The sequence below is a fragment of the Toxorhynchites rutilus genome, chromosome 2, assembly GCF_029784135.1.
Source record: "Toxorhynchites rutilus septentrionalis strain SRP chromosome 2, ASM2978413v1, whole genome shotgun sequence".
NCBI lineage: Eukaryota > Metazoa > Arthropoda > Insecta > Diptera > Culicidae > Toxorhynchites > Toxorhynchites rutilus.
The window spans coordinates 180,301,302-180,354,307 of NC_073745.1; the positions used below are offsets into that span (position 1 = coordinate 180,301,302).

Genomic DNA, 53,006 nt, shown 5'->3' on the forward strand with positions numbered 1-53,006 from the left:
CTCAAGGTCTACGCTGATTCACGTCAGCATCTAGGTGTAGCTATCCGGGTTGTCGAAGACATAAGCAGGGACATCTGCATGGAGTTCGGCCTTGACAAGTGCCGCTGTGTCCATATGCTGAAAGGGCAGCTTACCGAATCCGGAGGTTACGAGGTCTATGACGGCGAGTTCATAAGAGACATGGTTCGTGGCGAATCCTATAAAAATCCTATAAAGATTGCAGCTTGGAAGCAGAAGGCAGTGCATGGTGCCCACCCCCATCAACTGGATCGGCCACACGTCGACAAGGCCGCATCTAATCTGTGGCTAACGCGTGGTGAACTCTCTTCAGTAGTAGAAGCCGACATGATAGCCATCCAGGACAGGATAATGCCGACGAGAAACTGCAGGCGGTACGTCTGGCATCAAGACGTTGATGACATTTGCCGGATGTGCCATCAACCAGGTGAAAACATAGAGCACATTATGGGAGGCTGTCCCGTTTTGGCCAACGCAGCCTACACCGAGCGCCACAACAACGTGGCCCGTATTGTTCATCGACAACTGGCGCTCCAATGTGCTCTACTGGAAGACAACGTACCAAACTACCGGTACCTGCCTGCACCTGTCCTGGAAAATGACCGTTTCAAGCTGTACTGGGATCGCACTGTTCTGACCGACCTCTCGATCCACCACAACCGCCCAGATATAATGGTTTACGACAAGAGCGACCGCAAAGTCACCATCATCGATGTCGCTATTCCACTGAACCAGAATCTGGAGGAGACCCACGGTCGAAAAATCTGCAAGTACCGACCATTGGCCGTGGAGCTCAAGGAACTGTGGGGGCTAAGGGAGGTCCCAAGAATTGTTCCAGTCGTTCTCTCTGGAACTGGAATTGTCCCGAAGACACTTCTGGAAGCGCTAAAGGTGTTGAATATGGAGAAGGAATTGGCCGGCATCCAAAAGTCGGTCATCCTTAGCACCTGCGCGATTGTCCGACAATTTCTCGGTCAGGACTGAAACAGCACAAGCATGCAGATACGTGCATTCCGCAGAGCCTAGTCCCCCTTTGGCATTCAGAAGCCCGGGGGCAGGTGAAAATTCTGGCTAGGTTCGCCTAGTTAAGAAGTGAGATAAGTCTGCCAAAAAAAAAAAAAAAAAAAAAAGTTCCTCAGAAACGCCGATGTCAACGTTTAATGATGTTTCCTTCGTTGTGTCCCTGTTTCATATCCCTCCTATCCGATCTATAAACTTTTACTTAGTCGCGGCAATACATACACACACTCTTTACAGATACACGGGCCAAAGGTTGTGCAGTCCACTGATCATTCAACAAGAGCCAAAGGTTGTATCGCTCATGACAACTCTACACGAGCTGATGTTTGCGCCGGCTAGTGACCATTCTATCCTGGATTCCTCGAGTCGAGAAGACGCACCACGCTAGATATGGGGTACAGACTAGGGGGCGTTGCTGATTAATGGTCAGCTGCATCCCAAAAGGAAGTATCCCGTGTCGGGCACAGGTACATAGCATTGGAGACAGCAACATCACAATTACGAAAACACTTGTAATACTAACCTCGAGCCAACCGCGAGTAATCGGTTACATATTACTAACATAGTTATAAGGCAAACATTGTCGAAATATTGAACTCCCGGCTCCGTCAGGTTGACGCCATATGAGCCTTAATAAAAATATATATTTTGGATAAAAAAAAAAAGTACTCGAAATATTATAATTTAAGATCGGGTAAACTGTTTACATTTGAAGAAGGACAAAAAGTTTTGCGAAAAAACCATATTCTTTCGGATAAAGCGAAGGGTATAAATGCGAAACTCGCACCAAAATTTGTTGAAGCAATAGTTAAAAAGAAAGTGGGAGATTTTTGCTATTTATTGGCAGATTTGAATGGAAAAACGATTGGATTATACCACGTTTCACAACTTAAAAAAATTTAAGAATGATTATTTCAAGCTATGTATACAAACTAAATTAAGGGTGGTAACTTAATAAGAAAACACGCAAAGACGTTAATGATGAAAAACAAGAAGCTATGTATAAAAACACCAACATTAAGCATAGCAGCTTAATTAAAAAAAAAAATCACGAAGATGGAAAATGAGGACAATTAGAGAGCTATGTACATAAACTAAATCAGGAGAAAAAAATTATGGAAAAACACGCTCAGACGGTTATATTGGAACTCGCCATGCTAATCACTTGTTCTTCTTTCTTTGTTTTTAAGAGGCTTTAAACTTTGCAGTTCATTCGCCTCTAATCACTTGTTTATAATAATCCAGGTTAAAAGGCATCTTCCTCGTCGAAAAAAATGGATTATAGTTGAAAAACCTAAAAAAAACAATAGTTAGTAAAATCAGATTGAAAAACATACTTACCAAAAGTGATACTGATTAGATTCCGTAGGTTGTTTTGTTTTACGCCATCGGTGGAACCCAGCTAAATGATATGCTAAGGGAGAGAGTACAATTATTAGAAATATATAGGAAGATAAATAATACATTTGGGATGAAAACAATCATCATAATAGAAAACATAAAGTCATTGACCGGAGGTCAGAGACCTGAAACTATGGAATATATAGAACAAACGAAAGAATATAATTGAACAATAAAATTCAGGATAGGAGACGAATATTAGAATGAAAATTAATTTATAGATTAAAACTAAAATTAGTACTTACGTTTTCGCATTACAGCATCACTTTGTACTGGAAAAACACTACAATTCGATTTTTTTTAAGCTACTATAACTAAGTAGCTGCACTCCATCGATTTCAAAACACAACTACAATAGCCCAACAATAGTATCCGAGAGTATTGTGTGAGAGAGTATAATTTCCGAGGTTGGTATAAATTTGGTTCATTTTCCATAGGTTCCTAGGGAGTGTGATTTGGGATGCGCGTAGGCATTTTGGCTGCGTACACTTGAGAAAAATTGGGTGTTAAAAAGAAAGTGGGAGATTTTTGCTATTGGCAGATTTGAATGGAAAAACGATTGGATTATACCACGTTTCACAACTTAAAAAAATTTAAGAATGATTATTTCAAGCTATGTATACAAACTAAATTAAGGGTGGTAACTTAATAAGAAAACACTTGAAGACGTTAATGATGAAAAACAAGAAGCTATGTATAAAAATACCAACATTAAGCATAGCAGCTTAATTAAAAAAAAAAAAATCACGAAGATGGAAAATGAGGACAATTAGAGAGCTATGTACATAAACTAAATCAGGAGAAAAAAATTATGGAAAAACACGCTCAGACGGTTATATTGGAACTCACCATGCTAATCACTTGTTTATAATAATCCAGGTTAAAAGGCATCTTCCTCGTCGAAAAAAATGGATTATAGTTGAAAAACCTAAAAAAACAATAGTTAGTAAAATCAGATTGAAAAACATAATTACCAAAGTGATACTGATTAGATTCCGTAGGTTGTTTTGTTTTACGCCATCGGTGGAACCCAGCTAAATGATATGCTAAGGGAGAGAGTACAATTATTAGAAATATATAGGAAGATAAATAATACATTTGGGATGAAAACAATCATCATAATAGAAAACATAAAGTCATTGACCGGAGGTCAGAGACCTGAAACTATGGAATATATAGAACAAACGAAAGAATATAATTGAACAATAAAATTCAGGATAGGAGACGAATATTAGAATGATAATTAATTTATAGATTAAAACTAAAATTAGTACTTACGTTTTCGCATTACAGCATCATTTTGTACTGGAAAAACACTACAATTCGATTTTTTTAAAGCTACTACAACTAAGTAGCTGCACTCCATCGATTTCAAAACACAACTACAATAGCCCAACAATAGTATCCGAGAGTATAATTTCCGAGGTTGGTATAAATTTGGGTCATTTTCCATAGGTTCCTAGGGAGTGTGATTTGGGATGCGCGTAGGCATTTTGGCTGCGTACACTTGAGAAAAATTGGGTCTCAGTGCACTGGCAGTATATGCTCTGACGGCACCAATTGGTCTATGTTTTCCAATACATATATTGGAGTTAGTGCATAGGGTAAATTTGTCTTTTTCCGCGAAAGAAAGACATAGTATTTTTCCGAGATTATTTTCGGAAATGTGAATTGGGGTAAAGTTGTTCCAATTGATTAATTGGAGGTTTTATTCGGTAATTATATTCCAATTCGTAAATTGGAGGTGATTTGGTCGATTTTATATTTTTGAAAACACTCGAGGATACTATGAAATTTCACATTTACAATTCCCATAAACAACAGATATTTTAAATAAGGTGCTGTTTTGCAAGTTGTAAATAAATTGATAATGTATCTGACATTTTGTACATATTACTTTTGGTTGATTATTTTTAATTATTTATTCATAATTTGGTAAATTTGGAAGTTTTGTTACCTTGTTAGTAAAAAGTAAATAAAAAAAATATATTTCATATATTTTTTTGGGGAAAGTAGGGAGTAATGAAACGAGTAGGTCGTTTCATGAAAATTTTAAATTGAGTTACGCCTAATGTTAGATATCATACCACGAATAGAATCAGACGCCCAGAATAATCGATCAAGAATTTAGTAGTCCTCGACGAAAATTCTAGATTAGAGAATGCCTAAAGATCCGGAAGTAGAGACAGAAATATAAAAAAAAATTACTAGAAGATTCGAAAGGTTTCGCAATCGGAAAGAACAGAGGAATCGACCTTTCCATTCTGAGCCGCCGAGCGAAGAAGTTCAATTTTGGTGAAAACGAGTGACATTATTTCGAGTAGTTTTTTTTTGAAGTAACAGTAAAAATAGTTTCAAAACGTTTCGAATATTAAGTTTTGATTATTTCCAAATATTTTCGGAGTGATTTGGATAAAAATATCAATAAATCGTGAGTTGCGCGATTATTCAAATCAAGTAGAAGTGAGTTTATTGTTTACTATAAAGACGCTTTTGTTCATTGTGAAATTTTATTTAGGACAATTGTACAATTGAGTACAATCAATTAGTATAATCAAAAGTTAGTGCAGCAGTGTGCTTTGCACCCAGTAAAACGGAGGTAAATTTTTATTAAAACAACATTGGTTTGATGATTTTATAATAATGGAAGGCAATTTATACAGCCTTGGTGGCTCCGTGTACAGGTTACATTTACGTGCCCGAGTCCTAGTCGGGACTGCGCTTGCGTTCCGGCGATCAGCCATCGCTGTGAGATCTTGGTGCTACGGTAAATCCCCTGGAGTGGTCTATCGCCTCGTGGTTGCGTACCACTATAGACCATTCTGGAGCGCGTTGGTCAACGGAAGGGAAGCTCGGCCCCGTGTGAGTCGCATGCTACACGCGACCCTACTCCAACACGGTAAGCTCAGGACGGGAAAGTCCACCAACGCCAGCGAGATTTACCGGAACTCACGTCGGTGAGAGTTTTGGTGTCGGAGCGGAATAAATCATCACGCTGCTCCACCATTTGAAAACCCCACCGTTGCTGCACGGGTGAGCTCATCCCGGTATTAAAACATCAAATAGAGTGAGTACCCTGAAACAGAACGCTATATAACGGACCACCACCACAGTTACGCGTAAAACGACACCAATTAGTAGGGACAAAATATTGTGTTAGTAGGAGAATCATAGAGTTAGGAAAACACGTAAAGAGTGACGTCACAAGCAATTTGGAATTTTTGGGAAAAGGAGTTAGGTGTTTTGACGAAAATAAGAAACAAAGATTCGGAAAATTTCTGGAAAAAGATTTGGTGATTTTTTTATTAAAACATTAGCGGTTTATTTTAAAATTAGTAACATTTTCTTATTTAGTTTCGGTTAGAAAGAAAGATTGGGTTCCTCAAAACGACAGAGAAACTTTTCGAAATTCTCGTCAGCAAATTGGGAAGTGTGGCAAGCCGCAATTTGAAGGAGGATACTGTAGCGAGGCCTACGGTACGCGCTGGTCCGGGCAACAATCAATCCGAATCCCGACAGAGGACATTGGTCCTCTGGCGCAAAAGTCGGCGATTTTAAAAAGGCTCGCACAGGACCCCCCTTACATGGTCTCGATCCGCCAGCTTGGGCTCCAGCATTTCTTCCATCGCCAACAACCTGAATAGACATCTTGCTTCTGAAAACTTGTTCAAAATCTTCACAGTGAAAAAAATTTCTCTTCAAACAGTGCCGTTTTTATAGCAGCTTGTCTGGGCACATAACCTGATAAAATACGTCTTGTTCAGATGAGGTTTGGGTAACGAATGACAAAAGTAGTTTTATTATAATCAAGGCTTACTACTATACAATAATTCAACGATTACTATTCTAACAGTTCATGCTACCCACCACTAACCGTCTATGGCGCTGCGCACAGTACAATTGTAGCCATGTACGGTGAAACAGGTCGGTACAGATACAGCGATTATACCGAGTTGCTTGCATGGTTCTAGCGCTGTACATGGTGACAGACCTACAATTTTCGAAGTACAACGCAAGTACAGTTGTATGTCTGTCATAAGTATAAAATTTACGAATCTCTGGTAGGGACGTTCAATGAATCTGACATCGCTTTTACTAATTTTTGGTAATACAGGTCGGACTCGATTATATATAATCACAATTTCACTTTCAACGTTAATTTTCGAATCCAAAAAAGATCGTTAATTTTCGAATCGCGAAAAAGCTATTTTTCTATTAATATTTAACATTTATACATTAATTAAAAAATTGTTTTCTTGACATTCGATTATGTATAGGATTTGAAAATAATTGTTGAAAAAAAATGGTCGACTATATACAATCGAGTCCGACCTATATTTACAAAGAAATTGTATATTTTACCAATGTTTTGGCTACTAAAGTCCTGAGAGAGAGGAGCCAGCTCGCGTTTGTTGTGATCACCCTTATGTCAGCGCGAACCAGTCACGGTGAACCAAGGGGAAGTATTGAAATATGTAGAAAATTTCAACATGACATTTTTTTGCAAGACGTTTTATGTGAAAATAATGTTGACGTCGGACTACATCTTTCATTTCTATACTAGGGTGTAAGTTCAAAACTTCGAAAACGAGAGTGTTACATTGGAGAAACAGGATTTTGAGCAATAAACCCTCTTCGCCGGTTGAAAGAAATGGTATGATAACCGCTTCATTCGAAAGATAAAATGTCTACGCGTTATATGTGTGTTACTTATTGATCCAAAAACTTGTTTCAATAGCTCAAAAATTGTTTTGAAAGCAAGCTATTGAAATCACAAAAATCTGTATATAAGTAGGTGCCAGCTCCACTCAATTATAATTGTACAGCGGTTAGATCATTTTGGAACAGTTACCGCTGCAAAAAAAAAAAACAAACTTGCTGCTGTGAAGAAGGCGACCAGCAAGAAGAAAGCTGCTGCTACTGCTGGTGTGGCTGCCCGAAAGCAAAAGTCAAACAAATCCTCAAAAATCGTTGCATGCAAGCCGAAAACGCCGAACTCATAGAAATCAGTAGCAGCTTCGAAAAAACCTACCATCGCCACACATAACGCACAACTAGAGAGAAAACAAGATAGTGTTTTCAGCAAATCAAATTCAGTTCTTTTCAGAAAGAGTTTATCAAATACTGCGGTCAAATACATTCTTTTTTAATTTCTTCGATCAAGTGCGATCAACGTAAGATTACATCTTTCGAGCACTTATTAGGAGTACAGTGAATCTGAAGAAAGACAATTCATTCCTGCTCGACACTCGCACAAAAAATGTTCACTCATCAATGTCACAAACGGGAAGTGGGTGTTGTGAGGGAGGGCAGAGTGAGCGCAACATTTATGCAGACTGATTGGAAGCAACAGATATGTTGTATATGGGAAATGGTATACAAATTATATCACACATAAAGGGGAGAAAGAATATTGACCCTTTTAGTTTTTTGGACAAGACTATTGGTTCACCTTCACTATCGGTCAATTCGATTGGATCTTCAGTGATACTAGTGCCTTGATTAAACCTACATGTCAAATTTGAATATTGCATATGAATGTGAATATCATGGCAAAGATGACGAGAGACTGGTAGTATAATTCTCATCTTCACCCGAATGCCTGTTAAAAATGCAGACACAGCATCCTTTTTAGTCAACCTAGTATTATTTCCATCGGACACAAACAAAATTCCCTCAAAATACACCTGAGAGAAATCAATGTTGGCTATTTTCATTGGAAGATTAGCTCTTATTTTATGTATTCCACATACACACAGGATTTTTTTTACGCGGGGGATACGTATTGTTGGATTTATTCCAACGGGATTCCAAAATTATAATTCTCCGCAGCGGAAATGAATTAAATACACTTGATCCGTTTAGTCAAATGGAGAATATAATTTTCCTGTTGAATTACAGAGTTATGTTGGTATTAATGATATATATAATAATAGTAATATAATATAATAATAATAGTAATAGTAAATGCACTACAATTCACATGAACCTAATGAAGCACAAAAATAGTGATTGTTGCAACATTGGTGATAATAACAGTATATAATTCATATTTACAATAATAATGATATTTCATTCATGGTAATAATAATTTCATGATGATAATTCATTCATTGTCCTCTGGGTAATTGTTTTTCTCTCTATGGACTTAATCCATTCATTCGATCAAATCATTCATTAAACTGGCCGTTTCTCATTCGATTTACTTCCTATGCGTTGTTTGTTTCTCAATGATAATTATGTTACTCACGTTTAATTCCCCTTCGATATTTCTCGTGTTCAGTTCTAGGGCACTATGATTTTAGTGATTTTAGTCCTAAACAAAAAAATGTAATTTAGTTTAGATATGTATGTTTATAATTACTCCACGTTATTTTCTCACCGGTTCTCCTTAAATTTGGGCTTAAAAGTAATTCCTGTTTAACCTTAGAACACAGATTCGCGACCATTTACTGCGTAAACTGATAGGTCGAATTTCACTGTGTCTACGTATACAAATTGATTCGCAGCTGAACAAGGAATAAGGTTAAAAAACATGCGCCTAAAAGCAATTCGATATTGCTGTGAAATTTCTCGCTATTTACCTCTTATATCGCGAAAGATAACTGGCCACAAAATTTGGTGGAATGCAACCACTCACACGCGAATGCTCACAACTTGATTAAATCGAGTATTAAACAGTTTGGATCGTTCTTATTATCTTATAATGGAAACCGTACAAAATGTGGGAGCTTATCTAGTCTTATGTTTATGTTCTGTCTTTTTTTTTTTACTCACCAGCAGTGACAGAACGACTAACCTGTTACTTCGATGCTGTCGGCTGTCAAGATCGGTTCAGGTGAAAGGTGGGCGCGCTGGCCTAATGGGTAGGCCAACACTCCCCCCAAGGTACGCCAACTTCCGGTTGGCTTACGACTCGACGCGCTGAACATCTAGCACCGCCAGCTTGGCGGCCGGGCGCTCGTAGATTCCAGCGGCTGTCTGTACGGTTGCAGACCGTACCTGTCCGTCTCGTCCGAGGATTGTATTGATGACTCTTCCTTTGGGCCAGCAATTTCGGGGCATCTTGGGATCAACGATGACTACGATATCTCCACTGGTGATAGGTTTCACTGCATGGAACCATTTGGTTCGACGGGTGACTTCGGGCAAATAATCCGTAAGCCATCGCTTCCAAAACAGATTTGCCAGGACCTGGGAAGTGCACCAGTTCTGCTTCAAGGTGAGCCCAGAGTTGTTAATCGTGACGAGCGGTTTGTTTCCGTTGGACGATCCCAATAGGAAGTGGTTCGGTGTGAGAGCGGGAGCAGAGTCTTCGTCTGACGGCACGTGCGTAAGCGGACGGGAATTAACCACGTTTTCAATTTCGATTAGTTTGTTACGCAGTACTTCATCAGATGGCTTTTGACGTAGGACTACGTCTTTCATTTCTATACCGGGGTGTAAAATCAAAGTTTCGAAAACGAAAGCGTTACGCCGGAGACCGAGATTTTGAGCGTTAATAGCTCCTAAACAACTGAACGAAATGTTATGATAAACACTTCATTCGAAAGATAAAATGTCTACGCGTTATATACTTGTTACTTTTTGATCCAAAAACTTGTTTCAATAGTCTTAAAATTGCTTTAAAACAGGCTATTGAAATCACCAATCGGTATATAAGCGAGCGGCGCTCCGAAATCCACTCAGTTCTAAATGAACACCGATTGGAGCATGTTGTCGCTGTTGCGGTGAAGCTCTTTATTTATCATGAAAGCGCGGATGAACGGTGTCACCAAGAGCCTGTTTGTGCACCCTAGGCCAGAAGGGAATCTATCAGGAGGAGAGTGATGCCACAAACGGTTCCCTGGGAAGACATCGCTACACACACATACACGCGCGGCTATTAACAGGTGGTTATCGAGTTGGCATTAACCACTGGTGGGCTTCCAGTATCGAGGAAAATGTGGAAATATCTAATCGTTACTGAAAATAATCTGCCAGTTCCTCTGGGAATTTTCAAAATATATTCATGTGAAAGAGTTTAATTGAATGTTTTCTATCCATGTTACACTGTGACCAAATATGTTTCAATCAAGTGCTATTAACAGGTGGTTATCGAGTTGGCATTAAACACTGGTGGGCTTCCAGTATCGAGGAAAATGTGGAAATATCTAATCGTTACTGAAAATAATCTGCCAGTTCCTTTGGGAATTTTCAAAATATATTCATGTGAAAGAGTTTAATTGAATGTTTTCTATCCATGTAACACTGTGACCAAATATGTTTCATCAAGTGCTATTAACAGGTCGTTATCGAGTTGGCATTAACCACTGGTGGGCTTCCAGTATCGAGGAAAATGTGGAAATATCTAATCGTTACTGAAAATAATCTGCCAGTTCCTTTGGGAATTTTCAAAATATATTCATGTGAAAGAGTTTAATTGAATGTTTTCTATCCATGTAACACTGTGACCAAATACATTTGGTTTGGTGGTTTTTCAATCAATCGCAATTAACAGGATAGCTTCAGAAGATTATTCTTCCCCATCAGTAGGATATTTCCGTATCCAATATTGTATGCGCCCGCAATCGATTATTGCTCAGTCGCCGAAAGTTCCGAGCTCAGAGAGTTCATTCCCCTCTAGTTTGCCTTCCAAATTGCCATCGTAAACCACACCTTCTCTCGATTCAATCACACACAAAAAGCATACTTAAGCGATATTCTGGTGGTGAGACACATTCATTTTTCGTGAGGACATCGACAAGACAACATCGTTGCCTAACGTGCTGGAGGAGGTGGACGGCGAAGGATCGACACATACACGCGCAGAACTCTTTCCGTTAGGATGCCATTCAGCATCGAGAAAGTTCCGGAAAGATCTAATCATTGCTGGAAAATAATCTGCCAGTTCCTTTGGGAATTTTCAAAATATATTCATGTGAAAGAGTTTAATTGAATGTTTTCTATCCATGTAACACTGTGACCAAATATGTTTCAATCAAGTGCTATTAACAGGTGGTTATCGAGTTGGCATTAACCACTGGTGGGTTTCCAGTATCGAGGAAAATGTGGAAATATCTAATCGTTACTGAAAATAATCTGCCAGTTCCTTTAGGAATTTTCAAAATATATTCATGTGAAAGAGTTTAATTGAATGTTTTCTATTCATGTAACACTGTGAACAAATACATTTGGTTTTGTGGTTTTTCAATCAATCGCAATTAACAGGATAGCTTCAGAAGATTATTCTTCCCCATCAGTAGGATATTTCCGTATCCAATATTGTATGCGCCCGCAATCGATTATTGCTCAGTCGCCGAAAGTTCCGAGCTCAGAGAGTTCATTCCCCTCTAGTTTGCCTTCCAAATTGCCATCGTAAACCACACCTTCTCTCGATTCAATCATACACAAAAAGCATACTTAAGCGATATTCTGGTGGTGAGACACATTCATTTTTCGTGAGGACATCGACAAGACAACATCGTTGCCTAACGTGCTGGAGGAGGTGGACGGCGAAGGATCGACACATACACGCGCAGAACTCTTTCCGTTAGGATGCCATTCAGCATCGAGAAAGTTCCGGAAAGATCTAATCATTGCTGGAAAATAATCTGCCAGTTCCTTTGGGAATTTTCAAAATATATTCATGTGAAAGAGTTTAATTGAATGTTTTCTATCCATGTTACACTGTGACCAAATATGTTTCAACCAAGTGCTATTAACAGGTGGTTATCGAGTTGGCATTAACCACTGGTGGGTTTCCAGTATCGAGGAAAATGTGGAAATATCTAATCGTTACTGAAAATAATCTGCCAGTTCCTCTGGGAATTTTCAAAATATATTCATGTGAAAGAGTTTAATTGAATGTTTTCTATCCATGTAACACTGTGACCAAATATGTTTCAATTAAGTGCTATTAACAGGTGGTTATCGAGTTGGCATTAACCACTGGTGGGCTTCCAGTATCGAGGAAAATGTGGAAATAACTAATCGTTACTGAAAATAATCTGCCAGTTCCTCTGGGAATTTTCAAAATATATTCATGTGAAAGAGTTTAATTGAATGTTTTCTATCCATGTAACACTGTGACCAAATACATTTGGTTTTGTGGTTTTTCAATCAATCGCAATTAACAGGATAGCTTCAGAAGATTATTCTTCCCCATCAGTAGGATATTTCCGTATCCAATATTGTATGCGCCCGCAATCGATTATTGCTCAGTCGCCGAAAGTTCCGAGCTCAGAGAGTTCATTCCCCTCTAGTTTGCCTTCCAAATTGCCATTGTAAACCACACCTTCTCTCGATTCAATCACACACAAAAAGCATACTTAAGCGATATTCTGGTGGTGAGACACATTCATTTTTCGTGAGGACATCGACAAGACAACATCGTTGCCTAACGTGCTGGAGGAGGTGGACGGCGAAGGATCGACACATACACGCGCAGAACTCTTTCCGTTAGGATGCCATTCAGCATCGAGAAAGTTCCGGAAAGATCTAATCATTGCTGGAAAATAATCTGCCAGTTCCTTTGGGAATTTTCAAAATATATTCATGTGAAAGAGTTTAATTGAATGTTTTCTATCCATGTAACACTGTGACCAAATACATTTGGTTTTGTGGTTTTTCAATCAATCGCAATTAACAGGATAGCTTCAGAAGATTATTCTTCCCCATCAGTAAATAGATAGGCATGGAATGGAAGCAATGAAAACAAATCGTGGTTTGAAATATATGTGTCATGGGTGCCGCAAGCAGCAAGTTAGCTACAATGATGTGATGAAAAAATGCAATGAAATTCTTGGAAAATTCAGTGAAAGTGTGCAAAAATGGGAAGAAAAATTGGACAGAAGAATGAAAGATATGGAAACGTGTGTGAGTTTAAAAATTGAAATGGAAGTTGGAAAATTAGCGAAGGAAATTAGTAGAATGGCAGAAGAAAATAAGGAGAAATTTAATCAATTGGAGTCGAGTGAAACTGAATGGGAGAGAGCAAGAAATCAAACAAATGAGCCAGTGGGTGATATTGTTACTCCGTCTGGTCCAAGTAGCAATCTTCGATCGCGGAAGAGACCTAGAATTGAGGACCTTCATGTTCCTATTCCTGGGGAAAATAAAGTAAATGAAGCAAGGCGCACAACTTATGCTGATATGGTGAGGAGCGAGAGATCAACTCCAAAGCAATGGAAAAGCAGAGAGCCTGTAGTGATAGTTCGATCGAAGGATGTGAAACAATCGGCGAAAACCACGAAGCAGAGTTTGAAAGAAAAAATCGATCGCTCCGCAAATCAAATTAATGCTGTACGTGAGGGGCGGGATGGCTCTGTCATTCTGGAAGTGAAAACAGGGGAAAATGTTAGTTCTTTGGTGAATTCGGTTAAAGAGAAATGTGGGGGAGAATATGACGTCATCGTCCCAAAACCAATGCGACCAAGACTAAAAATTATAGGAGTGTCTGATGAGTTGAATGAAGAACAGTTGATCAAAGCTTTGGAGGAGCCGAATGATTTACCGAAGCGGTTTGAGTTCAAGTTGATAACACGCTATAAAAATCACTTCTCATTCACGTTTGTTGTGGAATTCGATGCCAAGAGTCACGAAGAACTTCTCAATTTAGGGAGAGTGAATGTCGGTTGGGAACGATGCCAGGTTGCAGAGTGTTTTGGAATCATACGGTGCTTCAAATGCTGTGATTTCAATCACAAAAGCACGATTTGTCCAAATTCTGAGACCTGCGCAAAATGTGCTGGTGCCCATAAAACAGGCGAGTGCCAATCGGAAACAGTTTGCTGCGCCAACTGTGATAGAATGAATAAAAGTCGGAAGTTAAATTTGTGCACGAAGCATTTTGCATACAGCAACGAATGTGCTGTTTATAAAAAACTGGTTGCTAGAAAACGACAGCTGCTTGAACGAAACCAATAGCAACTAATGGTTACGGAAGATTATCATCCGGTAATCTATCTAAATTGTGGTGGATTATCTACAAATTTCGTTGAAGTTCGTCTTCTTGTAGAAACCCTGAAACCAAAACTGGTTATGATCAATGAAACACACGTCACTGAAACCATAGGAGATGATCATTTCCAGATCAATGGATACAAAATAATAAGTTGCTACTCGGACTCAAGACATACCGGTGGTGTCATGATGTACGTCCATTCTAGCTTGAGACATCGACTAATCTTCAGAGAGCAAGCCGACAAAAACTGGATCGTGGCGATTGAGATCCTGAATGGTATGAAGCCCGGTCATTATGGAGTCTTATATCATTCACCGGGAGCAAGCGATTCGATATTTCTGCGAATTTTGGAGGATTCGTGGTTGGAAGAAATCGTTGATCTGTCCAAATTCACACTACTTGCTGGCGATTTCAACATCAACTGGTTCAATTCACGAGATGCTTCCCAGTTAAAGCTTGTGGCTGAAGCGCAAGGACTCATGCAACTAGTCCAACAATGCACACGTATAACCCGTACTAGTCAAACATTAATTGACCTAATATTCTCGAACTGTGATATCAATGTTTGTGTTGTACCGGATTTTAAGATATCTGACCACGAAACTTTGTGTGTGTCTCTTGACGGTAGCTTGGACAAAGTTGATGAAACTAACGTGAAAATTAAGTGTTGGAAAAACTATAGCCGTACTGCCCTTTTGAATTTATTAAGGGAAAAATTGTCAGAAGTAGTGAGTTTAAACAACTTCCATGAGAAAGCTAGCGGCTTCATTGAAGTAATGAAAATATGTGTTAATCAACTAGTGGTTGTCAAGTTTGTTAAATTGAAAAACACAAACAAGTGGTACACCGTAGAGTTACAGCGAATGAAGCGAAAACGAGATGCTACATATAGAAAATTCCTCCAACAACGCTCTGACCAAGCTTGGCAAACATACAAAGTCCACCGGAACGAATATGCATGTACACTGAAGAGAACAAGGCATGAATACGTGCAGCAATCGATAGAAGTAAACAAACATAACACCAAAGAGCTATGGAAGATCTTGAAAAAAATGATCAAACCTAAGCTAGTCCACCCTCAAGCTATTAACTTTAATGGAGAAGAAGTGAGTGACGAGCAGGTCATTGCTGAAAAGTTCAACGAATATTTTGTGAGTAGCATCGAGGATATCAGTGACTCAATAGATGAGGTAGACGAACCATTAGAACTGACAGAAAATTTCACTGGTAGTAAGCTGTCGAAGTTTCAATCAATCACTCTTGAAAAACTCAAAACGGTGGTTTGGTCGCTGGAGGAAAAATCAGGATCTGATGAGATCAATTCCAGAATCTTGAAAGATGCATTTGAAGCTATTGAAGTACCCCTGTTAAATATTATAAACGACTCTTTGGCCACTGGAAATGTACCTGACTCATGGAAAGAATCGGTGGTAGTGCCCATCGAGAAGGTGAATGGAACAGTGAGAGCAGAAGAACATCGCCCGATAAACATGCTTCCAGTGTACGAGAAAGTGTTGGAGCTAATCGTCAAGGAACAGTTGCTGGAATACATTGTAGTAAACGACCTTCTAGTTCCTGAACAATCTGGATACCGTGAGAAACATTCTTGTGAAAGTGCTTTAAACCTAGTCCTTGTAAAATGGAAGGAGACCTTCGAGAAGAAGCAAAATGTGATTGCGGTGTTTTTAGACTTGAAAAGGGCTTTTGAGACGATATCGAGAAGAAAACTACTGAACACTCTTACAAAGTATGGTATTACTGACACTGTTCTACAATGGTTTGTATCCTACCTTGACAGTCGAACTCAAAGGACCAAGTACAATTCTGTGATATCCAATACCAAAGAGACAAATATTGGTGTGCCTCAAGGCAGTGTGTTAGGTCCTATTTTGTTTATTTTATATATTAACGACTTAAAGAGAATACTAAAGCACTGTGATATAAACCTATTTGCCGACGATACTGTGATATACATTTCTTCCGACAATGCTATTGCTGCTACTGAAAAATTGAACTGTGATCTTTCAAACTTGACCAAATGGCTGAAATTTAAGAAATTGAAGCTGAACATTGACAAAACAAAATACATGTTAATTAGCAATAAGTCAGTGTATAGTGAAAGTGTGAATGTGACGATTGATAATCGTTTGGTTTGTTAGAACGTGTTTGTGAAATTAAATACTTAGGTGTTATAATAGATGATAAACTAAGCTTCAAAAGCCATATTGACCACACAGTGAAAAAGATTGCGAAGAAGTTTGGAGTTCTCTGTCGACTAAAGAAAGATTTATCGCAGTGGAGTTTGATTCACTTGTACAAAGCCCTGATATCACCGCACATAGATTTCTGCCCATCAATCTTGTATCTCGCCAATGATCAGCAAATGCGTCGCCTCCAGAAAATCCAAAACAAGATCATGCGTATAATCCTGCAATGCAATCGAAGGACTCCCGTTCTGTTGATGCTTCGAACACTCCAATGGCTCTCAGTAAAGCAACGCGTGACGTATCTCACGCTACTACTGATACACAAAATTGCAAAAGGTTCAGCGCCAGCATACTTGACGTCCAGGATAATAAGAGGAAGGGACATCTACCGATATAGTACAAGATCTGCTAATAACATCCGTACGGCATCGTTTCTGCTAGCAAGCACTCAGAATTCACTGTTCTACAAAGGGATAAGGCTTTATAATATGCTACCGGTACAAATGAAAGAAGCTAGTGTGAATGAGTTCAAACGGAATTGTGTGACATTTGTCAGAACTAATGTGGCTTTGTAAATAAGTGGTTGTGTTTGCGTTTGAACTGTTTTGTTGAAATGTAAAAATATGATGATGCAGCAAAATGCAAAAAAAAAAAAAAATTTTAAAAAAGGTTTTGATGGACGTACATAGGAATCAAAGACAATGCAAGGACATTAGCTTTCAAAGAAATTAATTTAAAATTATCGTTTTAGATAAATTTGCCCAAACATATAAATTTCCATGTACGGGGTAAGTGGAGGGCCATCATATATATTTATTTATCAGTAGGATATTTCCGTATCCAATATTGTATGCGCCCGCAATCGATTATTGCTCAGTCGCCGAAAGTTCCGAGCTCAGAGAGTTCATTCCCCTCTAGTTTGCCTTCCAAATTGCCATTGTAAACCACACCTTCTCTCGATTCAATCACACACAAAAAGCATACTTAAGCGATATTCTGGTGGTGAGACACATTCATTTTTCGTGAGGACATCGACAAGACAACATCGTTGCCTAACGTGCTGGAGGAGGTGGACGGCGAAGGATCGACACATACACGCGCAGAACTCTTTCCGTTAGGATGCCATTCAGCATCGAGAAAGTTCCGGAAAGATCTAATCATTGCTGGAAAATAATCTGCCAGTTCCTTTGGGAATTTTCAAAATATATTCATGTGAAAGAGTTTAATTGAATGTTTTCTATCCATGTAACACTGTGACCAAATACATTTGGTTTTGTGGTTTTTCAATCAATCGCAATTAACAGGATAGCTTCAGAAGATTATTCTTCCCCATCAGTAGGATATTTCCGTATCCAATATTGTATGCGCCCGCAATCGATTATTGCTCAGTCGCCGAAAGTTCCGAGCTCAGAGAGTTCATTCCCCTCTAGTTTGCCTTCCAAATTGCCATCGTAAACCACACCTTCTCTCGATTCAATCACACACAAAAAGCATACTTAAGCGATATTCTGGTGGTGAGACACATTCATTTTTCGTGAGGACATCGACAAGACAACATCGTTGCCTAACGTGCTGGAGGAGGTGGACGGCGAAGGATCGACACATACACGCGCAGAACTCTTTCCGTTAGGATGCCATTCAGCATCGAGAAAGTTCCGGAAAGATCTAATCATTGCTGGAAAATAATCTGCCAGTTCCTTTGGGAATTTTCAAAATATATTCTTGTGAAAGAGTTTAATTGAATGTTTTCTATCCATGTAACACTGTGACCAAATATGTTTCAATCAAGTGCTATTAACAGGTGGTTATCGAGTTGGCATTAACCACTGGTGGGCTTCCAGTATCGAGGAAAATATGGAAATATCTAATCGTTACTGAAAATAATCTGCCAGTTCCTCTGGGAATTTTCAAAATATATTCATGTAAAAGAGTTTAATTGAATGTTTTCTATCCATGTAACACTGTGACCAAATACATTTGGTTTTGTGGTTTTTCAATCAATCGCAATTAACAGGATAGCTTCAGAAGATTATTCTTCCCCATCAGTAGGATATTTCCGTATCCAATATTGTATGCGCCCGCAATCGATTATTGCTCAGTCGCCGAAAGTTCCGAGCTCAGAGAGTTCATTCCCCTCTAGTTTGCCTTCCAAATTGCCATCGTAAACCACACCTTCTCTCGATTCAATCACACACAAAAAGCATACTTAAGCGATATTCTGGTGGTGAGACACATTCATTTTTCGTGAGGACATCGACAAGACAACATCGTTGCCTAACGTGCTGGAGGAGGTGGACGGCGAAGGATCGACACATACACGCGCAGAACTCTTTCCGTTAGGATGCCATTCAGCATCGAGAAAGTTCCGGAAAGATCTAATCATTGCTGGAAAATAATCTGCCAGTTCCTTTGGGAATTTTCAAAATATATTCATGTGAAAGAGTTTAATTGAATGTTTTCTATCCATGTAACACTGTGACCAAATACATTTGGTTTTGGGGTTTTTCAATCAATCGCAATCAACAGGATAGCTTCTGAAGATTATTCTTCCCCATCAGTAGGATATTTCCGTATCCAATATTGGATGCATAAAACCTTGTGCCTCCAACGTAACGCTCTCGTTTTCGAAGTTCTCCAAATATTCATTCATTCAGAATGAATTCAGATTCAACTTCATACAAATGATCTCTAAATCAACGATAGTCCTACGTCACCCTTGCGGTTATACCATAGATATAACCCACTTCCTGTTTTTCGTTGTGCAGACGGCCATTAAGTTGTTCTTTACTGTACGAATAAGTCGCTCCCAGCTTCCGCCCATGTGTGGCGCCAATGGTGGATTAAACAACCACTCAGTCTTGGTATTGGTAAACTCTTTCATAATAACGTTATGATCGATCGTTTCTCTCATCTTCTTCAGTTCTCGCTCGGCCCCGACGAAATTAGTTCCCCGATCGCTGTAGACAGGGTTGCCCGCGCCTAGCGATGAAATTGTGGATTGCCATGATACAAGAACTAGTAGTCATTGAGTGTACTACTTCGATATGTATCGCTCGAACGGTCAAGCAGGTCGCTAGCATTCCCCAACGTTTCTCGACTCTCCTTCTAACGACTACTTCGATTGGGCCGAAGTAGTCTATTCCTGTGTGAGAATGCTGCCAGGCGTCCAGGAGGTAGATCTGCCATGAGTGGAGGGTTTGGTGCGGCATGTTCAACCTTGCATCTCTGGCAATCTCTGCATACTTGTTGAAAGCGCGAGCGTAGATGCTTGATTTGATATCTCTGTCGCAGTTCGTTTATCACCGTTTCGTGGTTTTGGTGATGATATTCGTTGTGGTAGTGCGAAATTATAAGGGTAGTGATATGGTGCTTGCTTGGTAGAATGATGGGTTTCTTCGCATCTTCAGTTGCATATTGACAGGCTGCGATACGAGTTCTCATTCGTAGAATGCCACATTCGTCCAGCCATGGTGTCAGCTTGTAGAGTGAGCTTGATTTCCGAAGGGTCGTTGTTGAGCCGTCTTCCTTCTGCCTTGAACTCAGGAAAACGGAGACTTCCTCGGGGTAACCTTCTTGTTGCGCGAGACGAATCAAATAAGCTTCAGCAGCGCAGAGTTCATTTCCGACGAGTGGTCCTGTGATGATTGGATGTTTCCGTTGCTTGGATCGCAAATTTTTTATGAACCGTAACACACGTGCTACAACATTTCTCAACCGAACCCAACTAGAATAGTCAGCGATGAGGACAATCGGTTCATAGAGAGCGTAGTGGAGGGAAAGGCTTGCTACGAGTTCAACATCTGTGGATTTGTTCCGGATTCCTAACTGTGGCCACTTGTCTTCGGTTGTCCATAGGAAATCTGGTCCATTGAACCACCTGCTGTCGGGAGATAAATCAGGTTGTTTGTCCCACTTGGTGCCATCGTCGGCAACGTTTAGTTTGCTTGGTACGTATCGCCATTCCTGTGCTTCCGTAGTCTCTAGGATCTCCGTTATCCTGAACCCGACAAATTGAGTATATCGACGATGATCGGAGTTAATCCAACATAAAACATCTCTCGAATCTGACCAGTAAAACTTCCTAGAGATTCGTATCCCAAGTTTGTTGATAACTGTTCGACTGAGCCGTGTCCCTATCAACGCTGCTTGTAGTTCCAGTCGAGGAATCGATGTGAGTTTCAGCGGTGCGACTTTGGTTTTAGAGGTGATAAGTGAACAATGAATTATACTATTCTTGGCAAGGCGAAGAAAACATGCAGCTGCCATTCCATTTTTCCCTGCATCTACGAAAGTATGCAGTTGTATTTCGTCCGCTTTGGTGAATGGATATCTGACACTGTAGGACCGGGCGATGTGAACGTTTTCGACATTGGGCAAGACTTTCAGCCAGGTGAGCCAATCCGTGAATGCAACGTCGTTTATTTCTTCGTCCCATTCAATACCGGATCTCCAGATATCTTGCAACAAGGTTTTCAAGTACGCTAGAAAGTGAGCAATCAGTCCAAGTGGATCGAATATAGACATGAGAATCCGTAGAACCTCGCGCTTTGTAGGTCGTCGTTGACCATTTAACAGAGCTCCGTCAAAACGAGTCCAACCGATTTTGTACGTGAATGCGTCAGACGTTGTATTCCACCACATACCTAGGACCTTCTCTGTAGACAGTTCTGATGATAGGTCAAGACATTTCTCCTCCATGTTTACTTCTTGTAGTGCTGACGTTACCCGTCTGGAGTTGCTGATCCAGTTTCGAATCTCGAACCCGCTTTGTGCATGCACGTGCCTAACATCCTTCGCTATCTGTATGGCTTCGTCCTCAGAAGCGACACTGATTAACAGGTCATCGACGTAGTGTGATTTCGTGATGGCCTCGTATGCCGCCGGGTATTCACTCTTGAACCGTTCTGCATTTATGTTCTTCACGTATTGAGCGCTACTCGGAGAACAGCATGCCCCAAATGTCATTACTTTCATTTTGTATACTGCTAGATTCCCCTGTTCATCCGTCCAAAAGAAGCATTGGTATCGTTGGTCATCTTCACGTATCAACACTTGATGAAACATTTCGCGGATGTCTGCAGTTACTGCAACAGGATGAATGCGAAAACGGAGTAGAATTTCGAACAGAGAGGAGAGCAAATCGGGCCCCTTTAGTAGAACGGAATTCAGTGACTTCCCATGAACTTTTGCAGCTGCGTCCCACACTATTCTCACTTTTTCGGGTTTGTTTGGATTGGTGACTGGGAATACTGGCAGGAACCAGGTGTCGCTGCAATGTTGTTTGACTTCATCGTTGGATAACTTGTGGATATAACCTTTTGTAGTATAGTCTGAAATTTTCTTCTGTAGAACTTCCGCCAGCCGTTGATCTTTCGCCATGCGTTTCTCCAGAGATCGATGCCGACGTAGCGCCATTTCTCGGCTATCAGGTAGACGGAAATCATCGTATCGAAAAAGTAAGCCTGTTTCATACCGTTCGCCGTTAAAACGCGTACGGGACTCTAAGAGAGACCTAGCTCGCTCATCTTCAAACGATAGGAGTAACTTAGCTGGCTTACAAACTCCCATGCTGTCGATGGAAAAATACTCCTTCACAGCTCGATGTAGATCTTCGTCAGATTCATCATTGTCCGAATGTACATGAAACGTATAATGAAACATATTAGGAGTCTCCCCATTACACAATCCCCCACAGACTGTCCACCCTAGTCGTGTCTTCATCGCGATCGGTTGACCCAGTTTTCCTTCGCGGCTCTTTAGAGAAAGTCCCAGCTGTGCATGCTTCATCCCAATTAGGATGCGTGGACGAGCGTCTTGGTATGACTCGATCGGCAGTCCTTTCAGGTGAGGATACAGACGCACAAGTTCATCAAGGTTCAAGGTTTGACGTGGTAGCATCAACTGGCTCACCGTTCGCACATCCTCTAAGGAAAACTTTCTGGCTTCGTGATGTCGTGCAGCAACGTGAAGCTTGACGATACTGGAATTCTTCTCATGACGTTGTGTTCCTCCAGTCCAGCGCAGACAAAGTGGACTAGTGGTTCCATCTAGCTTCAGTTCGTCAGCAAGCTCTTGATCCAGGAGCGTCAGTGCGGAGCCTTCGTCCAAAAAGGCATAAGTATGTACCTCCTTCCCAGGACCTGACAACACTACCGGGAGATAACGGAATAACACAGAGCTTGATGTAGTCTGATGTGTGTTGCAGCTATGTCTAGAAGTACTAGCTTGGAGTGATTCTTGGTTCCCGGTCGATGTTTGGGTCTTTTGGTCGTTGTGTAGCAGTTCGTGATGTCGGTATGTGCACCCATCTTTGCCGCATGGTTTGGCTTTGCAATTTCCTTTGTGTTGGCGAAGGCACGTGCGGCAAAGTCCAAACTCCCTGACTATCGCCCATCTGGAATCTCTGGAGAACTCTAGAAAGCGCTTGCACTTGTCCGGAGATTTGCAGTTTCCTTTGCACACTCGACAAGTCTCCTTATTTGGTGCTGATGTGGAAAGTACTACCGTTTTCGGGGACGTATGAGAACTCATGTCATGTGGAGTCTCAGAGTGCGTATTGAGATAACTGTCTCCTTTCTTGTTCCGCCGAGTATCGTTGCGGCTGGGTTTTGTTTCCAACGATACAGTGGGAAACGTTACGGAGCTTGCTGCTTCTGCAAGGGTAAACACCCATTCACTGAAGGTCACCAGGTTGACCGTGAGAAACGTCTTCCGATGTTGAGCCCAGTTAAGCTTGAGCGATGCTGGTAGTTTACTGACTAATTGATGTAACAAAGCAACGTTGTACATATATTCCTCCAAACCACATGATTCGACTGTCGCACAAAAGTTCTGCACGCTCACTGCGAAATCTACTAGGGTTTCCAGTCGGTCCTCACGAATCGCCGGTAACGAACTTATCTTCCCAATCAGCGAGTGAACGATGACTTCTGGTTGACCGTACAACATTCTCAGTGTATCCATAACTCCTTGAACGTTTCCGGGATGCATTAGTCTGCATTTAACAGCCTCATATGCTTTCCCCTTCAAACTTCTTTGCAGCCGAACTAGATTCTCTTCTTCCGTGAATCCACACATAGCTGTCGTGCTATTAAACATGGATAAGAAGATCGGCCATTCTTCCGGATTGCCGGAAAATGTAGGCAAGTCCTTCGAAACTGCCTGCCGTGCTGCAATCTGAGAGCGTGATAACTGAAACTGGTTGTAGTCTTCTTCAACAATCATAGAGTTCTCTGGCAATCTCTGAACGTTTGTAGCATTTGGAGTGCCAATAGTAGGCCCACTGGGGTGAGCCATCTCGGGTTGAACTCGCGTCGACTGAGGTAGAGTATTTGGACTAAACTGACCTGACTGTCTACGCACTGAATCTCGGTTATGGTTATCTGATTCAAGATTCTCCTGAAGGATGTTAGATTGTAACGCAAGAATTTGTCTGGAAGGCTTTTGACTTTCAGATTGAATAGTGTTTGTTAATGGTTGTTCACGCAAGCGTTTTTCTAGTAGTAACTGTCGTTCCCATAGTTGGTTGATGCGGTCTTCGTCCTGTTGTAACCGTTGCCTTCGTTCATGCAGAAGTTTTTCTTGATACAGTTGTTCTTCACGTTGCAGCTGTTGATGTCGTCGGAATTCTTCTTCATTCTGCAACTGTTTTTGCCGTTGCTGCTGGAGCTGCTCTTGTTGCAGTTGTTGCTGTCGTTGCTGCTGTTCTAATAGAACTTCTTGCTGCTGAATCGGTTTCTGCTGCGTTTGTTCTTTTAGATTGTCCACTTGTTGAGCTTGCTGCTGAGTAGCAGGATCAGATGAACGTTTATCGGTTTCCAATTGTGCCTGACTGGAAGACTCAACCCATTCCTCTACTCGACTTCTTGAAACGATAGAACCGGAACACCGACTCGACCCTTTTTCTTCAGCCAAGTTTTCCAGAATTTTATATTTTTTATCTAGAAACTCCTTGTGCTTTTCTGCCTTCGCCAGAGTAGCCACTCGTTGGCGTTCTTCTTCTTCAAGCTGTTGCTTCTCCTCGAAATTCCTTTCTTCCTGCAACTTCAAGAGTTCTAATTTAGCACGATTACGGGCGGATCTCTTCGACGATGAACATGACAATTCCGAAAAGGCCCTTTCTAGCTCGATTGTAGGAACTCCTTCAACTGACGGTGTGAAAACTATTTCTTTCTGTTGTTCATTGCGTAAACTCGATTGATGAATTTCTTTCGGCTTCTTCAACAGCACTGAATCGGACTGTTTCGACGACGACATTGGTTCTGACTTCTTTTTAGGTGGACATGTCTCTGTAGGTGGACAACTTTCCATCGGCTTGGAGGACTTTGATGGCTCAGAGTGAATCGATGCTTTGTCATGCGATGAACAAGTAGGTACTGCTGTTGTGGCTTTCTGAACAGAAGACGTACGTTTGGATTTTGCCTCCTTCTTGGCATCCTTCGATGTTGGTTGTATGTTTGAAGTTGACGTAGTTCGCTGGAACCCTTTTGCGGTCATGCAGTTGGTACATCTCCAGCTCTGGTTGGCAACTTCATCTGTTACTCCCACACAATCGTAATGATGCCATCCGTTGCATTGATCACATTGCACCATTTCTTCGGTATCAGGACCTCCACAAGACTTACATGCGTATCCATCGGCTGTTTTCTCCATTTCATCCGTCACTACCATCTTATCGCTACCATCATTCTTCGAATATGCGCCCTTGCTACCATCGGACTTAGAACCACGGTTTGACATGCTCACGAATCAATTAATTTCGTTTTTAAACGAAAATTATATAATGTTGGATTTATTCCAACGGGATTCCAAAATTATAATTCTCCGCAGCGGAAATGAATTAAATACACTTGATCCGTTTAGTCAAATGGAGAATATAATTTTCCTGTTGAATTACAGAGTTATGTTGGTATTAATGATATATATAATAATAGTAATATAATATAATAATGAAGCACAAAAATAGTGATTGTTGCAACATTGGTGATAATAACAGTATATAATTCATATTTACAATAATAATGATATTTCATTCATGGTAATAATAATTTCATGATGATAATTCATTCATTGTCCTCTGGGTAATTGTTTTTCTCTCTATGGACTTAATCCATTCATTCGATCAAATCATTCATTAAACTGGCCGTTTCTCATTCGATTTACTTCCTATGCGTTGTTTGTTTCTCAATGATAATTATGTTACTCACGTTTAATTCCCCTTCGATATTTCTCGTGTTCAGTTCTAGGGCACTATGATTTTAGTGATTTTAGTCCTAAACAAAAAAATGTAATTTAGTTTAGATATGTATGTTTATAATTACTCCACGTTATTTTCTCACCGGTTCTCCTTAAATTTGGGCTTAAAAGTAATTCCTGTTTAACCTTAGAACACAGATTCGCGACCATTTACTGCGTAAACTGATAGGTCGAATTTCACTGTGTCTACGTATAGAAATTGATTCGCAGCTGAACAAGGAATAAGGTTAAAAAACATGCGCCTAAAAGCAATTATATATTGCTGTGAAATTTCTCGCTATTTACCTCTTATATCGCGAAAGATAACTGGCCACAAACTTTGGTGGAATGCAACCACTCACACGCGAATGCTCACAACTTGATTAAATCGAGTATTAAACAGTTTGGATCGTTCTTATTATCTTATAATGGAAACCGTACAAAATGTGGGAGCTTATCTAGTCTTATGTTTATGTTCTGTCTTTTTTTTTTACTCACCAGCAGTGACAGAACGACTAACCTGTTACTTCGATGCTGTCGGCTGTCAAGATCGGTTCAGGTGAAAGGTGGGCGCGCTGGCCTAATGGGTAGGCCAACACGTATCTCGTAAAAAAACCGCGTTAATTGGAAAATCCGCGTAAAAAAACCTGGGTGTACGCTGCATATTCAAATTGCATCGGAGATAGACAATCATCGCCCACATTGCAAAAATCGATTCGTCGAGCTTGCAGTAATAGATCAACCTGGAACCAGTGAAAGAATACAAGAATTCGCGAAAACTGAATGTACGATTGGAAAAAGTCACAAATGGGTCCAAAACACCCATAAATTCACACAAGATCTCCACCGACAAACAAATCATAAAAGTCAGTTTGCTTCTAATTTTGGATTTTGTTTTAGAAATCATCGAAATAATTCTTTAGGACAACTATATCGAAATTATCAAAAGTAAAAAATGTTTGAATGGGCCGATGCCGCTAGAAGCCATGATGTGGGCTGACCTGGTACATCTTTTATTATTTCCTACGTGATCAGTGTTCAAATTTTTACCCCCATATATTCCTGTTAGACGCAGTCCTATGTCAAAAATCAAATCGGGAATAAAACGCACAAATGTACTCACTAACAAAGGTTCACGTCAAGTTTGAACACTTTTCTCATAAATGAATGACAACAACTTGCTTGATTGAAATTGTCAGTTTGGAATTTTCTTGATGAGAATGCGTAAAAAGAATAAGAAGAAAACAAACTATCTGTCATTCAGCTGGCTCCTCTCTCTCAGCTAAAGTCTAATGGGCACCTTACACGATCAACCGGATTGACAATAAGTGTCTTCAATATCGTGACAGCTAGGCTTTCAACATCTGATCTAACCTCAATCAATATTTTTCCACCTTACACGGTCAGTATCGCCCTCAACTCGAGACAACGAAAATATCCGCGATGGCTAGTGGCGACATTCGAGTTTGGGATCCAAACTATTCTCTATCAGATTAGAAGGCTAAAAGGCAATTTTCAATTGGTAAAATTTGAATGAAAATATCTACTTGGTATTATTTAATAAGTTGAAGCGCGTAGTCCTAACCTTAACTTAACCTACTTCCTCTGAATTTTCAGATATTCCTACTAAACAGTATTATTATAATATAACGTCAATTTCAGACATAATTTTTGTATGGGATTTTCTCACCACTTGCAGAAAAAAAAGTGATTTGCATTCACATAGAATACTAATTTGATTCGTAAAAGTTAATTTTCATTCATAATTTACACTTTAGAATTCGGTTTTTCTTCTCAAAAATACATCATAATACTCGTTTCACAAATACAGACTGTTCCTTTCAGTTTCAGAGATGCCAGATTATTTTAGTTTGCCAAAATATATGCAAGTTATTTTATCTGCAAGCAAATGTTTTTATTCCATAAATGAGACTATGACAGTAGAACCCCGATTATCCGCGAGCGGGTGATCCGCCCTGCGGATTATTCGTGACTGCGAGTTCCATAGTAAATCAATAGGCCTTTCCGGAATTTGTTAGTGAGTGGTAGGCCCATGCTCTTTTGTTGTGGTCATGGCTTTTACATTATTTAGCCACTGGTGTACACGACCTTATAGATGGATAGTTGATTGATTTTTGTATTGATAGAACATAGTTTTTATGTTGAAACATCTCTTTTCGTGTTTGCATTTTTTTGTCCTTTAATGGGTCATCGCGATATTCGTTAATCGCGGTGAGTTTGCCCGACTATTCCGCGGATAATCGGGATTCTACTGTAGCTTGAATTAACACATGATGTTTTTTCATCTGTGATTTCCCCAGATCTTCTCATTCTCCAAATTTTATAGCGGAGTGTGAAGAAACACACAACCCGCTCACTAGCGCAAAGAATGACCGAGTTCAACGTTAAAAAATTCCTAAAACGTTGTTAAGTTTCATCCACTCTCTCGCCATCACATTGTCAGTTTACTTTGAAGTTTTGATTTGTATCGTGAAAAGTACCGTATTTTGCTATTCAAAGTATCGGTTTTCCAAACCAAAAGCTTCCATTTATGATTCCTACAATTTCAGTAGTTTATAAATTTTAATTGCAATCGCAAAAAAGACTAACAAAAATTAAATGTGCGCTTGCATATCTGGCAACTCAGTCTGGAAGTCCGTGAGGTAAAACGTCAACATCATGCATCTATATGAAATGTCACGATATTGATGCTCGAAAATCAGAAAATCCGGATTTCTGCGTCGTCGGCCATGTTCAGCTGTCATTATGCTCTCAAATGTCATCATATTGTCAATAAAGTTGACCGTGTAAGGTCCGCTTTACACGATCAAACTGATTGACAATAAGTGTCTTCAATATCGTGACAGCTAGGCTTTCGACATCCGATCTAACCTCAATCAATATTTTGCCACCTTACACGGTCAATATCGCCCTCAACCCGAGACAACGAAAATATCCGCGATGGCTAGTGGTGACATTCGAGTTTGGGATCCAAACTATTCTCCATCAGATTAGAAGGCTAAATTGCAATTTTCAATTGGTAAAATTTGAATGAAAATATCTACTTGGTATTATTTAATTAGTTGAAGCACGTAGTCCTAACACTAACTTAACCTATTTTCTATGAATTTTCAGATATTCCTACTAAAATTTATTATTATTATATAACGTCAGTTTCAGATACAATTTTTGTATGGGATTTTCTCACCACTTGCAGAAAAAAAGTGATTTGCATTCACATAGAATACTAATTTGATTTGGAAAAGTTAATTTTCATTCATAATTTACACTTTAAAACTCGTTTTTCCTTCTCAAAAACACATCATAATACTCGCTTCACAAATACATACTGATCCTTTCAGTTTCAGGGATGCCAAATTATTTTAGATTGTGAAAATATATGCAAATTATATTATCTGCAAGCAAATGTTTTTATTCGATAAATAAGACTATGACAGTAGAACCCCGATTATCTGTATCTGTATCTGTACCCCGATTATCTGTATCTGTATCTATTTCTGTATTGATAAAACATTGTTTCTATGTTTAAAAATCATCCCGACTATTCACGGATAATCGGGATTCTACTGTAACTTGAATTAACACGAGATGTTTTTTCACCTGTGATTTTCCCAGATCTTCTCATTCTCCAAATTTTATAGCAGAGTGTGAAGAAACACACAACTTAGACTAAAGTGGCTGCCCCGCTCGCTAGCGCAAAGAATGACCGAGTTCAATGTTAAAAACATTCCTAAGACGTTGTTAATTTTCATTCACTCTCTCACCATCACATTGTCAGTTACTTTGAGGTTTTGATTTGTATCGCGAAAAGTACTGTATTTTGCTATTTTAGGTACAGTAATTTACATTTGATGCGACATTTTTCTAATTGGACAGACCTGTATGCGACACGTTTAGTTAGACATTTTTGTAAACATCGAGTTCGGGCCCAAATTATGGCCCCACATTGACATTCGCCGCCAGACGTCGACGCTGTACCACTCTCATCTTCAATGTCCAATTACAGGTCAAATCGCCTCCAATGCGACACTGAGTGGTTCTCCGGCATGTCGCATTAAATGTAAATTACTATATCAGTTTTCCAAACCAAAAGCTTTCATTTATGATTCCTACAATTTCAGAAGTTTATAAATTTTAATTGCAATCGCAAAAAAGACTAACAAACATTAAATGTCCGCTTCCAAATCTGGCAACTCAGTCTGGAAGTCCGTGAGGTAAAACGTCAACATCATGCATCCATATGAAATGTCACGATATTGATGCCCGAAAATCAGAAAATCCGGATTTCTGCATTGTCGGCCATGTTCAGCTGTCATTATGCTCTCAAATGTCATCATATTGTCAATAAATTTGACCGTGTAAGGTCCGCTTAAAGATTTGGTAGCTGCTTTTACTAAACTATTTCTCCAGTGCTATCAATTGAAAAAATATCTGGCACCTCTGGTTCCTTGTTGTGACAGTTTATTACATCAGTAAAATGGCCGCGCAATAAGTTAAAATAAATCAATTTTCTGATCGTGATTGTGAGTAATATGAGAATTTCGTCGATATATACACAGTTGTTGAGTTTCATCATGATATCTGAATTGCTTCTGAATTGTCAATATTGAAATCGATTTGTGAGCAAGCTGTACGATAGAAAGTGTTGTTAGAATGAAGGCCAAATTAACTATGAGGAAGATTATTCATGTCTTGCTGCAAGTATAAGCATTTATTGCAATAAAATGTTGACTGAACAATTATGTGCGTTCGCCATATTAATGGATTTATGCTGTATAACTGAATGCTGTATGAATTGATGAGAATATCGATGGAAGTAAAAATGATGTCACATCTTTGTTCGGATGCAAAAAGTAGAACCGATGCAATGGATTCCATCCAGAGTGAAAGGTCGACGAACACGATTAAAAATCATAATACCGCGAGTGGAACGCTAGATAAAACATACGGCACAATGAGATTCAATTTCGTTAGTACTATTCTGCATAAGCTGACCAACATTTTGATACCAGCGGAAATGCAAAACAATACACTAGCTAAAACGAATCAACCTCTATTTATCCCGGATGTTTTTGTTGATAAGAATATCTGTACGCCTATATTCGAATCGGTACATGGGAGGGCCACACTTTTAGTTCCCGAATATAGAGACTCTATGCAATATCAAATGAGTCCTTCGATCGACAATTCTTACGTTTGGTACTCCACAAAGGAGTCCAACGAGACCGAAAAAAACGATTCTGTTTGTACGACAAAATCAGGAAAGAAAAAGATGATTACAAATCAAGGTCCATCTAGAATCGCAAACAATGCACATGGGTACAGCAAATCATATTGCAAGAATCGAAAGGAAAAACACCGCCACGACGTATTGTTGGATATCATGGATGACTTCCGAGTAATTCTCGATGAAGAAGAAACTGATTCAGAACCTGAAAAATGCGATTCTCTATCCAATATTGATGCAGAACGATTAACCAAGCCCATGAATTGTGAATCGTTAGCGAATTCCAAATTGCCGGACAAAACATTGGCTGTGAATAACTCACACAACAGTCGGAGTAATAGTGAATTTCACGATGGTTCTTCTGTCTGTGATAGCGAGGATAGTTTTGTAATATTCTGCGATGATCCACAAACGACTCCATCCGTTAGTCCCAAAATAAACAAAAATATTTGCAACGTTATCAACATGTTTTTGAAGGCGCCCATCTCATTTCCACGGAAGCAACAGCGACATTTATCGGAATGTAGTGATGATAGTATCGTATTTTGTTACGATAGCGACTATGATGAGGCGTACGATCAGTTGGGCACAGATTCCGAATCTATTGATATGGAAAAGCACGAATGTGACAATGACAGCTGCTGCGATGAAATGTTCAACGAATCACCTGAACAACCTGACTCTGGTTTCGAGGAGAAGAAGGTAATGACAAAAGTGGATTTTCGTGTATTTGTTCAATAACTGTAGATATCGGCTATGTTGATATATAACTTGCGAAAATTCATTTTGTACAGGTACGATTCAACAGCAACGTAGATATACATGTAATGCGGACGTGGGATTTCGCTTATCGACAAGCGCGGAAGGGCGAGTGGGAGATGGCCGCCAGAGATCGTGAGCGGTTCAAGAAGAGAATTGATGAGGTGGATAAAGCTTTAGGACCGATATTACAACCAGATGTACGTGAAAGAATATATTGTGACAGGTTTAGCAGTTAATCGAAAAAAATTAGAGTGGTAAAATAGATAAATATAACCGGGGCTAGATCATTGTACGTTTTTATTGTTTCTTAAAACACCTCTATGATGTTTCTTGAAAGGGTTTCATCTTAGCCGAATATTTAATTTGTTTTGCAATATATGCCATAAGTTGGTGAATTATTGGATACTACATCAAACAAAATAAACTAATTAGGTTCAACTGTTCTGTAAATATGTTATTTTGTAAAGCGTTTCCTCAAATTATACAGCTGTATATACGAAGAATATAATATATTAGTGCTACTTATAACACAAAGTGGGATGTGATTAATTTCATTTGTGAATTCAATTTCTTCTTGTTTGTTTCTTAGGTAACTTAAATACTTCTAACAATTGAAATAACTTTAATGTGGATTTCATTCCTGGAGAGTAAATCCGTTTCGGTTCCCTCTCAGTGCGTTCTTGGTTACCTCGAAATCAGTGTATCAGAACACCAGCATGGATTCGTGGAACACAGATTAACGCTAATCAATATAATGTGTTACTCGAGACCCATTCATGCGGGACGTGACAACGTTTCGACTCACCAAAAATAGGTTCATAAATAAATCAATCTATCTCTCTTATGTTCTGTTCGTTTGTTTTAAACTGATTAGGGTTGCTTTATGCAAAAAACAATTATATTTGTGAATATTTTTTTTTTTCTGAAATTGGGCTTCAAACCATACATATAGGGTCCTATTATAGAAATCGAGTCGATAAGAATTTTGCTCGTTAGCTCTATTTTACTATTATAGATACCGAGCAAGTCGATAGTATCGACCGAATGAAAGCTATCGAAGCTACCGTCATACTTTTTCGAGTTGTTTGGTTTGCTTGTTGCATATCTCGAGAGAATTATTTTGTTATGGTTTGCGTCCCTGATATTTTCCTTTGGAAACCGTTTCTGAAACGCTCAAATAGGCGATCTGGCGTAGTGGTAACATCCATGCCTCTCACGCTAAAGGTCACGAGTTCAATTCTCACTCCCGATATTCTTCCAAAAATGAAAGTAAAAGTGACGAACCAGCCAAATGAGTTGAAAGTCACTATAATACAGATAAAAAAAAATTATATCGATTTACAAAATACGAATTTTTGCTCGGTGATAGTGATTGTATCGACTTCTCTATTCGATTTACATAATAGAGTCCATAACCGTAAATTTCAATCCCCATCCCCTATTATTAATCGCAATTTTAGTATGTTTGAACGTTTGTACTATAATCGAATGATTTAAGGAGGAACTCCTGTCTGGAAAGTCAATAAATAATAAATTTTCGTGAGCTTTTTTCGGATGTTAGGAATAAAATGAAGTGTTCGGGTATTTTGATTATTTTTTTAGGTATATTTGAAGATGTATTTTCCATTTTTTGAGTGCATGAATAATGAGTATTACGCTGTTGACAGCTGGAGATGTATATGCTGTCTGAAAATCAGCATTGAAGCAAAACCTGAAGCGTTATACCAGGGACAGACATACAGCTGTACTTGCGTTGTAAGAGTACAGCGTTGTACAGGTACTATCGTACCATGACAGACATACTTTGGTTGTACATTGTACCGTATGTCAAACTGACAATCAAAAATTTTTCCAATTTTCACCACATATTTCAATGAAAAAGGTTTTTATTTAGTGTCTATACTATCAAACACAACAAACAAATTTCCAATCTGAGTTATTAACTCAAGAGAAAGTCAATGAAAAGAATGTTTACCAAGTGTTTTGATTCGGTTTGTTCATTCTACTCACCACTAACCGAAGTACAACGCTAGTACAGTTGTATGTCTGTCATAAGTATAACTTCAAGCAAAAAAGTGGGACCGATTCGAGATTGATTTATGTAATACCAGGGACAGACATACAGCTGTACTTGCGTTGTACGTGTACAGCGTTGTACAGGTACCATCGTACCATGACAGACATACTTTGGTTGTACATTGTACCGTATGTCAAACTGACAATAAGAAATTTTCCCAATTTTCACCACATATTTCAATGAAAAAGGTTTTTATTTAACGTCTAAACTATCAAACACTACAAAAAAGCCTCCAATATGAGTTATTAACTTATGAGAAAATCAACGAAAAGAACGTTTACCAAGTGCTTTGATTCGGTTTGTTCATGCTACCCACCACCAACCGTCTATGGCGCTGCGCACAGTACAACTGTAACCATGTACAGTGGTAAAATAGGTCGGTACAGGTACATCGATTGTACTGAGTTGCTTGCATGGTTCTAGCGCTGTACATGGTGACAGACATACAATTTTCGAAGTACAACGCTAGTACCACAGCAGTGGAACTCCATACAATTCACTGACTAAAAAGTGTCGTCGCTTGTCATTTTCGTCGCTTGTTTACGTGAAGAATATATTTTTTTCAGGCACACTTGATTTGAGAGTGTATGGATTTCTAGCTGTCTTGACGCAAGATCTTTAATGAAGAATGAGAAGATGGGAAGGTTTATATAAACATGTTTATAATTACATAAGTTTATTCAAATATTAATATTGACCTTATTTAACTATTCAGTGCAATTTTATCAAAATTTGAAAGAGAAATAAAAATGGAATGTTTTTTTTTCAATATTTTTATGAGACGTCTATTAAAAATCCATGATTACTGTTGGCAACACTGTGCATTAACGGTGCTCGCAACCGGCCTGCCATGAAATTAGTTACGCAAATAATGAGACATGCGACGCCGGTCTACAGTGGTAGTACCGTCGTTGAATGTTTATGCCCAATAGGAATGAGAATCAAAACAAAACAACAAATTAGAGGTTGATGAAAGTTGATTTAAAAGAAAAAAATAAGTTTGGCATAAAATAGTTAGCACGAAAAATATATTGAAGAAAAAGTTTATTTAGGAACTAGAGAATCATTACGATATACGGTAGACTAAATGAATTTAGTTGAGTCATTTTTCTCTATTTTAATACTGTTTATTATTTCAAAACATCAAATTAGGTTTGCGAAAAAGAAATCAGTGGTCCTTTAAACGGCAAAAATTTCTAAACTAGTACTAGTACTACTAGATAGATAGTAAGTACAACACATTACGATTTGAAGTGTTTTTAGAACTCGATTTGATTTCATACAGATCATTTGTGGACGAGAAATATCTGCAAAATTCCACGACACACGTTGTACGAGGTGGAAGAAAACTATTAATTGTAAGTTGTATATCATTTAATGTAATTGCACTATTTACCGGAACTATTAAATTGCAGTTTGAGCTGCTTTGAAGCTGCTACAAAAACAGTGGTGTAATTCTTTGAAATCCCGAATATTCTCAAAAATTAATAAGAGATAGGGATCCAACCTCAAAACGATGGATGGAATTGCGGATATGACAACGACTTCCTGCGGAGCCTGCGGATTGGTGTCCGAGGTGAATGAGCGCATGGTATGCTGTGACAATTGCGATGTTTGGTACCATTACCGTTGCGTAGGTGTCACAGCAGCAGTCGAAAGTCAGGAGAAATGGTATTGCCCTGAGGAAGATTGTCAGAACCAGAAAAAACTGGACGAAGAGACTTCTAAGACGGGTACCAAGAAGAAGACAGCCGAGGATATATCGGATAAATCTACTTTGAGATCGGACGGAAAGTCCGGTTCGTCATTGGAGCGGGAGCTAAGAGCTCTAGAAAAGGAGCGAAAAAAGAAAGAATTGGAGATGAGTAACGAACGGGTTCTGTGGGAAAAGCGGATGGAAATGAACCGAATCCTACAAGAGCAGCGGATTAAGATGGAAAATGAGCTCCGGGCCAAAGAACTACAGCAGGAAGAACAGTTGTTGCAGAAAGCGTTGCTCGAAAAGCAAACACATTTAGACCGAATGAAGAAATTGAGAGAGTCGTATCATGACAAAATGAATCAAATCGAGCAGGATCTATCGAAATTGAAATCTAGTGGTTTACAAACCGCATCATCGGGAGAAGGAACCTCGAAGAATGTAAAGACACCGAATACTGGAATTCCGCTGGAAAATGCGCATGTACACAATCAAAAGGAATCAGATAACCGCAATAAGCATAAGCCAGAGGATGAACGAGATGAATCCGAGGAAGCAAGTAGCGAAGACGAGAGCGATGGCAGTTCAGACGGATCCAATGATGATACTATTTCGAGTGAATCTGGTCATGAAGAAGTAAAGGAAGAGAAACAATCAAAAAAGAAACGAAAAAACCCCGAGCAGAGGCAGGCTCCGTCTAAAGTACAACTAGCTGCCCGGAGTGGGATTAGTAAGAAACTTCCAGTCTTTACCGGGAAGCCGGAAGAATGGCCATTATTCATTGGAACTTATCAAGCTTCCACAGATGCTTGTGGATTCAATGACGTTGAAAACCTTGTTCGACTACAGGAGAGCTTGAAGGGTCCAGCATTAGAAAGCGTTCGAGGACAGTTGCTTTTCCCAAAATCCGTACCGAGAGTCATCAGCAAACTTCGTCAGCTGTATGGACGTCCGGAACAACTACTGCAATGTCATCTCGAAAAGGTGCGGCGACTGGAAGCTCCGAAGCCAGATAAATTGGCAACATATGTTCCTTTTGGGAATACTGTAGAGCAGCTATGTGAACATTTGGAAGCGGCTAAATTGAAGCAACATCTCACAAATCCTCTTTTAATCCAGGATTTGGTCGACAAGCTTCCTGCTCATGACAAGCGTGAGTGGGTTCGGTTCAAGAACCAGCAAAAGAGAGTTAATCTCCGTACTTTTACCGACTTTGTGTCAACAATCGTTGCAGAAGCTTGCGAGGCCAATGTAAAGATGGATTTCCAGCAGCCAGCAGCGCATGAGTATGCGGGAAAGGGCAAAATAAAGGAAAAAGGCGTTCATGTATACAACCACAGTGCTGTGGAAAGGTCTTCCGTCGGAGCCGATGAGATTTATCCGAAACCGTGCAGAGTGTGCAAGCGTACTGATCATCGTCTTCGATTCTGTCAGGACTTTAGAGCACTGGCTTTGGCGGACCGCCTGAAACTGGTAGAACAAGGGAAACTATGCGTCATATGCCTTAATGATCACGGTAACGCTCCGTGCAAATTCAAAATACGATGCAACATCGATGACTGTCGAGAACGACACAACCCTCTTCTCCATCCCGTCACAGTAGCAATCAATGCACACTTCCGATGTACCAGCACAATCCTATTCCGCATGCTGCCAGTTACGTTACACTGTGGAAAGCGATCTGTAAACACATTGGCTTTCTTGGACGAGGGTGCGTCTGTAACTCTAATTGAAAAGTCATTAGCCGAAGTAATGGGGGCCGAAGGACCCAAGGAGAAGCTGACCATCAAATGGACGGCCGATATAACGCGTGTAGAGAAGGAATCACGCAGGGTAAACTTACTGATTTCTGGAAGTGGAAGTTCAGAGAAGTATCAGCTCAGTTCGGTCAGGACGGTAGATGAGCTGCTTCTGCCGAAACAAACTATAGACGCAACAGGAATCAGCCGCCGGATGAAGCATCTTCGTGGACTACCAATAGCGTCCTACGAAAATCAACGCCCTGGTTTGCTAATAGGCTTGAATAACTTGCATGTGATTGCACCGATGGAAGCAAAAATCGGTGAGCTGGGCGATATGATAGCGGTACGTTCCAAGCTGGGATGGGCAGTTTACGGGCCAAATCAGATGCAGCCGTCGGATTCAGAAGTGTATCTTGGGCACCACGACGCAGTCAGCAATCAAGATCTTCACGATTTACTAAAAGTTCAGTATGCGTTAGAGGACTCTGTGATTGTAAAGCTGCCGGAATCGGATGAGGATAGAAGAGCGCGCCTAATTCTGGAAAAGACCACTAGAAGAGTAGGAAATCGTTTCGAAACAGGACTGTTGTGGGACAAAGAAGATGCAGAGCTTCCGAACAGTTATCCGATGGCCGTGAGGAGAATGAAGTGTCTGGAACAACGTCTACTGAAACAACCAGCGCTATTCGAGAACGTATGTAGTCAGATCGAGCAGTACCAGCAGAAAGGATACGCGCATCCAGCAACCGCTGAAGAATTGGCCGAAACCGAACCGGGGAAAGTTTGGTATCTGCCCCTTAACGTCGTGGTCAACCCTAGAAAGCCGGGCAAAGTACGGCTCGTCTGGGATGCGGCAGCAAGTGTGAATGGTACATCCCTCAACTCCTTGCTTCTCACGGGACCCGATCTACTGGTGTCAATTTTGACGGTATTTTGTAAATTTCGTGAAAGGCCAATTGCTTTCGGTGGTGACATTCGCGAAATGTACCATCAGATGCTGATTCGACGCGCTGACAAAAGAGTACAGCGGTTTATTTTTCGACATGATCCTAGGGACGAACCCTGTATTTATGTTATGGACGTGGCTACCTTTGGGGCAAAATGCTCTCCATGCTCAGCCCAGTTCGTGAAGAACATGAACGCAATGGAGTTTGTAGTGGAAAATCCTGAAGCCGTAGCAGCAATCGTCGAGAAACATTACGTTGACGACTACTTCGACAGCGTGGATACCATCGAAGAGGCGATACAGCGTGCGAAGCAGGTGAGACTTATCCATGCAAAGGGGGGTTTCGAAATACGTAATTGGGTATCCAATTCGGAAAAAGTTCTCAGTTCTCTCGGGGAATCAAAAGAAGTTCAAACTATTCACTTCAACCAAGACAAAGAGACTGGAAATGAGCGAGTTCTTGGTATAATTTGGAATACAGTTCAAGACGTGTTCTCTTTTTCGACCGAACATCGCGAAGATTTGCAAGAGTATTTGCGGGGCAGCAAGAAACCGACGAAGCGTATCGTGTTGAGTTGCGTTATGGGATTTTTCGACCCACTGGGATTATTATCATGTTTTACCGTGCATGGAAAAATCCTGGTACAGGACTTGTGGCGAAATGGCTGCGAATGGGATCAAGAAATTGATGATGAATGTTTGGTCAAATGGCAGCAATGGATCGAGTTACTGCCATTAGTGGAACAGATTCGAATTCCACGATCATATTTTGGTCGAACTAGATCATCAGAAATCGACAAACTCGAGCTACATATTTTCACCGACGCCAGTATTCACGCGTATGGGTGTGTAGCGTATTTTCGTGCATCTATCGGCGATGAAGTGAAATGTTCATTGGCGATGTCTAGATCGAAAGTGGCTCCTCTGAAGATGCAATCTATTCCTCGGCTAGAACTCATGGGAGCTGTCCTCGGGGCGAGAATGTGGCAAACTATTAAAGCCCACCATTCACTGCCAATCAATCGTTGTTTTCTTTGGACTGATTCGCAAACAGTCATGAGTTGGCTGCGGTCTGATCAGCGAAAATATAAACAATTCGTTGCATTCAGAGTCGGGGAGATTTTGGAGACGACCGGATCATCCGACTGGCGTTGGATTCCATCCCGGTTGAACCTCGCTGATGCGCTGACGAAATGGGGACAAGGTCCACCGTTGAGTTCAGACGGAGAATGGTTCAAGGGTGCAAGATTTCTGTATGAACCTGAAGAGTCGTGGCCAAACGAGCGACTACCAGTAACTAATATTGAGGAAGAAATGAAAATGCACTTTCTTCACCATGAAACAAAGGAGTTTCCAGAACCCATTATCAACGTGGAAGTTACGTGGCGCTGGATTAAGTTATTGCGAATCATAGCTTGCGTAATCAGATTTATCACTAATATTCGTCGGAAGGTAAAGGGACTTCCGATACGTACGCTAATGTCAAACAAGCATCAGCAACGCAAACTACATGTGAACCTCAACACAGTACAACAACCATTGCAACAGGACGAGTTTATGAAAGCGGAAGTAATTTTGTGGAAACAGGCGCAATTAGAGGTATTTCCAAATGAAGTAGTGATACTGCTGGGAAATGAAACAATAAAAGGGGACCAGAAGCCAGCGCAGATCGGGAAGAGAAGTCCATTGTATAAACTCACTCCGATATTAGACGAGTTCGGTGTGATTAGAATGAACGGTCGGATGGCTAAATCCAAGGAAATTCCATTTGACATGAAGTTTCCGATTATTCTTCCAAAGGGACACGCAGTGACGAAACGATTAATCCAATATTACCACGAAAAGTTTGGACATGCGAATCGGGAAACGGTGTTGAATGAGCTTCGTCAAAAATTCCATATTCCGAAGATGCGAATGGAAATTCAACGAGTTATGAAAGATTGTATCTGGTGTAAAGTAAATCGGTGTTATGCTGAGGTTCCTATGATGGCACCACTTCCGATTCAACGAATTACCCAACCTACAAGACCGTTTAGTGCAGTGGGTGTAGACTATCTGGGACCTGTTGAAGTTACGGTTGGTCGCAGAAGAGAAAAACGGTGGATTGCATTGTTCACGTGCCTTGCCGTACGAGCAGTGCACCTGGACGTGGTACACACACTTACGACACAAGCTTGTTTAATGGCAATTCGAAGATTCATTTGCAAACGAGGTGTTCCCGATGAAATCTTCTCCGATAATGGGACAAATTTTAAAGGAGCCAGCAAAGAGTTGATTTTATGGATGAAGAGGGTGAATTACGAATGTGCAGATTCGGTAGTTAATAGTTCAATAAAATGGAATTTCAATCCTCCTGGTACACCGCATATGGGAGGTATCTGGGAGAGAATGGTTCGATCAGTGAAGGAGGCGATGAAGGCACTCGACGATGGTAGACGGTTAACGGACGAAATTTTGTTGACCACTCTTGCAGAAGCAGAAGATATGGTGAATAGTCGACCACTTACATATGTATCTCAGGAATCAGCTTCTGAAACGATTACTCCGAATCATTTCCTTAGAGGGACGACCAAATCAGTGGATCGTCATGTAGACGGATCGGTGGACTTCGCAGAAGCATTGCGCGATACGTACAAACGTTCGCAGTATTTGGCGGACCAGATGTGGCAACGCTGGTACAAGGAGTATCTACCTACAATCAATAAACGCACCAAATGGTTCTCTGAAAGAAGATCGTTAAAGAAAGGAGATCTGGTGTTTGTGGTAGATGGTCAGCACCGAAAAAGCTGGATCAGAGGAATAGTCGAGGAAACAATCATAGGGTCTGATGGTAGAGTTCGACAGGCAGATGTGCGAACAAGTAATGGTTTATTCCGGCGCGGAGTAGCCAACCTTGCAGTGCTAGAAATTGGTGGTAAATCCGGACAACGATGAAGTGTTACCGGAGTTACGGGCGGGGGGTGTTGGCAACACTGTGCATTAACGGTGCTCGCAACCGGCCTGCCATGAAATTAGTTACGCAAATAATGAGACATGCGACGCCGGTCTACAGTGGTAGTACCGTCGTTGAATGTTTATGCCCAATAGGAATGAGAATCAAAACAAAACAACAAATTAGAGGTTGATGAAAGTTGATTTAAAAGAAAAAAATAAGTTTGGCATAAAATAGTTAGCACGAAAAATATATTGAAGAAAAAGTTTATTTAGGAACTAGAGAATCATTACGATATACGGTAGACTAAATGAATTTAGTTGAGTCATTTTTCTCTATTTTAATACTGTTTATTATTTCAAAACATCAAATTAGGTTTGCGAAAAAGAAATCAGTGGTCCTTTAAACGGCAAAAATTTCTAAACTAGTACTAGTACTACTAGATAGATAGTAAGTACAACACATTACGATTTGAAGTGTTTTTAGAACTCGATTTGATTTCATACAGATCATTTGTGGACGAGAAATATCTGCAAAATTCCACGACACACGTTGTACGAGGTGGAAGAAAACTATTAATTGTAAGTTGTATATCATTTAATGTAATTGCACTATTTACCGGAACTATTAAATTGCAGTTTGAGCTGCCTTGAAGCTGCTACAAAAACAGTGGTGTAATTCTTTGAAATCCCGAACAATTACCTTTGCTCTATTATTTACCCCCCATTATTTGTTAATTTTTCCTGCTTTTCGTTATTTGACCTATCATTTTGACAATTCATTTTGAGAGGTTTAAAATTGCGACAAGATAGAAATTTGGTGTGAAAGAGCGAATTGTGGAAAATTAAGTCGCAAATTCTCTAAACTTTATAATTAAAGTTTGTATGTAGTATTTAATTTTTGAGTTTGTTTGAATGACAGATTGAATTGGATTCATAGCAGAATAAGGCCATCTACACATTGGGCAACCGCAACCCGATCTTTGTTGGCGATGTCAATCAGAACTCCAGCTCAGCTCTGCACATTGAGGCAACTCAAACGTAATGAATTCGTTAAGTTTTCATCTGTCAACTGCATAATCGCTGGCAGAGATGTCATTTCTTCAAATACCAAAATAAATCATATGAAGAGCGAATTATCTAAGGGTGCTCATACACTGTTTGACCGAAGCCAAATATTTGACTCTTTTTGACAGATAAAGTTTGGTCAACGTGTACTGATTAAATATATTCTACACAAAACACGACAAGCAAATATTCAATTATTGGATGCCTAAAATATTTTTTCAGTCTGTTCTTCGAACCTGTCGGTACATGGTTAGGTTACCTTGAATATTTCAGTTGATTTTTTCCATGTTCGGTGTTTGATATTGTTTACTACTGTTGAAAATTGCAGAGTGGCAAACAAAATAGTGTTTGTACAAATATCAAATCAAACCTTATCTGTCAAAAAATAACAAATATTTGACCTCCGGGCAAACAGTGTACGGCCACCTCAACTCTAGCGAAAAGAGGAAAACAAAAGTACTCAATTTATGCAAACGACATCTAATTGAAAATGTGCGCAATATTTGTAAGCTACAATGAAATCAAAACGAGCAGTTTTATAATATCTCAACTGCATGTAACAGATAACCAGCACCATTAAAATTTTTTTTGATTGCATGGAAAAGAAAAAAATATATGACGCGCTGCCATTCGACAGTAGACTTTATTTAGGTTCCGCATCAATCTAAAACAATTGAAAAAATGGATCATTCTAGTAAACATATTCATGTCCAATATTCCGTCGGTCACGAGTTCGAATTTCTGCTAAATTCTCACAGTAATGTTGTATTGTTCTCTACTGTTCCGTTATGATTCCGGCAATGTTTAAAGCAACATCAATTCAAGCATCACCCGGATTGTACTCAGTGGTCATTCCATTCTCTCTCTATTTCTGAGTATTAATTATTTATAACGTAACCGGCTCGCACGAATCCTTGACCACAATATGAACAAGTGTGAAGAGTCACTGCGTCTAGCTCCGGAATACGTGTCACATTGGGAATGTATGTCTGCTTGAAATAATGTGTCTCCCCACTGGTACCGGACCAACATATATCGTGTCAAGAACCTGATTGTACTCTTCCGATTCGGCTGATCCTACATAGACTGTTTATGAGTAGTAGCAGCTCCCCCAAATACAGGCCTGGTACACACGATTACATAATCGAGACAGCTGCCTGCTGGAGAACAATGAACTGCAAGGTCTACATCAGCTGATCATATACAGCAGGAATTGTGTATCCCACATGTGCGATAGGAGAACGGAAAAAACAATGTGATTTGCCGTTCTCTCCTTCTGGGATCTCATCACGAACGAAGCGGTCACGTTGGTGAATTGAGTGCGATTCACATACAACATACACGTCACGTTCACGTCCCGTCACGTCACGATACGTCAATGATTCTACCATGCAATTCTCATGAAAACATTCACATACACCAGCAACGTAACGACTCCTCAGCATACGTTCAACGAAAACGACCGGCAGGGTTTGTAGAAAAGAATAATTGACGGAAACGGACGGCTCGTTTGGTTTTTGTCTGGGCTTTGTGTCTCGGCTTTTGTTTTGATTTGGTTGTACAGTAATTTACATCTACATCGACATTAAGCTAATTGAACAGATCCTTGATGCAACACGTTTAATTAGACATTTTTACCTCTAGTTGGACATTTTTGTAAACATTGAGTTCGGGGCCCAAATTATGGTCCCACATTGAAAGTCGCCACCAGTCGCAAATGTCCAATTACTGGTCAAAACCGACTCTAATGCGACACTGAGTGGTGCCTCAGCATATCGCTTTATAAGTAACTTACTGTTCTTTTTATGCCAACATATCTCTTAGCTCCAAATTTCGGAGTGAAAATCATTCGCGACCAGAGTCCTGGCACCCCTATCTCAACCAGTGCAAATTTAGCGTAGGCAGCATAAAACTAGGCCCGCGGCTCACGTATCAAAGTAAATAAAATACCAGGTATATTACTCTCCGCTTTTTTCATGTAGTGGTAGGCAAAGAAAAAAAGCAAAAAATAGTTTTAGGAGCATCCGCGATAACAGTGGCAGTGATTTTAAAACTAGCTTCTTTGTATTGGAGAGCAATATGGCGATGTAATATACCTAGTGTTCTATTTACGTTGCTCACGTACCTCGCACATAATTCAATCGAGCTGTCATGGTTAATTTTGTTTGTTTCGCAATATTTTGATAGCGTTTTCGGTGTTTCGTTTCGTGTTAACCGTGTTAACTTACAAAGTTATGTTTAATTTTTTTGAGGCGGCTGTTGGAAATCATATGTTAATCTTGTTAGGCTACGCTGATAGCACCGGTTATATGCCTTGTTAGCGAAGGAATTTTCTGCGGCAAAATGTGCCGAAGGTCACCTGCGATCATCATGCTGGACCAAGCGGAGCAAGTTTTCTACGTCCTTTAGGGTGATTAATGGCTCCGAACAGTACGATCTTACGCACTGAATCTATAATTCATTCCAGGACTGAGGCGGTTCAAATGATTTTTGTGGACATCGGCGCCTCGATGATGATACTTTTCGTTGGATTCATCGCAACAGGGCCACCCGGTATAAGGTTTATCGGGCCTGGGGCTCCCGTGTAGGTGGTTGTATATCTTGCGTCGTGTTTATGGAAATAATCTACATACTGGAGATCACCTGGATTTTGATACTTTGCTTCTTTAGTATGGTTACTTTCGTGTTCACTATTTTCTGGAACATTTGTGAGAACCCTGATCTGCGGTCCCATCGGAGCGATATAGTTTTGACGTAATTTTGTAAGTGTGTATTATTACTCGTGGAAAAAAAACGCTTGTTGATGAATTTGTTTTAAATTCAGATTTTATGTTCTCTGCCGGGGTCAAACAAGAGGATATGAAAATTCGTGACCAGAGCAAGGTTGAAGCTTTCTGCAAAGATGTGGAAAAGTGTGAAATCATGTTCATCATCGCTACTGTAAGCTATTCGCTGATTATCCTCAGTTTGGTGCAATATGTGCTTGGCAGTAAATTATGCACATATTCGGATCATGACAAGTTCCAGGAGCTTCGGGAGATGCAGAATCTGATCGAAATGGAATACACCGCTTTGTCCGAAGGGTCGTTTTGAGGATACGACCCAGGGAATTTTGTTCGAGCACAGCACTTGATATTGCCAGCAAGTGACGCAACCGATTTGCAAAAAAAAAATTATAAAAAAATGTCTCAGATGTTCTTACATTCGTTCGTATAATCATTGTATCGTACTATTCGGGTGAATAAGTTGACATAACTCCCGATTCTTTGATCAGTATTCATTAAGTATTAAACTTTACGTTATTACAAATGACCATTATTGTAGATCCAATCGTTTGTTCCATATCTGTTAAATTCTTCCTACGTAAATCATATGTAAAACATAAAAAAGTTTGTTTCTCTCATTTACGCCAAATTTCTCAACGTATAACTTTTATCTGACTTGTCTTTCTATGCGCACATTTCTTTACACTATGCTCTTCTTTGTTACTACCAGGGGATTGTCAAGATGGCCGCCTCTTCGTAGCCAGCATAGAAAATCACGAGCATAAAAATCATAACCTTTGTTTTTGTTTATAAAATGTTTACAAACAAACTCATCATACGCAACGTACAACGTCATCAGATTGGTGCATTTCAACAGTTTCTACTCAAGTTGTCCAATATCACTACGATCGTGTCTTATTGAAATAAATTAACATCAAAATAATAAAATGAAGTGCTTCGTGCGATCCTGCCACAGTGATTTTAATCGCAAATCAACAAATGAAGCTTCCGGATGGGTATCCAAACATCGTTTCCCGAAGAAAACTGACCAACGGAATCGTTGGCTTCAAGCTATTGCAAATGCTGAAAATATTTGCATTAACATCGACTCCATTAACTTTAAAACAGTGAGAGTTTGTTCAAAACATTTCACTCGCAACTCCTACTATTCTCGCGGAACCCAACTATATTTAACCGATGCAGCTGTTCCCACTGTTTTTGGTTTTTGCCAAAAACCTGACAGGTATTCATTTATTTACGTAAACGTACTGCAGGCTACAACTACCAAATATTGTTCATTTATTCCTAACACAAAGTGAGTTTCTCATATCCGATCCACTCAACGGAGCATGTGTTTATAGTTCGAAGGATTCATATAGTTCCTGTTTATCACACCAAAGTCACACCCACCGTAACGTATCTCTTCTGGATCCAGAAGTAGGACGCAAATCCGACGCATCAGGTATAACAATATGTTTCTTAGACTTCATATACAATCAAATTTTTTCGTTAAATTTAGCTACCGCCTTTGGCAATAATCATTCGTCTGAAAATATTAAAACGCTTGACGTATCAAACACATCAGACTCATTCAATCTGAATGATGAGCTCCAAGTTTCCGGCCATTCGAAATCCAATTCGTCGGGTTTATCCAGGGAAAATTTGCTTTTGCGTTCTCAAGATCCCGACCTGCAAACGCCAAGTATACCTGCTGTGTTTGGCTTGAACAGTCAAGCTTATGAAGTTGGTGACATTAATCTTGAGAATTCGTACCTGTCAGGTGCATCTACCCAAGCCACCAGCAAATTTGATGAATCCGATTTACCAGGTTCAACCAGACGAGGCTACAAGCTAGGGAACAGTAACCAACATGCTTCCTCAAAAATGACATCCACTACAATTATTTCAGAGAAACAAAACCGTAAAAAGTATAGTTCGAGTAAAATAAAATATATTTTTTTCAAAACATATCCATTTATTAGGCGAATTCGATACGCTGGTGACATTATTGGTCAAGATCTAACAGAAAAAGAGAAAGCCATTGCTCTGCCTAAAGTGCAGGCTCAGCTGCAGCGATCCGAAAAAAACTATAAAGCAGCTAATGTCCAAGGTCAGAAGACTTAAAGACAAATTACAAAATATGGAAGATCTACTGGCGAAGTTGAATACGAAAAAAATGCTATCGGATACGGCGAATTCATTTTTGCAGGTGCTCAAAAATGTTTTAGAATGGTTTTACCTTTATTTAATGTATATTTATTATATTTTCAGCGGTTTCAATCAAATGATTCTCTATTCAGAGAGTTGGTACTTTGCAAAAGAGGAGAACCATGCAGCGAAACATTAAGATCTTTTGCGACTACGTTACACTTTTATTCTGCTATAGCCTATAGATACGTTCGTGAAAGGTTTCAAAAGACCTTACCACACGAGAGAACCATCATCCGTTGGTATGTCAACGTTGCAGGCGAGCCCGGAATTACCAGTGAAACACTAGCGGCTCTTAAAATAATGGCCGACGAGAAAGCAACTAAGGGTCAGCCACTTCTTGGAGGCTTGATCATGGACGAGATGGTAATTCGTCAGCATGTCGAGTGGAACCATCATACGAAACGCCTGGAAGGAGTTGTTCAGCACAATCATCAGGATATTAACAACATCCCTGAATGTTCAGTTCCTGCGAAAGGAGTGATGGTTTTTATGGTATCCGGCATTCAGAGCAGCTGGAAAATACCAGTGGCGTATTTTTTTTATCAATGGCATGAATGCAGCAGAACAAAAAAATACTATCCAGACTATTCTGACCAGTCTTCACGAAGCAGGAGTAACCATTGTCTCACTGACCTTTGATGGCGCTACAACGAACCTATCGACAGCAAACGTTCTGGGCTGTAGACTCAAACCAAGTGCTTCGGAGCCACTCAAGACATGTTTCAAGCATCCATGTGCCAATTATGACATACATGTCATTCTAGATCCGGCACATATGCAGAAGTTGGTGCGTAACACAATGCACGCTCAACGTACACTGTTGACATCCAACGGCGAAGTGAAATGGACTCATATAGAGAAGCTTAATGATCACCAGAATCGTTCAGGGAACCGCCTCGCTCCCAATCTGACGGACAAGCATGTGAATTTCTTGAACTCCAAAATGAAGGTTTCTTTGGCTGTGCAAGTCATTAGCCAAAGTGTGGCATCAGCATTGGGTGTTTTAAGAACATCTGATAACTCCTTCAGTAATACTGAAGCTACTGAGGAATTTTTAAGCCTATTTAACGATTTGTTTGATATATGTAACAGTATGCACTCGAATGAAAAACAGGAAGTGGGTTATATCTATGGTATAACCGCAAGGGTGACGTAGGACTATCGTTGATTTAGAGATCATTTGTATGAAGTTGAATCTGAATTCATTCTGAATCAATGAATATTTGGAGAACTTCGAAAACGAGAGCGTTACGTTGGAGGCACAAGGTTTTATGCATCCAATATTGGATACGGAAATATCCTACTGATGGGGAAGAATAATCTTCAGAAGCTATCCTGTTGATTGCGATTGATTGAAAAATCACAAAACCTAATGTATTTGGTCACAGTGTTACATGGATAGAAAACATTAAAATAAACTCTTTCACATGAATATATTTTGAAAATTCCCAAAGGAACTGGCAGATTATTTTCCAGCAATGATTAGATCTTTCCGGAACTTTCTCGATGCTGAATGGCATCCTAACGGAAAGAGTTCTGCGCGTGTATGTGTCGATCCTTCGCCATCCACCTCCTCCAGCACGTTAGGCAACGATGTTGTCTTGTCGATGTCCTCACGAAAAATGAATGTGTCTCACCACCAGAATATCGCTTAAGTATGCTTTTTGTGTGTGATTGAATCGAGAGAAGGTGTGGTTTACGATGGCAATTTGGAAGGCAAACTAGAGGGGAATGAACTCTCTGAGCTCGGAACTTTCGGCGACTGAGCAATAATCGATTGCGGGCGCATACAATATTGGATACGGAAATATCCTACTGATGGGGAAGAATAATCTTCTGAAGCTATCCTGTTGATTGCGATTGATTGAAAAACCACAAAACCTAATGTATTTGGTCACAGTGTTACATGGATAGAAAACATTCAATTAAACTCTTTCACATGAATATATTTTGAAAATTCCCAGAGGAACTGGCAGATTATTTTCAGTAACGATTAGTTATTTCCACATTTTCCTCGATACTGGAAGCCCAACAGTGGTTAATACCAACTCGATAACCACCTGTTAATAGCACTTGATTGAAACATATTTGGTCACAGTGTTACATGGATAGAAAACATTCAAATAAACTCTTTCACATGAATATATTTTGAAAATTCCCAAAGGAATTGGCAGATTATTTTCCAGCAATGATTAGATCTTTCCGGAACTTTCGCGATGCTGAATGGCATCCTAACGGAAAGAGTTCTGCGCGTGTATGTGTCGATCCTTCGCCATCCACCTCCTCCAGCACGTTAGGCAACGATGTTGTCTTGTCGATGTCCTCACGAAAAATGAATGTGTCTCACCACCAGAATATCGCTTAAGTATGCTTTTTGTGTGTGATTGAATCGAGAGAAGGTGTGGTTTACGATGGCAATTTGGAAGGCAAACTAGAGGGGAATGAACTCTCTGAGCTCGGAACTTTCGGCGACTGAGCAATAATCGATTGCGGGCGCATACAATATTGGATACGGAAATATCCTACTGATGGGGAAGAATAATCTTCTGAAGCTATCCTGTTAATTGCGATTGATTGAAAAACCACAAAACCAAATGTATTTGGTCACAGTGTTACATGGATAGAAAACATTCAATTAAACTCTTTCACATGAATATATTTTGAAAATTCCCAAAGGAACTGGCAGATTATTTTCAGTAACGATTAGATATTTTCACATTTTCTTCGATACTGGAAGCCCACCAGTGGTTAATGCCAACTCGATAACCACCTGTTAATAGCAATTGATTGAAACATATTTGGTCACAGTGTAACATGGATAGAAAACATTCAATTAAACTCTTTCACATGAATATATTTTGAAAATTCCCAAAGGAACTGGCAGATTATTTTCAGTAACGATTAGATATTTCCACATTTTCCTCGATACTGGAAGCCCACCAGTGGTTAATGCCAACTCGATAACCACCTGTTAATAGCACTTGATTGAAACATATTTGGTCACAGTGTAACATGGATAGAAAACATTCAATTAAACTCTTTCACATGAATATATTTTGAAAATTCCCAGAGGAACTGGCAGATTATTTTCCAGCAATGATTAGATCTTTCCGGAACTTTCTCGATGCTGAATGGCATCCTAACGGAAAGAGTTCTGCGCGTGTATGTGTCGATCCTTCGCCATCCACCTCCTCCAGCACGTTAGGCAACGATGTTGTCTTGTCGATGTCCTCACGAAAAATGAATGTGTCTCACCACCAGAATATCGCTTAAGTATGCTTTTTGTGTGTGATTGAATCGAGAGAAGGTGTGGTTTACGATGGCAATTTGGAAGGCAAACTAGAGGGGAATGAACTCTCTGAGCTCGGAACTTTCGGCGACTGAGCAATAATCGATTGCGGGCGCATACAATATTGGATACGGAAATATCCTACTGATGGGGAAGAATAATCTTCAGAAGCTATCCTGTGGATTGCGATTGATTGAAAAATCACAAAACCTAATGTATTTGGTCACAGTGTTACATGGATAGAAAACATTCAATTAAACTCTTTCACATGAATATATTTTGAAAATTCCCAGAGGAACTGGCAGATTATTTTCAGTAACGATTAGTTATTTCCACATTTTCCTCGATACTGGAAGCCCACCAGTGGTTAATACCAACTCGATAACCACCTGTTAATAGCACTTGATTGAAACATATTTGGTCACAGTGTTACATGGATAGAAAACATTCAATTAAACTCTTTCACATGAATATATTTTGAAAATTCCCAAAGGAACTGGCAGATTATTTTCCAGCAATGATTAGATCTTTCCGGAACTTTCGCGATGCTGAATGGCATCCTAACGGAAAGAGTTCTGCGCGTGTATGTGTCGATCCTTCGCCATCCACCTCCTCCAGCACGTTAGGCAACGATGTTGTCTTGTCGATGTCCTCACGAAAAATGAATGTGTCTCACCACCAGAATATCGCTTAAGTATGCTTTTTGTGTGTGATTGAATCGAGAGAAGGTGTGGTTTACGATGGCAATTTGGAAGGCAAACTAGAGGGGAATGAACTCTCTGAGCTCGGAACTTTCGGCGACTGAGCAATAATCGATTGCGGGCGCATACAATATTGGATACGCAAATATCCTACTGATGGGGAAGAATAATCTTCAGAAGCTATCCTGTTGATTGCGATTGATTGAAAAATCACAAAACCTAATGTATTTGGTCACAGTGTTACATGGATAGAAAACATTCAATTAAACTCTTTCACATGAAAATATTTTGAAAATTCCCAGAGGAACTGGCAGATTATTTTCAGTAACGATTAGTTATTTCCACATTTTCCTCGATACTGGAAGCCCACCAGTGGTTAATACCAACTCGATAACCACCTGTTAATAGCACTTGATTGAAACATATTTGGTCACAGTGTTACATGGATAGAAAACATTCAATTAAAATCTTTCACATGAATATATTTTGAAAATTCCCAAAGGAACTGGCAGATTATTTTCCAGCAATGATTAGATCTTTCCGGAACTTTCTCGATGCTGAATGGCATCCTAACGGAAAGAGTTCTGCGCGTGTATGTGTCGATCCTTCGCCATCCACCTCCTCCAGCACGTTAGGCAACGATGTTGTCTTGTCGATGTCCTCACGAAAAATGAATGTGTCTCACCACCAGAATATCGCTTAAGTATGCTTTTTGTGTGTGATTGAATTGAGAGAAGGTGTGGTTTACGATGGCAATTTGGAAGGCAAACTAGAGGGGAATGAACTCTCTGAGCTCGGAACTTTCGGTGACTGAGCAATAATCGATTGCGGGCGCATACAATATTGGATACGGAAATATCCTACTGATGGGGAAGAATAATCTTCTGAAGCTATCCTGTTAATTGCGATTGATTGAAAAACCACAAAACCAAATGTATTTGGTCACAGTGTTACATGGATAGAAAACATTCAATTAAACTCTTTCACATGAATATATTTTGAAAATTCCCAAAGGAACTGGCAGATTATTTTCAGTAACGATTAGATATTTCCACATTTTCTTCGATACTGGAAGCCCACCAGTGGTTAATGCCAACTCGATAACCACCTGTTAATAGCAATTGATTGAAACATATTTGGTCACAGTGTAACATGGATAGAAAACATTCAATTAAACTCTTTCACATGAATATATTTTGAAAATTCCCAAAGGAACTGGCAGATTATTTTCAGTAACGATTAGATATTTCCACATTTTCCTCGATACTGGAAGCCCACCAGTGGTTAATGCCAACTCGATAACCACCTGTTAATAGCACTTGATTGAAACATATTTGGTCACAGTGTAACATGGATAGAAAACATTCAATTAAACTCTTTCACATGAATATATTTTGAAAATTCCCAGAGGAACTGGCAGATTATTTTCAGTAACGATTAGATATTTCCACATTTTCCTCGATACTGGAAGCCCACCAGTGGTTAATACCAACTCGATAACCACCTGTTAATAGCACTTGATTGAAACATATTTGGTCACAGTGTTACATGGATAGAAAACATTCAATTAAACTCTTTCACATGAATATATTTTGAAAATTCCCAGAGGAACTGGCAGATTATTTTCAGTAACGATTAGATATTTCCACATTTTCCTCAATACAGGAAGCCCACCAGTGGTTCATGCCAACTCGATAACCACCTGTTAATAGCCGCGCGTGTATGTGTGTGTAGCGATGTCTT

General features: G+C 39.8%; 3 protein-coding genes and 2 long non-coding RNA genes across 8 annotated transcripts; 3 read left to right on the forward strand and 2 right to left on the reverse strand.

Moving 5' to 3' along the window:
* Positions 1-1,846: 1,846 nt before the first annotated feature.
* On the reverse strand, positions 1,847-3,875 carry LOC129768351 (uncharacterized). Of its 4 annotated transcripts, none has more exons than XR_008741663.1 (5): positions 3,718-3,874; positions 3,425-3,485; positions 3,289-3,367; positions 2,685-2,918; positions 1,847-2,452 (listed from the first exon to the last, which is right to left on the reverse strand). It is a non-coding gene; the product is annotated as an uncharacterized LOC129768351 (long non-coding RNA). The 4 variants fall into 4 exon arrangements; XR_008741661.1 differs by having other exon boundaries at positions 2,685-2,927; XR_008741662.1 differs by having other exon boundaries at positions 3,289-3,485; positions 3,718-3,875.
* A 21,816-nt stretch (positions 3,876-25,691) lies between these two features.
* Positions 25,692-26,278, reverse strand: LOC129764975 (uncharacterized). The gene is made up of 3 exons (XR_008741311.1): positions 26,131-26,278; positions 25,929-26,055; positions 25,692-25,862 (listed from the first exon to the last, which is right to left on the reverse strand). It is a non-coding gene; the product is annotated as an uncharacterized LOC129764975 (long non-coding RNA).
* A 4,000-nt stretch (positions 26,279-30,278) lies between these two features.
* LOC129770651 (uncharacterized) lies at positions 30,279-32,368 on the forward strand. Its single transcript, XM_055773606.1, has 2 exons — positions 30,279-31,774; positions 31,867-32,368. Exons 1-2 carry the CDS (start codon positions 30,629-30,631, stop codon positions 32,068-32,070), a joined length of 1,350 nt encoding a protein of 449 aa, XP_055629581.1. The 5' UTR covers positions 30,279-30,628; the 3' UTR covers positions 32,071-32,368.
* Positions 32,369-34,721: 2,353 nt separating this feature from the next.
* On the forward strand, positions 34,722-41,232 carry LOC129766462 (uncharacterized). Its single transcript, XM_055766996.1, has 3 exons — positions 34,722-35,138; positions 35,197-35,269; positions 35,327-41,232. Exon 3 carries the CDS (start codon positions 35,428-35,430, stop codon positions 41,230-41,232), a length of 5,805 nt encoding a protein of 1,934 aa, XP_055622971.1. The 5' UTR covers positions 34,722-35,138; positions 35,197-35,269; positions 35,327-35,427.
* A 2,950-nt stretch (positions 41,233-44,182) lies between these two features.
* On the forward strand, positions 44,183-47,438 carry LOC129768471 (uncharacterized). Its single transcript, XM_055770155.1, has 7 exons — positions 44,183-44,707; positions 44,765-45,059; positions 45,122-46,305; positions 46,379-46,524; positions 46,582-46,990; positions 47,045-47,271; positions 47,334-47,438. The coding sequence occupies exons 3-6, from the start codon at positions 46,010-46,012 to the stop codon at positions 47,184-47,186; spliced, it is 993 nt and encodes a 330-aa protein (XP_055626130.1). The 5' UTR covers positions 44,183-44,707; positions 44,765-45,059; positions 45,122-46,009; the 3' UTR covers positions 47,187-47,271; positions 47,334-47,438.
* Positions 47,439-53,006: the final 5,568 nt, after the last annotated feature.

What these genes read in the sequence shown, in the direction of transcription:
- LOC129770651 (XM_055773606.1), top strand. Translation starts at nt 30,629, where the DNA reads ATGCTGTATGAATTGATGAGAATATCGATGGAAGTAAAAATGATGTCA. An exon ending in CTGGTTTCGAGGAGAAGAAG is followed by an intron (nt 31,775 to 31,866) that starts GTAATGACAAAA and finishes CATTTTGTACAG; the next exon opens with GTACGATTCAACAGCAACGT.
- LOC129766462 (XM_055766996.1), top strand. Translation starts at nt 35,428, where the DNA reads ATGGATGGAATTGCGGATATGACAACGACTTCCTGCGGAGCCTGCGGA.
- LOC129768471 (XM_055770155.1), top strand. Translation starts at nt 46,010, where the DNA reads ATGAAGTGCTTCGTGCGATCCTGCCACAGTGATTTTAATCGCAAATCA. An exon ending in ACGCAAATCCGACGCATCAG is followed by an intron (nt 46,525 to 46,581) that starts GTATAACAATAT and finishes CGTTAAATTTAG; the next exon opens with CTACCGCCTTTGGCAATAAT. An exon ending in GAGAAACAAAACCGTAAAAA is followed by an intron (nt 46,991 to 47,044) that starts GTATAGTTCGAG and finishes TCCATTTATTAG; the next exon opens with GCGAATTCGATACGCTGGTG.